This window comes from Martes martes, assembly GCF_963455335.1.
Source record: "Martes martes genome assembly, chromosome: 3".
NCBI classification, from domain to species: domain Eukaryota; kingdom Metazoa; phylum Chordata; class Mammalia; order Carnivora; family Mustelidae; genus Martes; species Martes martes.
Genome location: NC_137890.1, coordinates 106,156,190 through 106,228,278, shown reverse-complemented (window position 1 = coordinate 106,228,278; position 72,089 = coordinate 106,156,190). Strand labels below are relative to the sequence as shown.

The window sequence follows — 72,089 nt, the reverse complement described above, 5'->3', positions numbered from 1 at the left end:
GGTCAGTGTCAGCCTATCAATAACCAATGTTGTACTTAGATCAGTGTTCATAGTCTTATTTTGATTGAAAGATGCCCTTCAGCACTAACCAGCAGGAAACCTTGAAAAAAATAAAAATATATTAGTTACAAAACCTGAAAATTAGGTAGCATACCTGAGGCCACACAGTGAAGTTACTCGGAGAGAGAGAGAGAATGAGAGAGAGAGAGAGAGAGAGAACACAGGCCTGCAGTTATGCTTTTATTGGGGTAGAGAGTGGGGACCTAGAGTTATGAGGGCTCATTCTTCCTTGGTGAATTTTATAAGAGTGGGAATTTAAGCTCCAGAAAAGAGAGGAAAACAACAACAACAAAAGCAAATACAAAACCAGTGGTGCAAATGGTCAGTTATCAAAAATAACCAAGATCTCTAAACCAAAGGATCCTCGGTAGGGACCTGGCTTTCTGCTTAATTATGTGGCTGGCAATGCGTTCATTTGAGATAGCAGTTTTTGAAATGGATGCCTCTTTGAAAAAGATGCCTCAAAAAAGGAAAAGAACTGGCAGGATTAACAGTACACTGACCTCACCTCACCTTCAACAAGTCATTTCTGAAGATTTGGTCCTCACATCTATTGCTGAAAGCTTTCCAATTTCTAGCCACAGAGGGCTTTAATGGCTTTGAAAATCAGAAATAGCCACTACATTATATATAAAGAATGAGACCAGCTTAACTGATAGTTCATTTAGATGTTTATTACATGGTCTGAGTCATTTGGATCCTCTGAGAAAGAGATGCCAGGATGGAATTAGATGTGCAAGATATTTACTGGGGGACATTTCTGTGGAAGAAGCAGGAGTAAACAGGGAGTACCTTTAGACTGAGACAGAACTCGAACTCCTGAGATGGGAGAAAGGGAAGGAAGGGTCACTGCTGTGAACTGAATAATGTCCCCCTAAAAGTTATGTGGAAGCCCTACTCCTCAATGTGACTGTTTTTGAATGTGGGTCCTTCGGGACCTAGGTTTAGAAGAGGTCATGAATGTGTGTCCCCATGATAGGACTAATGTCCTTAGAAGAAGGGGAAGAGACCAGAGCTTCCTCTGTCCATCATATGAGGATACATACAGGAGGCAGCCATCTGTAAGAGGAAGAGGGCCTCAGCTGGGCACCAAACTGGCTGGCACCTTGACCTTCAACTTCTCAGCCCCCAGAAATATAAGAAATACATTCCTGTTATTAAAGCCAACCTGTCTCTGGTATCCTGGTAGAGCAGCATGGTATGACCAGACACGAAGAACTTCAGGCTACAGCAAGTTCTGAGAAAACGTCACTCACTGTGATAGTAAAGCAGCAAGCAAAATTTGTCAGTTAGAACTTTTCATTGGGTGGTAATGGACCCAGCATTGTAACCCTGCTGGGCCCAGTTTGGCTAGGACAAGTCTTGGAGAAAGGTGGTAATTATTTCTATTGTTTAATTGTAATCATCATTTATAATCTCCTGTCACCGCATTTCAAATTTTTAATTATATGTCAGAGACGTGTGTAAGAGAATTAGAGATCCTGCAGTAATATTATTTTCCATGGAAAAGTGATTCCTGGGGTACCTGGGTGGCTCAGTTGGTTAATCGTCTGCCTTAGGCTGAGGTCATGATCTCAGGGTCCTAGGATTGAGCCCCACATCAGGCTCCCTGTCCAATGGGGAGTCTGCTTCTCCCTCTCCCTTGTGCTCCTGTTCTCTCTCATTCATGTTTTCCTTCACAAATAAAACAAATAATTTTTTTAAAGGAAAGTGGTTCCTTTGCCTCTGCGAGGCAAATAAGGTGATATGATGGTAACCTTAGCCAATCAAGAATTGAGCTTAGCTTGGGTTGTTGCAGTTTTAGTAAGATTCTGTCTACTTAGGTGTTTCCCTATTTCTCAGCAATGGCCTTCTAGGTTTTTGATTATTGAGTGCAATGGTTTTTATCTTCTTAGCTGGGAATATTTCCAGATTTGGTTTTGCCTTTTGGGAGTTTACAGTTTAGCTCCTTGGCCTTCACCCACAAGGCTTGTGAATCTAGCACATGTCTTAAGGAGACTTTTGTACTTGATTCAATTCCCCTTGTCTAGTGGGGCTTTGATTCCTAAGTACAAAAGACCCTGGGAGATTTTACTTTGTCCATTTGGATGTCTCAGGCCTAGCCTTCCAGCTGTCTGCTGTACCACAGATCTCAAGAAACCTCTTATGGAGAAAGCCAGGTGTGCATTGGGGGTTAATCTAATAAATATGCTGATACGGCAGCTCTCATAACCACCACAGATCCCATCATTTCTCTGTTCTCTAGCAGACTTTCACTACTTAGGTCATGCCTGATCCTTAGTCCCTGTCCAGAACTGACAAATGCCTCCAGTGAAGAAAGTGGTTGGCTATTCTCATTGACCAAAACAAGTCGACATTTTTTCTAATTTTTGCAGAAAATTTCTAATTGTTGCAGAAAATCATGGTCTCGGTAAATTTTTCAATTTATTATGTTATTCTTTCTGGGTGCTGAGACGTAAATAGAAATACATCTCTCTCTCTCTCTCTCTCTCTCTCTGAGATCATAGAGGAATTTCCCCATGTATTCTGCTCATATTTTAAAAGATTTATTATTTTTGCACTTAGATGTTTAGTCTAATTGGAATTTATCCTTCTGTGCAATGTGAGACATAGACCAAAATTAGTTTTCAAATGGCTATTTCAGTTGTCAACACTATTTATTGGTTAATTATAGCATTTTCCTACCTGAGTTGAGATGCCGATTTTCCATTAGAGTAAATACCTATATATGTTTTGGTCTATATTTGGAATTTCTATACATTTACATTGACTTTCCTGTTTGCTAATAAAAGTGCACACTGTGCCTTGATATGCATCAATATCTGGAAGGTGCGTTCTCTCCCATTTCTCCTCTACTTCAAAATTTCCAAAGTTTTTCTTATTACTCTATGTAAAACAGCATTTTATTGTGGTCTCATTAAATATAAAATAACTTGGAGAAAATTGAAGCCTTTATGATGGTGAATCTTTTCATCTAAAATATTGTATTTATTTCCATTTGTTCTATAATTTTTTCATGTCGTTCAGTAGTTCTTTAAAATATTCCATACGTGTATCTTTCACTTTTCTTATTTACTGTATTTCTAAGTTTGATTTTTGTTACTGCTGTTATGATAACTGGTGACTTTCATTTTTCCTTCTAAATGATATCTAGAAAAGCTATTGATGTTTGTGTTATTTCAATTGTTGAGTAACTAGCTTGTTAAGTTTTTAGGTTCTTCTCTTGGATGTCACACCTATGTAATCATAGAATCCATTAAAATAGTAAACATCTTAATTATTTATGCATCTATTTTTAACTTTTAACTTTATTCTCCTAAGCGCTTTGCATAGCACCATTAGTAACAGTTTATAAAATTATAGTGTTAGGGTTCTACTTTTCTTGTTTTTGACTTGGGAAATGTTTTGCTGTTTTCTCATTAAGTATGCTGGTTTGGCAAGTGAGATAAATATATTTTATAGGTTTGGAAGGATTTATCTATTTCTATTTCTTGAAAATTTTATCTTTTTTATTATTGAGTATTACAAATATATAAGAAGGTACTAAAACATAAATATATGTGCTGGTAAATGAATTGCCACAAAACAAAACCTATATAACTATCAGCAAGGTCACAGGAAAAGTAACTGCCAACTTTTAAAAGCATTGCTTACATAGTCTCTCAATCACTACCCCTCTTTTATTACTGAAGTTGAATACTATTCTCACTTCTCACTGTGTGGTTTAGTATTGCTTGTAAGTAATTTTTAGAGTTTACTTCTTTCCCTTGACGTTAAATTTGTAGGATTCATCCATGTGGTTGAGTTCATTTTTATTGCTCTGTAATATCGACTGTATAAATTTACTAGAGTTCGTATACCTCACTTACTGTTGATGGATATTTGGGATGCTTTCAATTTGGGGATATTATAAAAATGCCACTGTGAATATTCTTATACGCATTGTCTAGGTAGACATTTGCGTGTTGAGTATATGTCTGAGAGCAGAACCACCAGATAGTAGGGAATACATACACTCCGCTGTTAGTTGGTCCATTCACATAGATAGTTTCCCTAGATGGTTATAAAATTTTTACTCCCACCAGCAATTTTTGAGAATTCCAGCTGCTCATGTCCATAGCAAAACTTGCGCTTGTTGAATTAAGGACATTTTAAAGCTAAAAACTGGAGAGGAAAAAAGATCATTCAATAATGATGAAAAGAACAAATGGTCAAGAATACATATTTGTCCTATACACGCAGTAGCCTTCTTAATCACGTGAAATAAACATTTAGTAGAGAATTAGTAGAATTAATATAGTGCCACGATAGGGTGATATTTTAACATACTCCTCATAAACTAAGAAGTTCATAAAGCCAAAAAATGAGTAGGACTAGAGAAAATTTTGATAACATGATTAATGAGGTTGTTTCAATAGACATATAAAACCTCATTACTAAAATATTGGCATGCACATTTTTCTCAAACCCATTTGGAATATGAACAAGTGAATTTGAAGTACCATATATACATACTTCCAATGTAAATACTAATTAATAGTAATAATGAAGAAAGAAAAACAAATTTTAAGTGTAAATATTTCTTATCTGTGAAAATATAAAATGACATACAAAAGAGTGAAATGTCAACAGTAAATATTTCCTGAGTCTCAAATTCTGACCCTTCATTGCCACTCCTTGGTGGTTACTAATATTAGTAGTTCTTACTGTGTTTTTTCAAAAATGCATAATTTTAGATGCTAAGAAATGATATAACACACTGTAAGTTTTTTTTTAATTTATTTACTTTTTTTTCATTTTAGAGAGAGTTTGGTGGGGAGGAACAGAGGGAAAGAATCTCCACTGAGTGTGGAGACCCATGCAGGGCTCAATCTCATAACCCATGAGATTATGACCTGAGACGAAACCAAGAGTCAGATGCTCAACCAACTGAGCCACCCAGGAGCGCCCCAAAACATTGCAAGTTCTTATTGGTTTTCTTTGTTTTTATAAAAATGGGTCATATTATACAAATGATTATTCAGCTTTATATGTTTTACCAAGAGATATCTACTGTAATTATATATGCATGCATTACACGTATACATATATAATTCCTTCATGTACACATGTTGATATTTCAATATATGTTAGATTAAAAAAGATAATTTGCACAATATGTTTGTGTATGTGTGTTTCTGTGAACACACATTATTGTTTTTATAGCTGAGTAGATTTTCATTACATATGATGCCATAATCATCTACTATGCAGGTAAGGGGTGGGAGGATCTAAATTAAGCTATTTAGAAAGCAGTATATCCATTTTGTCACTTGAAATATTTCTCCCAAAAGTCAGGAAATAAATATAGTAAGGCAGAAAATCAGGGGGGATGTGTTTACAAATGACTTCAGCCTAAGCGCTTAGACGAGCTACTTACCTATGAATATATGTGAAGTAGTATTTATGTGACACATGAGACAGGACAAAACCACTATTTGCTTATTAATTCCCTGCTTAAAATTTCCATTGACTTTCTGACAGAACTTGATAAAACACAAACTTAGCATAGGTTTTTCAGAATTGGATCTGACATAGCTTTCCATCTGAGTTTGTGTAATTCCACAACCACAGCCCTCCTACACCAGTGCTATTCCCTGGGGCTTAACATTCTCCTCTGTAGCTCCTAGACTCCACAGGGTTTTTCCCCTCACTGCTTGGAATGCCTGTGGGAAAACTTTCCTCTTGACACATTCCTATAAACCTTTCAAGTGACCCCTGTAATGTCACCTGCATTGACTCTGATGTCTCCTCAAAAGATTTTTATGTTCTTTGATTTGCTCCAATCTGAGACCTCCATTGTTATTTCTCTGTGACTTAGATGGTTATATCTCATTATTATCATTATTATAAAACAATAAATAATAAAAATAAAATAAATAAATATAAAATAAAATAAGATAAAAATAAAAGTAATAATAAGCTTTGTAAATAATTACTTCTCCTTCCACTTGACCCTGAATCCTTACAGCATGGGAATTGCCTCTTGTTAGTCTTTGTATCTGTATTGTCTATCACCGCACCTCACTAAAACATTGACAAGACATGTGGAATAGGAATGAATGATTGAACACATTTATAGTTCTAGAGTAATATTTCATGTTCCCCGATATTCTGCTTTTTCCTTTTCCAGTATTGATTGGGCCATCTTATGATCCAAAAAAAAAAAAAATCCCATTTCTTAAAAATGCTTCTTAAACTTTATACTTCAATCATATTAGAACCCTAAACACTTCTGCAGTATTTTTTATTCTTAAGAACATCTTCAATAATTTCCTTCACTAAAATATGAATTGTTTTTCACATCCTATAAATCAGAGTTGCTTTTCTCACCTTACCATCGAAGTTCCTCACTGTGTCTTCTAGAAGGAATACATTCCCAGCCTAAAAGCATTTGCCGTTCCTGAGTGTGCATACTCTCTGCTCCATTATTCCCTGCTGTGTCTGCAGCACCTGCTAATGGAGGAAGTGCCTTGAATTTCTCCATTCAGTGAGATTTTTCTTCCTCCACAAAACTTTCTTTATAAATCCAAATATTCATTGTGCAACACCAATAAACAAAATGCTATGAACAATGTACATCATTCTGTAGCATAGAAGAATGAAAATATCATTTTGATTATTTTATACAATGCCACTGCCATTTAGCAATACTTAGTAAGAGTCAAAAACAACAATTTAGGGCAAAAATATAGCTCAGGAAACAAATAGGATTTATGGATAAAGACACATATTTAGATGTTTAGTGCAGTGTTTGTTACAATGATGAAGAATTTAGATATAGCTCAAGCATCCAGAATAAGAACTGCTAAATACCTTTGTGGATGTCTATGTGTTTGTGTATATCACAAAGCCACTAAAAAGCATGTTTGGTAACCATGCATCGTATATCAGAGACACACAGTATGATGTGAGTTTTGACATATTGATAAATTCTTTGGAATAAAATCAGAAGTGAACAAATCAAAACATTCATTCTTGAAATATTTATTTGTAGCTTTTATTTTTTCCCCCGGCGTTTCTTTATTTTTCAAATATTCTGTAGTAAACACGTAATTTTTTACAGCCAAAAGAAAATCCAATTGTAATTTAAAAATAATGTGAGAAAGAAAAATAGGTCGTTAGTAAAAACACACAAAAACAATCTCTCGCATAATCTTTTGGGCTTTAACAGATGCACAATGCTTGTTTATTCATATTACATAAAACATATTTTCATAGACACATGCATATCATCTGGGCTGTTTTCTGCAGTTATCCACAAATTGTTTCATCTCTCACTTTCACTGTGACCTCTTTGGGTGTGTAGTGCCAGTGACAAAACATTTTTGTAGTGAATTCACTTTAGGGCAAGTGCTGCGATGAGCACTGGGTATTATATGCAACTAATGAATCACTGAACACTACATCAAAAACTAATGATGTACTATATGTTGGCTAACTGAGCATAATAAAAAAAAAAAAAATTCCAAACAAGTCACTATCACCAAAGAGACTAAACAAGCGTTTCCTGGTTTTCTTTCTTTTCTTTACACTTCAAATATTGTTCAGTTATTTTGTGATGGTCTTTGTCCAATCTTTATTATTTTGGAAATTCCAAATCTTTAGAGACAATCAATTTGTGGGTTGTCTTTATTTGAAAGTTACAAAAACAGCAAAAGAAAGCCCAGTTTGGTGTCTAGACATCATTGTTCAACGTTGAAGCCCCACAGTCTTTGAGATTTCAGAAATCCATTCTTGTGACTTTAAGAAATCTACTTTAAAAAATGTTAAGTGCCTATGCAGAGCTTGCCAGCAAGGTATTTCTCTAGCAACTAAAACTCTTATACTTAGAAATATTACTATTTAGTGATAGCTGAGTGTTAATGGAGGTTAATGAATTATTAAGAGTTATTATTTACTAAAAAAAAGCAAATCCCATGGTGCACAATTAGAAAAGCATTGATACTTTTTTACATACTTATTAGGAAGAAGGATAATATGCTTCTTCTCATTAAACATAAGCTCATTTATATTTGTGTACTCTTCTCATTCTAAAACAGGCTAACTTCTGCTGATATTATGTTTCAGCTATGAATTTCTTTGTTAGGATTTTAGTGTTTGCTATAAAATTTTGTAAGATACAGTATCTCCAGGCTGGGATTTGGCCTCCTTGAAGTGGTAGAATCCAGATGGCATATAGAGGAATTGATACTCAATTATTGAGGAGAAACAGAAATTTGGTAGTCACTGAATGTCCTTACAACTAGAGTGGAGACATGTTATTACTCCTGGCCAACGAACTGTGAGCAGAATTAATGTGTCACTTCTTGGCATGTGTAGTTAAGAATCTCTTACATCTCTCCTTCTTCCCAGCTGCCATAACCTTGGAGGCGGCATACCTCAGATGGAAAAGTTAAAAGGTGGGGAAAGACTGGCTAACTTATATGAGATTTTAACTTATCTTTAACTTATCTTTAACTGGCTAACTTATATGAGATTTTAGAGATTTGTTTGACTCCCTAGTAGACTAAACCTGACCTGATACACCCATGCTTTAGAATTAATATGATCTCACTATTACTAAAGTGGTACCTATTAAGGTAATGACACAATCATTAAATTTAGCCAAGGTATTTGACTAGAAAAGCACAGGGGTAAGATGGAGTCATTTCTCAAAATCTGATGCAAATATACATATTCCACCAAAAATACTCAGCTATTTTTCTTCATTTTCAATACTTAAGTCTGCAAGAGTCTTGAATGAAGGAAATGCAATATAAGACAGCTGCTGTGATGAGCACTGGGTGTTACACATAACTAATGAATCATTGAACACTACATCAAAAACTAATGATGTACTTAAACAGTGGCCAAATGAACATAATAATAATAATAGTAATAATAAAAGGCAAACAAGCAGGCAATCCAGTGCACGGATTTGAGTACCAATGGAAATAGGAGAAAACAATAATCTACCACTCATCTGAAGTATAACCAAAGGAAAATACCAAGAAAGGACACTGTCCAACCCAAAGGGAAGAAAAAGCTTTTGCGTAGTAAAGAAACATACACCCCTGCAACACAGAGATGACTGTTTCCTTTACACAGATGAAGACCTTCAGGATCAGAGGAGTCTAGAAATTGGCAAAGATCATACAACTATAAATATATCCGTTTGTCCTACGTGTTTAAGCTAATTATACTCAGTGCAGATAAGGATCTAGTTGAATCAGAGCAACCAAGCTCCCTCCAAATAGTAGGTAAAACCTCTGGCAAAGCGATGATATAAAACTCAGAGGGAGAACAGATGTGCTGTGGGTGAACATGCTGTTTTTATAGGCACTAAAGTTTTTCTTAAAATAAATACAGTCATTTAAAGTCTTTGAGTCATGGCTGGAGAAGCACCACATGGAGGTGCTAGAACAATTAAGGGTCCTGTGGGAGAAGAAAAGAACCGGGAGAGATTCTCTGTGGAGCAAATCTTGAATACACAAATTAAATTGTCTGTGAATAGTAAATTGAAATTTCTCTGAAACTGGTTCCTTGATAATGCCGAGTTTTCTAATATCCAAAGCCCAGTCTGTAAGCCTGGAATAAGGAAAGGAAGAGTCACATTTTAACTCCCACTCAATACCATAAATCTTTCTCAATTTAGTGTGAGTGGTTGGCTTATGTCTAACTCTGTACGGTTAGTTTCATCATTCTGTAGGCAGCTGAATGGGAAAGGTTTTAGTAGTGTAGTTTCAAAAATTATAATAAAAAATAAATTAAATACATTACAAGGCCCAGCCCTTGAATTTGAATCTTAACTCTGTTATCTGTGTCTCTTTGGGTAAGCTTCTTAATTTGTAAATGTCCCCTTAACTTCCAAACGGAAATAGCAATTTCTTACTCATACAATTCTTATGAAAATCAAAAGCTGTCAGCTTCATAAACTTTCAGCCACAGAGTAGGAGCTCAATGTTAGTTGTCTTTCTTCTCTTATGCAAGAAGGCAGATTGCATGGTCAAGGTAAAAGGTCCCTGGAGTTAAGCCCTGCATTAATTTTACAAATTTAATACTTAAGTCCTATACATTTCTGTACTGGATGGGTTGTAGAGCCCCTAATAAGAGATGCTTTGGAGATTTCAGTCTTCTTAAGATACTTAAGCATTTTATGGAAAATTTAAAACAGTATCTAAAAACAACATTGTTGGCATTACAGTCTCTAATGCCAAGAATGTTGTTTTTAGAGACTACTGCAATATTTACTTCTTAAGTGGACATAAAACCTTTTCAGGACAAAGTCAATGCACAGTTTTTGTATTTTCACTTGGATGTCTAATATCTTATATCTGAAATGTCCCTACTACTCAAATAAAAACATTACAACCCTCAGTCTTCATAAATGTGAACTTCCACCCTCTAGTTACTAAGAGCAAAGTTTACTTTTCTTTTTATCTCATATTCTAAAATCAAACCAAAAGCTTATTCTTTAATAATTGTCTTCAAAATATGTGGAATCTTACTACTTTTCACCAGATCTTTTGCCCCCACTGAAGTACAAGTCATCACTGATGTTTGCAATTTTCTGCTGAGTGGTCTTGCTTGCACTTAGAGTCCCCCTATGGTCTATTCTCAAAAGACAAATCAGGGAGATAATTTAAAACATATCAGATTACATCAGGTCACTGGCACTGCACAAAAGACTTCTTAGCCTCCCACCTTGTTCTGAATAAAAACTGTAGTCATTGCAAAGGCCTGTGGGACCTCGACGGATCTGGCTCATCATTAACTCCAGACCTCATGTACCAAACTCCTTTCCTCACTTAGTCCAGCCATCTGGCCTTCCTGATGAAGCTCAAAAAGAACAATCTCTTCATCCATAAGTTCCAGAATGCACTTTCCCTGGTTTTCCTACAGTCCATCCTCTTACATTTCAACTCAAATATTGTCTCAGTGAAGCCTTCCCATCTACACTTTATAAAAAAGCAGCAAAAACAACCTATCCCTACAGACCCTACTTTATTTTTCTCCATAGCATTTATTACCATTTGTAATTCTAATTGCTCACTTCCTGATTCCCCTATATCACTCCCCATCTATTTTGTGTCTTACTGTATCTTCAGTGTAGAACAGTATTGAGTACATATGTTGTCAAAATTGTTGGTTAAAAAAAGGAAGGAAGGAAGGAAGGGAGGGAAGGAGGGAGGAAAGGAAAAAAAGACTTTGTTGCTTTTCTGAGTCTTTGGACTTCAGAAGAGAAACAAGCTTCGGAGGTCATGATCTCTTTCTAGCATAGTCTTTCTAAGATTTCTCGGGTCTTGTAGAAAGAATACATTCACTGTTCTAATGAAGCCTCGGGACATTTTTCCCCAAAACATTTAGAACAAACTGAGACTTGAAGGAATAATGTAATCTTAACAGTTTGCCAAGTTATTTTCTGATTATACAAAGCACAACCCCTCTCATGGCGGGGACACTGAAGGTTGTAAGTCTGGATTACCTCATTGGGCAATAAATAACATGCTGGGTACACTAGGCATCCCGTGTCTCTAGAAACATGAGGACAAGTAGTTATTTTCTGTCCTGCAGAAATTTTACAGAGTCCTAAGGGACTTATTTATCTTGGCAACAGTAATCAATATTTGTAGCAAATTAGTGGATACCCAAATATAGATGTGATATTCAGCAAAACAATATTGGGAAGAAGGAGCATTGAAAAGTAGCGAGGAAGTATCTGCCTTCCATGGCCTAAGAGGAGAACTAGCATTGTTGAGAGCCTACTGTATTATAGACAATTTGCAAATATTAATTTTACAATGACCCTACCAGGTAAGTACTAGCTGTCCTACTTAACAAGTAAGGAAACAAGCTGGATAAAGCAGAGTGTTTGATCCATGAGTGTACATAAAGTGTACATTAGAGCTGGGAATCAGTCCAGCATCAATCTGAGTTCACAGCCCGTGAATGCTCTTTGAACATGCTCTCTTATTTGGGAAGTCTTGCCTGTAGCATCCCTCTAAACCCAATGAAATAATTGGTCTGACCTTCAGGAGTCACTCTGAAAGTGTATTAGAAAATACATTGTTGTGTTGGTAAAATGAGGGATCGTTACACTGGTATAAAACAAAATAATCCAGGATAAGACTTCCCTATGTGGTATATAAGGTTCAAAAGAATTCAATCTGCTGTCAAAGTGATATTTTAACCATCACTTCCATCACTCCTGAAAAGTAAGTTTATGTAAATAAGCTAGGAATTACCTCTCATCATTTTATAGAATGAGGTTCTGCAGAGTTCACGCTGAATCAGAGAAGGAACTCTACATAGCACTCATTAATTTCAAGGGTGATTGAATCATTAGTTTCTGTCAATTCACAGTTGCTTTAAGTGAGTCTAAGGTATTTGAGTTTTTCAGGTGGTGTTACATTTACATTTGTCTTAAAAATGGAGAGCTTTATCATTCTACCTGGCATTTACTTGGCTTTGCCCACCCATAGCCTTTAACAGTTGCATGGGTTAGTAAGACTTTTCTTTCAAAACAGTAGATTAGCTCCTGATCTTTTCAGTAGGACACTTTTTCCCTGTGGAAACTTAAGAAACCTTTTTTAACCGACATGGTTAAAAATTGTAATAGATAACAGATTGTGATTTGCTCAGAGTCACATTGCGAACTGGCAGAACTCGTCTTCCAGTTCCAAGGCTCTAAACTTGCATTCTCTGTCCTTCACTCTGTTCTTTCTGTGACTCAGTTTTATTTTGTATCCATCAAAAGAAAAATCATGTTTGTTTCCTTTAATACACAAGATGGTAGCCAGGCTCCAGTAAAAGGAAACGGACCTCTAAATGTTTTTGTTTGTTTGTGTTTTACAAATAAAAGATGTTTTCAGTCACAAGGAAACCACCAGCAGATTAAAGGAGGAAGCACCAAACTGATCAGGCGGCTTATAGGACTGTGTGAAATGGAGAGCAAAGTCTATCTGCCGCCCTGCAACACGTTTCATCATCGGGAAAACTGTATGACTGTGCTGACAGTGTCTTCACAGAGCATGCCAGTGGGAGTCCACATTTGGCAAATGAAACTCCAAGTCAAAAGCCTTACTTTTTCAGAGAACAAACTCTCATTACATAATAATGCCCCCAGAGTAGGCCCCTTCCCCAAACTTACTAAATCCTGCCATTTTTCAAATTACCATTTTTATGGCTTTCACATACATAGCAGAAGGAAGGCTTCAGGTGATGGAATTCAGTCTGATCCTTGTGGCTCTGAATGGTAATTGCACGTTGTCAGTGAATATCCATTACTAGCATATTGCTACTTCAACTCCCCGGTGAAGTGGGGAAGCTAAACCCAGGCAGAGCCACATATTGGAAGCTGTGGAAATAAATTTCTTAGCATAGCAGAAGTGTTGAGAGAAAATAACTTGACTAGTGCACATTCAAGCTTCTCACCTGAGCTAGTAATAATTTGAGGCCAAAGATGAGGAAGTTCTGTGGATAATGTATTGTGTCTTTCTAGTGTCGAGACTGGGTAAAGGCATGGAAAGAAGAGTAAAATTACAAGAGATAGAAACCCTCAACAAGGAAGTATCAAGGAAAACAAAATTCTGAGGGAATTTTCTATGCAGTGTACTTCATTCATTTAAAGGGCATAGTTTAGGGCGCCTGGGTGGCTCAGTTGGTTGAGCAACTGCTTTCGGCTCCAGTCATGGGCCTGGAGTCCCAGGATCGAGTCCCACATAGGGCTCCCAGCTCCAAGAGGAGTCTGCTTCTCCTTCTGATCTTCTCCTCTCTCATGCTCTCTCCCACTGTCTCTCTCTCAAATAAATAAATTTTAAAAATCATAAAAAAATAAAGGGCAGAGTTTAATGAGTTCTAAAAGGAATGTTTACTCATGGAACTATCAAGATATATAATAGTTTATATTATCCCAAAAGTTTCCTCACACCCTTTTGCAGTCCATATGTCCTTCTGCTGGCAGACACAGACACACACACACACACACACACACACGCACACACACACAATCTGTCAATCTGCTTCTTGTCACTATAGATTACTTTATAGTTTTTATGATTTTAAATAAGTGGAATAATACAATATTCATTTCCCTGCATCTGGCCTCTTTCCCTCAGCATATACATTTGAGATTTATTCATATTTGTGTGTCAGTTGTTTCTTTTTATTGTTGAGTAGAATTCAATCACGTAGATATTATGTATTTTTCCACTGAACTCTTTAAGATTCAATTTATTTATTTGAGAGAGAGAGAAAGAGAGAGAGAGAGCATGAGCATGCAAGGAGCAGAAGGAGAAGGATGGGCAGACTCCCTGCTGAGCTGGGACCCTGATGCAGGGCTCAATCCCAGGACCTTGAGATCAGGACCTGAGCTGAAGTCAGATGCTTAACCCACTGAGAGACCCAGGTGCCCCTTTCATTGAACTCTTAATAGATATTCACCTTTTGATGAATTAATTCCAGTTTTTAGCTATCTTGCGGGAAGCTTTGAAGCATATGAGTATATGTTTTAATTCATTGGGGACAATGCCTACATATTGACAAGTTTTCAGTTATAAGAGACTGCCAGTTAATTTTCAAATGCTCCTGACAATCTTAAATCTTGAATGAGAATTCCAGTTGTTCTGTATCTATACCACTACTTGTAAACTCAGTGTTTATCATTTTAGTCATTCTAGTAACTTTATGGTGGTGTCTCACTGTGTTTTTATTTTATTTTTAAAACATTTTATTGTTGTGTAACACGCACACAGAAAATGTAAAAATGATAAGTGCACATCTGGATGAATTTTCATAAAGTGAGCACATAGTGTAACTACTGGCCAGGTAAAAAAAAAAATGGAGGGGATAATGTTAAGTCACATATAAGATAATTTGTTGAAGTGACAAGTGATGTAAAATAAAAAAGAGTAAAAATTGGGAGATTATATGGGGTGTTATTTTAATTCAGATAGGAAAAGTCTCCCTAAGGAAATGATGATAGAAAAAAGGATACCTGCATGGAGGAATGGAACTATTCATTCTTAAATCTGGGGAAAGAGGGTAAGAGAGTTCCCAAGCAGGGGGAATAGCAAGTGCAAAGGCCCAGAGGCTGGAGTGCACATGGCATAGTCCATAAACAGCAAAAATAATGATCCTCTGTTTTCATCCAATTTCAGGACAGGAGTAGATCATGTAGTTACTATTTCTTGCACTCGTCCTTCCTTTATGTATGTCCATTGTTCTATGTAGTAATGTTTTTCTTCTGTCTGAAGGACATCCTTTAAAAGTTTTTGTTGTGTGACTCTGGAAAAGAGTGTGGAGGTTCCTCAAAAAGTTGAAAATAGAGCTACTCCATGGCCCAGAAAGTTGCACTACTAGGTATTTACCCCAAAGATGCAAATGTAGAGATCCAAAGGGGCACCTGTACCCCTATGTTAATAGCAGCAATGTCTACAATAACCAAACTATGGAAAGAGCTCAGACGTCCACTGATAGATGAATGGATAAAGAAAATCTGGTATGAATATACAATGAACTATTACTCAGCCATCAAAAAATGAAATGAAATCCTGTCATTTGCATGAGGTGGATGGAACTAGAGGGCATTATGCCAAGTGAAATAAGTCAGTCAGAGAAAGACAATTATATGATTTCCCTTATATGTGGAATGTAAGAAACAAAACAGAGGAGCATGGGGAAAGGGAGGGAAAAGTAAAATAAGATGAAATCAGAGATGTAACCATAAGAGACTCTTAATCATAGGAAACAAACTGAGGGTTGCTGGAGGGGAAGGGAGTAAGGGGATAGGTTAATTGGGTGCCGGCCATTAAAGAGGGCATGTGATATAATGAGCACTGGGTGTTACATAAGACTGATGAATCACTGAACTGTATCTCTAAAACTAATAATATACTATACATTAGTTTAAAAAATAAAAACAAACTAAAAACAAACAAAAAATTAGTTTTTGTTATGTGAGTCTGCTGCTAATGAATGAATTTTTTCAACTTTTATGTCTAGAAAGGTTCTTACTTTTCTTTTTTTAATTTTTTTTAAGATTTTATTTTTTTTTTTTTATTTTGACAGAAAGAGATCACAAGTAGGCAGAGATACAGGCAGAGAGAGAGGAAGAGGAAGCAGGCTCCCTGCTGAGCAGAGAGCCTGACGCGGGGCTCGATCTCAGGACCCTGAGATCATGACCTGAGCCGAAGGCAGAGGCTTTAACCCACTGAGCCACCCAGGCGTCCCTTTTCTTTTATTTTTTAAATATATTTTTGTTGGAAAAAAATAAATATATTTTTGTTGTGTTAGGAATTACAGGTTGATAATTTTCATTTGTTGATGCCTTTAGGATCTTCCTCACTGCTTACTACTTGCATGATTTGCAACAAGAAATCTGATGTCATACTTGATTTTCTGTAACTAATGAGCTTTTTGGCTCATTACTCATCTGGTCATTTAAAAAAGTATTTTAGGGGGCACCTGAGTGACTCAGTGGGTTAAAGCCTCTGCCTTTGGCTCAGGTCATGATCTTAGGGTCCTGGGATCTAGCCCCACATCGGGCTCTCTGCTCTGCAGGGAGCCTGCTTCCCTCTCTCTCTCTCTCTGCCTGTCTCTCTGCCTACTTGTGATCTCTGTCTGTCACATAAATAAATAAAATCTTTTTTAAAAAAAGTATTTTTCTTTATCAATGATTTTGAACAATTTGGTGATGGCATGATTTACTGTCATTTTCTTTGTATTTCTTGTGTTTAGAGTTTGTTGAGGTTATGGAATTTTTTTCAAATTTCTTCAAATAGAAAACTATTTCTTCAAATAATTTTTGTCTCCCTCCATCCTTTGGGGACATTCATTACATGTCTATTACGTCACTTATATCACCATTTACTGAGGCTCTGTTTATTATTATTGTTATTTATTTTATTTTTTACTGTATTTTATTTTAGATTTTAGATTATTTTTAGATTTCTATTGCTGTGTCTTTAAGTTCAAGAATCTTTTCTTCTTTAATATTGAATCTGTTATTAATCCCATCTAATGTATTTGTCATCTCACATTTTTTATTTTTTATTTGTAGAAGTTGGATTTGTTTTTCAATATTTTCTGTTATTTAATTTTACGAGTGTCTGGAATTAATTATAATAACTCTCTTAATGTTCTTGTCTGTTAATTCTACCATTTGTGGCAGTTATAGGTTGGTTTTAATTATTTGATTTTTCTCATTATGAGTTATATTTTCCTCCTTCTATGCATTCTGGTAACCTTTGAATGAATGCTAGATACTGTATATTTCACCTTGTGAGGCACTGGGTATTTGTACATTCCTATAAATACCTTGAGTTTTGTTCTGATATGGAGTTAACGTACGTAGAAACAGTTTAATTCTATTAGATTTTGCTTTTAAGGTTTGTTAGGTAGGACTGGAACATTGCTTCAACTAGAATCAATTATTCTTTACCCCAGATGGAAGTCTCCCCCGTTTCCTTTCCTTAGTGCCCCATAAGTCAGGATTATGTCCAGTCTGGATGGTGGAAACAAGTACTAGTCTCAGCTCCTTTATTGAGCACTGAGCACTGTTACTTCTCTTGATAGTTCTTTCCCCAAACTTGATTAAGTTTCCTCAAACACACATGCTAATCTGTACTCAGCTGAATTCTGGGTTAGCTGAACTCTAACCTAGAATGAGACATTGTGGGAAATGTGTTTGCTTAACCCTCTTTTTTAAATACCCTTCTCAACTCATAACATGTAACACACTGACATCGTATATTATATCAAATAAAATTTAAAAATAGTTAAATGGAGTAAAATTTATTTTCTAATATACTTTAAAATAACTCGTTAAACATTTACTAATCTTTAATATACAAGTTTTCTTTTAGTAATTTGGAGCCCTTTTTTTTCAAATCTAAATAGTTTTAAGCCTTTGGAGGCATTTAGGTGCTACCTATATGATTAGTGGATAAAGTAGACTTCTTGTGTGATATATGAGTTTAAGTCACTATTCTTAAGCAAAAAAACATACCAGTAGAATGCAAGGCATAATATAATACAGTAGCTAAGTAACTGGTAGAGAACATAAATCAGGTATAAGTTGAGTATTTCAAACTAATGGGGTCATTTATACTGAATTGGCTTCAAAAGAAAAGAAAAACATTGAGTGGAGTTTTTGTAGAAAATTTTGAATGGTAAATTAAAAAGATAGCTAGAAGGAGGAGGTTTTTGTATGGGTTGTTGTAAGTACGATTGTGGTTGTGGTGATGGGGTAGATTGGACATAGTAATAGGAAAACACTGGCCTCATCTGAATAAATAAAATGAGTGAATGCTTATCTTATTTTAATATATTACATAACATAAAAATACTGTTATAAATCAATAATGCCCTTGGTAGTGTGGTCTAAATGATTTAACAGCCTAAGAGAACAAATTGGTACAGGATAGCTAGAGATAAAGACGCATAGAAATTTGGATTCTTTGGGAATCATTTGGTTCAACTTCACATTCAGTGCAAAATTCCCCACAACACCACCCCAGGAAATGGGTCAACCTTATTCTTTGTCCAATGGTAGGGAGTTTACTACCTCAGATAGACTGTTCATGTCTCTGCATGTACAATTCCTTACAAAATTCTTTAACATAGAGACCCATCCTTGTAGCCTCTCTCTGTTGGTTCTATATCTGACCACTTACTATGGGATGTTTCTTCTCTCTCATAGTCCCTCTGTTTTTGTTTGTTTGCTTTTTAACAATTATCATAACTCTAAATGTCTTCTACTTGTCAGATAACTAGTCATATAGCTGGTTTCAAACCTTGATGTTAACAGTCTGCATTTTTATGTCTCTCTTAACACGTAACACAGACCTTACACATAACTCTAGGTAGAGCCAGATCACTTGCAGAGCACAGTAGAATAATCGCCTCCATTAATCTAGTCACTAAATGCCTATTAATGTAGCAGAAGCCAGCAATAATTTTTATGATGATCACATTCTGCAGTTGATCTTTATTTTGAGATAGCATAATACAGTGGTAAGGCCATAAACGTTAGAATTATGCAAACCTATTTCATTGTTCTGCTATGCACAAGCTATGGGGCAAGTACTTTAACTGAATTTCATTTCCTTCCCAGCAAAATGGGGATAATACCCCATACCTTATAGAGCTGTTGTAAAAATAAATTTAGATAAGGTATTTGTTATGACAATCCTATGCTGAATAAATTTTAGTGAGTTTCTCTTCTGCATTAATGTGCTACAAACAGCTGCAGTGAGAACTCAAGCAGATATTGATGAATAGGTTGAACAAAACAAGGCCAAGCACAGAGCATTGGAACATGGCACTCGATGGTTTCCACCTGCCTGACACTGATCTATAAATCATCACCCTGGGTATAGACAAAGAAGCAGGCTCACGTCCGTCCAACGCACTATCAGCTGGCCCACATTGTTCTGGCTTGTCCTCAAAGACAGCTGAGAAAGTTGTCAAATGGTTTTCTAAAATCCAGATGCATCATGCCTAGGGCATTTTTCTCATCTAGCAGTCTGGTAGCTGTATCAAAAAAGAAAATAAATTTAGTTTGTCATGTTTCATTTACTGAGATCATGCTGAGCCCAAATGTTAAGTTCTTCCTTTTGCAAGTGTTCACAGACCATCTGTTTTGTAATCTGGACTAGACATTTTGGGGAGTTTACATTAGGTGCCATAATTTTGGCCATCCTTAGTGTTTACCTTTTTAGAAACCAAGGAATCCATCCATCTGTAGTTTCCTGGTTTTCTTCTCTTATTTTCTTTCTAGGGACTTCAGACATTCTTCTTTATATAACTTCTGCAGTTAGTAGGAACTTTCAGATTAAAGGTTATTCTCCTTGCAAAGGAAAATGAGAGCCAAATAGCATCTCAGTCCCTCTGGTTGATATCTGTGGGCTATTAACCTTATACTTCAAGCTCTGGATTTATTCCTTTCTTGTTCATTTTATTCTAAACACAGCCTCCTAAACCTTTCATTGTTCTTAGTGTTTTGTCTTAGTCCACTCTGGGATTTAGAACCCTCTTTGCCTAGTTTTATGGCTCTACAACACGTTTTTGTATTTTTTTCCCTAGCTGTTTGATATCCCTTCCTTTTGAAGTCAAATCTCACTGGAATTCTTTTTTTTTTTTTTTTTTAATTTTGAGACCAAAATGATTCACTGAAGCCCTACCTTTTCATACTGTGATCAGTAGTGATTACAGCACCTGCTTTTTATTTTTTCTCCCCTAGAGTGCAATACATTTCCCCTGAGTCTTAGTCCCTTGCAAAGCCTCTACCCAGAGGATTACGCCTTCCTTTTCTCCAAGAATCTTGACATTTGTTTTTCTAAATTCACAGATACTGCCCTGAATAGGAGTAGTATTCTCTGCCTTGGATGTTAAGAATTCTCAAATAGCACTGTTTTTCTAAAACCAAGGTTACCTTGACTTCAACTCTATCTGTGAGTGCATTTGTTCAAGAGATCCATGTATCCATTTTACACCTGAAAATAATATAACACCGTGTGTTAATTATACTTCAACAGGAAAAATAGTCCAGTATCCATGTATAAATGCATTACTTGAGTAACATACTATAAGGGTAATAATTAATAATAATTACTATTTTTATTATTCATGGAATGTTCCCTTTGTGCCATAGATATTTTAAGCATTTAACATATATTTCTACATACCTCCTCCCAAAATACCACACATCTCTGAAGTGTACTTTAGTTACATTTCAGTCAATTGAGGCTCAGTAAGTTTAAATAATATACCTCAAGTCATAATCAAATAAACGGTGCTGCTAGGACTCAAGGTGACATACCCTGACTTCAGAGTCCACACACTTACATAACTGTTCAAGAGTTGATCATTTTTTTAGACCTCTGACTTTTCATAGAATGAAATTATAGACATTTGGAGCTCTCACGTAACTCCTTATTTTGCCTCTTCTCCAGCTTGTAATTTTGGAAAATTTTGCCCATATTCTTTTCCCACCTTACTCTGTGTGTATGTGTGTGACACCATATTCTAAGTCTTGTCATATACAAAAAATGTACATTAGATTTTCATCCATGTATCACTTTGGTTCTAGTTGTCTGATACAACTTGTCTTATGTAGATAATCATATAACTTGTTTCCAAATTTGGTTCTAGATAGCTCCTGTCTGATATGCATCCCACTGAGTTTTATGATGCTTAATGTAGCAGAAGAAAATATCTTTAACTATTGCTTTAGAAAATTAAAAAAAAATTGTTCTCATATTTTCCCACATCTCCTCCTAGATAGTTATACATGGACGACATCTTTATTAAAATTTTAAATCAGCCTGGTCAATTAAATTTATATTATTATACAGTGACCACATTATCTCTAGTATTGCTTCTGTTTTAATGTCTTTTTTGTCTGATATTAATATATCTAATACAACTTTATTTTGGTACATATTTTCTTATATTCTTGATATTTTATGTATGTTTCTTAAATATAATATACAGAAGAATTTCGCAAAGTTTACCCTCAATTCACCACACTTTTGCAGAATTCTCCTGTATACTGTGTTTAAGAGATATATATAAAAGACTAAAAATATAAATAGGAAAATATGTACCAAAACAAAGCTGGTTTAGTTATACTAGTAACAGACATTAAAACATTTTAAGGAAATTTTAGAGTTATAAAAGAGTTACAAAATATTATAGATATGTCTTATATGCTCTTTAAGAATCCCCTAATGGGGGCGCCCGGGTGGCTCAGTGGGTTAAAGCTTCTGCCTTCAGCTCGGGTCATGGTCTCAGGGTCCTGGGATTGAGCCCCGCATCGGGCTCTCTGCTCAGCAGGGAGCATGCTTCCTCCCTCTCTCTCTGCCTACTTGTGATCTCTCTGTCTGTCAAATAAATAAATAAAATCTTAAAAAAAAAAAAAAAAGAATCCCCTAATGGAAGTCTTCTATAAACATAGTATAATTAGATAATTATCAAAAGTATGACATTAACATTAAAACAATAATAATTAAAATAGTCTGACAACTTCTCAATCTCTCCCTATGTTTCATGACTTTATCCTTTGGAGAGTAGTAGTCAGGCATTTTGTAAAATGTACTTCAATATGGGTTTCTCTCTTTCTGTCTCACGATTAAATTCAAGTTTTTTATTTCTGAGACAAAGAACAGGAAGGTGAAAACCATACTTTCTCAGAGTGTCATGCCTGGAGGTACATGATTTCATTGTATCTTATCACTGATGATGTTCACCTTGATCACTTAGAGTGACATCTGCCTGTTTTTTCCACTGTAAATGTACTTATTTCATGGTTCCATTGCTACTAAAATTCCTTCGTGCTGCCCTATGGGGTCAAATCCTACTCTCACCTCTAGTCAAATTCTTAGCAATCACAGATCTTTTTCTTTCCCTACAGTTATACCTTTTCCAGAATGTCACACATATATAATTCTACAACTTTGTAGTTGTAGAAATCATTGGTCATTCTCTCTCTTTCTCTCTCTCTCCCTCTTGATTTCTTTTCTTTCTTTTTTTTTTTTTAATGATTTTATTTATTTATTTAACAGAGAGCTAGAGAGCACAAGTAGGCAGAGCAGCAGGCAGAGGGAGAGGAAGAAGCAGGCTCTCCAATGAGCAGGGAGCCTGATGTGGGACTCAATTCCAGGACGCTGGGATCATGACCCAAGCCGAAGGCAGCTGCTTAACCAACTGAGCCACCCAGGTGCCTTCTCTCTGTCTTCCTTTCTTTCTTTTTTATTTTTCTCTTTCTTTGCCGTTGTTCACATTTGTTAATGTGTTCATGTTTCTTTAGTTTTTGAGCTTCTGCTTATTTATCTGTCAAAAGATTTTGGACTGATTTTAGGAATAATATTTTGTGTTTGGAAATCTGGCTTTAGCAATGATATGACTCTAAACCATGAATTGCAGAACATTTTGACAATATCGTTATAATAAAAAGTTTGTTCATTTATTCAACTATTTAATGAATGTATAGTGAATATTAAACTTCTCCTTTTTAGCAGATAATATTCTTGGCAAAGAGAATTCAGAAGTGACAAAGACAGGCAAGCCCACTGGACTGATAGAGCTTCCATTTTAATTACACAGAATGATTAAAGGAAAAAGCAAATTGAGGGACACCTGGGTGGCTCAGTCAGTTAAGTGCCTGCCTTCGGCTCGGGTTGTGATCTCGGGGTTGTGGGATTGTGCCCTGCTTCAGGCTTCCTGTTCAGTGAGGAATCTACTTCTCCCTCTCTCTCTCTCCCTCCCCACCCCTCTTGTGCATGCTTTCTCTCTCTTTCTCTCTCAAATAAATAAATAAGATCTTAAAAAAAAAAAGAAAAAAGCAAATAGATACATAAGGCTTTAAAAAAAAGGTTTAGCATAATTAACGAAATAAAATTGTGTAATAATTAATTTTGGGGATTACTGTTTGAAGTAATCACAGCAGGACTCTTGGATACGATAATATTTGGCTATAGATGGATATATGTATAGTAACAAGTTATAGACCCTGACTGATCAGTAAATGGCTTGAAATAAGGGAATGCTTTCTCCATTTCCGCTCTAAGTCATTTAAAACTATTCGAGATAATCATTCATCTTAATTCTGGAACATATTATAAACTAGTGTGATCTATAGGATACTCTTTTATCTTCACATAATTTTAATATGATTTCCATAGAGTAAGGTAAATTAGACTCAACTTTGTGCAGTTAAAAAACACAGAAGATGTTCCAATCAATCAAAGCACTTGATCGCTCGTACTGCAAGAGGAGAAAGAGATGTAACTTCATGGTCCATTGCTAATGGGTTGTTCCACTGTTGTGGTTAATAGCATGAGTTTCTTCTACATCTAATTTAAGGTTTTTGAATTAAATAGATTAAAAGATTAGTGGGAGCTCAATGATGTATTAGTGTGTGTGCAACCAATTATGTCTCCTTTTAACTTCATTTTATCACAATCTGAGTTTGTATTAAAAAAACTTTTTGACTTGGCTTAGGAAGGTCAGTCTTCAATCACATTGCCCACAGCGCAACAAAATTATTTCATGAGATAAGTGTCCTCTGGCACCTTTGATTTTCTGTGTTGGCTGTCAAGGGCAGTAAAGATTACTTAAGACAAATAAAAATACACATGAACAAACATTATTTGTGGGGATTGGAGTTTTAAATTCTAGTCCCATATATATTCCTAATGAAGTAAGTGTCTCTAGTCACATTATTGGATATTTCCTATTTAATTTCAACATTACTTATTAAAACTACCAGGACTCATTACCCCAGGAGTCTACTATAATTTAAAAGATTCTAGGGTTCTAAGGCCTTTTGGTAATCAAACACTGGGGGAATTTGTCTGCCACATGGAAGACCATAGGTCTTGGGTGATAGGTAAGATCCTTGTCCATTCCTGACTTTACACAAATTTTTATAAATTTCCAATTTATATTAAAGTCTTATTTTTTTTCCATCTTACCACAATAATTAGAACAACATAAAGGTGGGTTGGTGGCATAAGATATTAGTAGGCAACTTGCTTCTAGAAATTTTCCTGGGAAATTTGGTATTCCATAGAGGCATGGTCAGATTCCTTGGCACCCTAGCCCATAAACATCCATTTTTAATCTTTCTCAATTCATAGCCAATTAGTTCTAAGTGCAAGTAACATAGAAAGGCCATTATGCAGATCTATCTATTAAGAGTCATCTTTCTTTAAAGGCCAGTGTGCATATGTATTGGGGGGTGGAATGGTTCAAAATGTCTCTTCAAATCGCCTGATCTTACAGTTATGTTTATAATTAATGTCAGAACTCTCATTTTTATTCATATTATAACTTGAGATCTCAGGAGCTGAGATTCTGTGCTAGTTATGGTTCTATCTTTACCATGATCTTTACAGAGCAACTATTATATGCAACCCCCCATGTTTACGGAACTTGTACTTGCAATACTCAAATCACAGACAGTAATGCTGGGGTATAATGTTTATTATCCAAATACTTAGGAAAGATATCCAGAAGTCTAACAGACCTGAGGCAGTTACTTATTTTGCAAATTTCTTTGCGTCTCAGAAGTTTTAGGCAATTTCAGCTGAAATAATTTAGTTTAAAATAATCTCAATACGTCTTTCAACTCAGGAATTTAGGAAATCCCAATAAAAAAGGATTATTTGTGAAGATAAAGCATTTTTAAGAAACATGACATATAAACTTGCTTAACTGATACCTTGTCTCATATTCATATTAATTGATGGCATAAACCTGAAAAACAGGTTTGATTGGTTTAGTTATCAGGTTTGCCTTTCAAAATACTAGCTATTCTTCAGCCATGAGTTCACAGAATTAGGTACTTGGTTAACCTAGATCATGAACTACTATTTTCCTATGACTTTTATTTTTCTCTTTTGAGTTTATTGTTATTCTCTGAGATTCTCAACTTCTTTTGAAAGCTCTCCCTTCTCTACCATTTGCAAAACTAAATGTTTTACCAGTGTTCTTTCCTCTCACTTGGTATTCTTCTTAAGAAAGTCATCCACTCAGGTGTTTTACCTATCATATATGTGTTAATGACAGACCGTATATGTTAATTGCTCTCAAACCTGTATCTCCAAACTAGACCTCTTTTTTGTGATCCAAGTCCTTAGTACTTTCTGCATATCCTTAAAGGAATATCCCACAAACCTCTCAAAAAGGACTATGCACAAAACTATACTCGTCATCTTTCTCAAAACCTTTTCTCCTCTATTTCTTATCTCGGTGAATTCCTTCCAACAGCCATCCTCAACTATTATGCTTCACATCCACTCATTGCCCGAGGCTTAAAAATAGATTTCCTTAGGCACTTCTATCTTTCAACTGTTATTCTGTTTTGAGACCCTCATTTACTCTTATTTGGACCATTGTGATAATCACCTAATTGATCTTTATACTCTTAACTTTATACTCTTAATGGTTCAAGATACCACAATGCTGTTAAGTTGATCTTTACAAAATAAAACCCATCTCATTATTCAACTACTTTAAATCCTTCAGTGGTTTCCCGGTTCCTCTTGGATAAATTCCAAACTGTTCTTACAATACCTTGGCTTATTAAATTATTTTTAATAAAGCAGGCATTTACTATGTTTAGGTGCTGTCCTAGATTCCAGGGACATAGAAGTGAACAAAACATGAATTTGACCTCTATTTACACCTCTGGACTTACACCTGTCCCTGAGGCCTTCACTCCAGACATGCTGAAATCTCTGATATCCCTAGAAAGCAACAGGATCCGCAAAATGGTCTTTTGTCACCTGCTTATTCCTCATGTGATATTTTTCTCATTCACAGATACATCTACCTACTCAAGCTCTAATTATATTCTAAGATTTTTCTTAACTAATGTCTTCTCCAGAACGTCAAAAAGTTGGGGAAAAAATTGGTGGAAGAATCCTGGGTCTCTCAGGTTAGTAGAATAGATAACTCTCTTCTATGCTTCTCTAGTGTTATGTACCTTCTTCTATTGTGGCATCTTGTCTCAGGACAAAACATCATTTTAAGGATATTTAGAGAATTAAGTTTATGATAAGAAATCATGCCGTAATAGTAGGAAAAGACAGAATCATGGCATGTCGTGACTCCTAAGAGAATTTTTCCTTTAGGTGCCAGGAAACTTTGCTTAATGTGTCTCAAAACCAAGTATACAGTGTGCAGAGTGCACTGACAGAACATATCTGTGGCCCTTGCAGATTTTTTCAGCAGCTGAGCAAATTCACATTAACAAAAGTCACGTAATAAAGGCAAATATAAAAATGACTTAGCTTTGAGTATGCATTCTTGATGTTAATTATATATTATTTTTTTAAATTATTGTGCCCTTGCCCGTCTCTACTGTAATATCATTTTGGTCTTCAGATTCCTGATCCTAACTAGGTTTCTGTACTTGTGGTTGACCTTGAGAGGCTTCATTGCTTCATCTCTACTCCATACACCTGCAATACTTCCTTGATCTTACTTATTCACATACGAACCTCTCTTCAATATTTTTTTGAAGGATTTTTAAATTTATTTTAGAGAGAAAGAGCATAAGAGGCAGAGAGAGAGGGAAAGAGAATCTGAAGCAGACTTCCTGTTGAGTACAGAGGGCAATAGGGGGCTCGATCCCACAACCCTGAGATCACGACCCAAGCCGAAACCAAGAGTTAACCAACTGTGCGACCCAGGTGCCCCTATCTTCTACTCTTAAACTGTTCACTCTTTTTAGACAGAGACAATATCTTGTTTGTTTATGTGATTATGACACTTAGCAAAAGGCTAAAAAAATACATGAAGCTTGATGTTATTATATGGTATTAGTATATGTTGAATAAATGACTGAAATCATTTGTGAATATTTATTGAGCACTTATTATATGCCAGTCTCTGTATTAGGTGCTAGGGATAGAACAGGAGAGAAGAACAAAGTTTTTGCCCTCTTGGGTCTTAAAACTTTAGTGTTTAAAGAATATAAAGGCAAGGTTGCAGGTTTGCACAACAGAAGCTTTGCTACTGTTACCATTTCAGTATCTTATGGCCTGCCTTATGACCATCCTTTGAAAAATTTATATTTTTATTACTTTAGTTTGGGATTGTTTTTGCTTATTTACATTCTACTCCATTTGTGATCTTCCTAAGATCACATTTTCTCATTAAGAATCCAGGTGCCTGGGTGTCTCAGTCGGTTAAGGATCTGCCTTTAGCTTAGGTCATGATCCCAGGGTCCTGGGATGGAGTCCCAGGTTGGGGAAAATCCCTGCTCAGCGGGAAGTCTGCTTCTCTCTCTGCCCCTCCCCCAACCCACTTGTGTGCTCTCAAATAAATAAATAAAGCCTTTAAAAAAAAGAAGAAGATTCTTGGTTCTTCATAAATAGGGCCACTGCTTAGAGCTGTGTTCATTGTGCACTTTGCATTCACAAAAACTGTGTTGTGATTGGTACTCCTGCGGTTGTTCAGATCAACAATCAAGCCCACTAACTTGGCAGATTATCAGAATCACTGGGTGAACTTCAAATTACAGATCTCCCGACCCTGTCTCTCAAGAATCTGATTTGGGATTGTCTGGAATATAACCTGATATGTGATGTATTTTAAAGCCATACCTCCTCCCCTCTATCCCTTCAATCCCTCCATCCCTCAACTCATGATTTGGATGATCCATTATGTCTGGAAACCACTACTTTGAGCAGCTGATGGTCGGCTTTATGGGGACTCCCTCGAAGACCACTGTAACAATTCTGGCTATATTGTGTAAGGCTCACTCTATTTCAAGCCTAAAATGCCTTTAGTATGAATTTAAATTAGCTTTACTCTCCATACATCTACCCAAGACAGACTACTCAAAATCAACTTTAACACATTTTTATGGCCCAGTCTCTATATTTAGTCATGAAGCCATTGATTTGGCCACCATCATGTATTTCAAATTTCTCCTTTTATCTCATTTCTCATAGCCCCTGCCCTGGTTAATTCTGAATTGTGTCTTTCCAGAACGCTTCCAATTATCTCTTAACAGTTCCCCCTGCTCTACTCCCAAGGCCTCTCTAATCTAGTTCCAATATTTCCTCATGAGTGACTTGTCTAAAAAGCAAACCTCACTGCTACTCCCATGCCTAAAAATATTAATTGGCTCCCCATTGTCCATAACATTAAGTCTTAACTCTCTGACATGAGTTTAAGGTCAGTCTCAATTGAGTTGAATCTATTTTTCTATTATGTCACTAAATATCATATTTACCCTGTATTTTGTCTACTGCAAGCTACTAGCTTATCCCTAAACACATTATGCATTCTCCTCATTCTTTGTTTGTATTATTTCCTCTGCCTGAATGCCACCTTCTGTTTTATAATTTTCCCCCATCCATCAAGGGACAATTAAAATGTTACTTTCACTTCTCAGCTACAATGTGCCTTTTTTTAGATTTTTTTTTTTTTTTTGGTAGATTTGTGTTGAACTTGATAGTATGGGCAAATGCTCATAATTTAAGTGTTAAAATAAAGACATATATAAAGCTATAATTACCATGCTAATCTAATTTTATAATAATTTTACACAAATATAGATACCCAGTATGGTGGACTGAGCTGTGACAATCTGATTAATCTGGGAATATGTAGTTCTAGTTTAGTATCTGACAAAAGATGATCTTAAGCAAATTTGGAAAGCAGAAATGAAGTAGCAGTCACTCTACTCTGAAATTCTTTTTGAGGTCACGTGCAGTGATGGGCAGGCACAGATTGCTTGGCAGTTTCCAGTTTGGCCTCATTCTTCTCTGCTTTTCATCTGGCTCTTCTGACAGCAGACATTTGTTTGTGAACCTACTACCAATAGGTAATGAATGTATTACCTTCTATTCTAGACCTTTAATCCCATAACTTCCTCCCTGCCCTATTCCACTCATATTGACTCTGTTCCAAAACTGATCCTAACACATAGGAGGAGAGAGAGAGAGAAGGAGTGAGGGAGAGGGTAGGAGATGTGGGAACAGTGATTAAGAATGGATATACAAAAATACTAAATGTATATCTCTCAGAGAAAGGCAACAGAGGCATTAGTTCAAAAGTGATTGTGTGACCCAGGTTGATCTAATCTTGTAATTCACAGGGCTTCTGTTTCCCATTAGGCAGTCTATATGTGACTCTTTGCTTTTTATTACCTAAAGGAGAACACTTTCACCAGAGGACCACGATGACTCCACTTAATTGGAAGTTCAGTTGGCTTTTGGCCAGTTTGGGATCTTCCAGAGACAGCATAAATAGGCACAAAGGATATTATTGAGGTGACCGACTATGATCATTGAAAAACTGTACAGTGAGAGCAGAGAGGAGAAGGGAGATGTGATCCGAGAAGACCTTCGGTGTGCTTTCTTGTGCCACGCTCACCTTACACAGTCAAGATTGTTCAGTGCCTGCAACCCTCAACAATTAAAGTCTGAGCCACTCACCAAGAAGAGATCCCAACCTACTGAGATGCTGAAGAAAAGGGACAGATAATGGAAAAGGATGTTGTGGAGTCAAGATATAAACAGATCCTCAAGACCAGTTGTGGAAGTAACAACTTTAGTTACTACTCATTTTCATTTTATTTTCAATGCATTCCCCACCCCCCACCCCCGCTTTTTTCCCAGTCTTATATCAGGGATGTTGATTGATGACTTCAATGCAGCCAGCTGGTAAGTTGCAAAATTTGAGATAGTATCACAAGTTCAAAAGAGAAATGGATATCTGTTCAGAGCTTCTGAGCACTGAGTAGTACAGATGATCTGATTAGATTTCAGGTTTTGTCTCCTGGAGATATGAAATATTAAACATTTAGAGGCTCCCATCAAAGTAAGACTATTTCCCCAAATTAACTGTTCATAATTATAATGGGAAAAAAGGCATTTCATGGAATAAAAAAGAAACGCTTCAACTTTAAAAAAAAATAACATCTCATTATGAAATTACAGTTCCATTTAGGTTTCTTTTAATACAATCTTTGAAGAATACTTTTCTATCCTTCTAGGATTTGTGACTGTTAACAAAACTGTCATTCTCAACTCTCTCCCTTACCACATAAGTATTGTCCTGGGATGTTAAATTATTTTTCTAGTCTACTGATATTTAAAATTCGCTTCCCTCGTTGGCAGCAGATCCTAGATTTAAATTCTTCAGGTTGCAAAACTACTTTTATTTGTCTCACTCCCCACTGTGCAGAAGACTCTAAGAGTCTTGTTGCAGAAATGGTCAGGGATGTTTTCGTGGCTTCCTTCCTGGGGTAGATGACACATCTTTAAGCCAAGAGGCCAAGACCTGGGGCCTTGCAGATGTATAAACCGGGATGAAATCTTTTGAAGACTGCTTTGCTCAGCAAAGAATTGTTTTGAAGGAGCTAGCAGTTGAACACCCTTGAGATAGATTAGGTTCCTATCTAATGTAGAGAGGAAGAAGGTGTGGCCCACCAAGAAAAGGAAGACCACAAACTCAAAAATAAATCTGACAATGTCTTTTGCTTCTTAGAATGTAAACATCATTAATATGTAATCAATCATAAGAATGTGTGTGCTGCAAGGTGATGAGATCCTCCCTATGCTTTTGTAACACCTGCATTTCACAGTCCCAACAGAAAGCACTGCTCTGACTTTGAAGTCTGGGGCTTGGAAAATATGCAGTCATTTGATACCACCAGCTTTTCTGAATCTGCCAAGCCATTTTCTTCCTAAAGGTAAGTGCATCATATACATGGAAACAGAGTTTTGTTCGTTTGTTTGTTTTGTTTTTTAAGTGAATTAGGATGAGTCAATTAGAGGTTTCTGCTTTTGATTTTCATTTCAAATGCTTATTCCTATTTCTGACCCTGTTCTTTACTTTTTCCTCCAGCCTTAGGGAAAACAAGCTTGCGATCTAATATTGAAATTGCACTAGTAAAGTCACTGGGATCCTCGAGCTTCACAGGGATATTGGCGTTTAGTGACATTGGCTTTGGACTTACCTGTGTTCCTTTTTGTGCATTTTTGGAAGAGCTCAATCTTTTTTGAGGCTTTGCCTTGAAGAATTCTTTCCTGCTTCTCCTATTCTCTTATCCCATCCTCAAGTATAATCACACAACTCCACCATATTAGACCTATCACGGGCCATGAAAATTACTTTTGGGACATTTTGCCAATCCTAAGTATTAACCGAGGTGTACTTGAACCCTGGGAAACGGCATTGGCTGTGGCTGCTCTCAGGCAAAGTTCTGATTATTTTCAGTCATTTTAAAAAAATTCCACTAGACAAGGGCAGATTCTCTTTCAAATCCTACCTGCTGTGCAAGCATGACAAAAGATTGAACGGATGGGAATGCACTGAAGCAGCCCAAATTCATCCTTTGACCTCTGAGCTCAACTGGCTGTCATGCACAAATTTGATTTTTGCTAGAAAGATCCATTTTTCTATCCCTCAAAGGAGAAAACTAATGAGACTGAATGAATTGAAGAATTATTTCTTGAACGACTTTCCACAAGTGATGTATAGCAAATCTACAAGTTTTCTTTTCAATATATATTTTTGTTGGGCAATTTGGGAATCGAGGACAAATCAGAGAACTTTCCTGCTTTAAACAATAAAATACATGTTATAGAATCCAACCATCTGGGCACCATGGTATAGTGGAAAGCATCTTGAACTCTTGAGTTAGAAGATGTAGGCTAAAATCCTAGAGTGCCACCTGTTCCATTTCATTCATCTTTTTCTCTGTTTCCTCTTTTTACCCTAAGTGGGTGTAAGCATCTATCTATCCTGTCCAATCTCTCTCCACATAGAAATGTTCCTGAAAATGGAAGTGATTTATTCAGCCACGAAGGATTAAGCACAAACAAGGCTCTTGCTTTATTCTAATGAACTTTAAATTGAGTTAAACATTGACAACATGCACATATGAAATTTGTTGAAGTTGTTGCACAATATTTGCCTAAATTCCAGAATGAGCACATTTATTTGCAAGGTAGAACTGTAAAGAAGGGACAAGTTTGGGCTCAATAAATGGGGGAAGACCTGGAAGTCCTAAAGGAACAAGACTTGGTCTGTGCTTTGAGTTCTTGGTAGAATTTCCTGAAGTGAGAGAAGAGGTCATTGTGATACATTGAAAATTACACTGATATTGAGGCAAAAACTGGTTTGAAACCAGTCCCACCATTTGTTAGCTATGTAAAAAAAAAAAAAAAAAATCATTTAGAACTTTCTGATAGTCATTTTCCTCATTTATGAAGAGAGGTAAGGACAACTACCTCACAAAATAATTGAAAGTATTCAACAAGACGATGCATATGGAAGAGACTAGTGCTGTGCCTGGCACATATCAGGTACTCACTTGATGCTTGTTTCAGCTCAAATGGAGACAACATAGAAGCAAAAACATGACAGTCATAACAAGCATATCATGCTCAGAGAATAGTAGAGAAACCAGACTGGCAAAGAAGAATAATCATCATTTTAGACAGTGAGCTGTAGTGAGGAGAAGCCATTTTCCCTTGTGTCTTAGAAATCTAATACGACCTGCCTAAGCTGATGCTCACATCCTAGTAGAGTTGCTAATGGAATCTGGGTTTCTAGATTTTCCACTTAATTTTGATTCCTTAGTTTCTTATCTGTCAAATTCACTTTAGCTGGTTGTGGTGATGCTGGCACAATGCCAGACCAACAGATCAGTCCAGCCAAAAAGCCAAAAAATTAGTAAAAAGACAGAAACAAAATACAAATGGCAATTGATGGGGCACCTGGGTGGCTCAGTCAGTTAACTTCGGCGCAGGTCATGATCCCAGGGTTCTTGGATTAAGTCCTGAGTTGGGCTCCCCACTCTCAGGGGAGCCTGCTTCACCATCTCCTCCGCTCTCTTACCCACTCCCACTCTCTCTCTCTATCTCTGTCTCTCTCTCTCTCAAGTCAATAAAATATTTAAAAAGCAAAAATGAAACAAAACAAAACAAAAAAGAACAAACAAATGACAACTAATTATGGGTTGTTGAATGAGTAGATGGGTGAGTTCAGTAAGAACACTTGAAATATTAAATGCATATGTTGGTTCAGTATACATTTATTTTTATTCTGAGATTACATATTAGTTAGCTTTTGCTAAACCATGCTATGTGATGAATGGCCCCCAAATCTCTGGATTTAGAACAGTATTTATTTCCCACTCACATCTACCCACTGCAGCTTGATTCTAGTTTACTTTACTTGTGTTCTAATTCTAGGACCCAAGTTGAAAAATCAGTGTCTGGTGGCAGAGGGCAAAGAGGTAAGGCCATTCAATACAACTGCTCTTAATGTTCTGCTAGCAGGGGTGGGTTTTGGCACTTCTGCTTACATTGCACAGGCCAAAGAATGTCATACAGAGCAGGGACCTATACTCCTGCCACAAGGAGACACTTCAAGTCAATGGAGCATGAAGAATCATCCTCCTTCAAAGGAAGAAATGAACAATCAGGAGAAAAAATACAATCTGGACAGATCACAAATTTCTGAATTAAAGTTCTCTAAGAATTAATATACGATTATTTTGCCCCCATTGTCTAATGGAAAACATAGCCAAAGGTTAACAGGTTATTTTCACTTTGCTCAGGCCACCTTTCTTTCACAGATGTACAAAATTGCAATTACCTTTCTTACCTGCTTGCTCCTCTATGAGGGCACTTCAGAGGTTAATATCCATCCCTAGCCCATCTCTCAATCAGACAAGGGGGCAGGTATGTGCTCATTCCTTGAGATCAGGCTCATGGATATGCATATTACTATTCAGAAAGTTGAGAATCCAGATTTATTAGTTAAATTCTAGATGCTTCATCTAATATTTGTTAAAAGACATAGTGGCATGCATTGTAGTAGCCTTGCATTTAAAGAATTGACTCACATAAGATGCAAAGTGTGTAATGGATAAGTGTCCAGGGTCTTTGGAAAGTGTGACTCTCATTGCTGCCTGAGCAATGAGTGAGCTGGGTTTGCTTTTATTTTCACGTATCCTTTCAAGCGGTCTCCATCTGTAGCTAATGTTATAAAGCTGGTGTCTGAGACATCTTTGTTTTTATTGTGGCAATATATCTAAGCCCTCTCTTTATCTTAAGTAATCCAGTACCCCTGAAAGATGATGCTGGGACTCAGAAAGAAAAAAAAATCTGATAAGATAACAGCTTACAGTGACATTTATATAATTGCCCCAGTCAGAACTCATTTCCAGCTGCCTATGTGGAAGCTTACTTCAGCATTGTAGCTAGGAAGCAGGAAAAGCAAATACTGCTTCCCTTTGGCTCCCACCTTCTGAACTATCCATGCTTAAAGGGAAGATTTTTATCCAGGAATACTGTGCTTTAAGCCATACATAGATTTGCTTCCTAAGATCCCAATTTTCTTTGAAACATAATTAGAGGGACTTGTCATTAGAGACTAAATTGTCTCTATTTAGACCAACAAGAAAACTTCTTTGAAACCAACAAAATCTCCCATAAGTTTTCCCCTCCAATTTGTGTATCATAGAGGTCCTTGAACACTATTTTGACTTCATTTTTTCTTTCAAGTCAGTTGGGTTCACTCTAGAATGGTAGCTGGCATGTCCTTCACTAGAGCTGGCAGGAATTTTCTATTGTTAGTAGAACTTGTCTTGAAGAGGTCGCCAGGAATCCCCAACTGCAGATTTAAGGCAGCCTTTCCTTTTCCCATTCTCGAACCCATGCTCTCTTTGTTCATAGCCCGAGGACTTTAGACGCTATAGAAAATTGAGTCTGTCTCAGTGCTGTACCTTTGAGATAGAAAGATCCATCTATGCATTATATGAGAGATGACCAGTAAAGAGGAAAAGGATCTGCCTAAAACGGTTTCTGATATTTTACCTAGTTCATTCTGATTTCATACAACATAAAGCTTAACTTTATCCCAAAGTTGTGTTTATCTTCTTATACCCTCAATATTGTTTGTTTCCATGGCTCTTGCTAGAATCGAGGTCTACTTACCTCCTGCTTCTTGTTCCTAGAAGCCTTGGGGATGAGTGTCATATTTATTCTAGACTATGAGATATAAATTCTATCACCAGTCCACATGGCATTTGACCAGTAGCCTAGTTAGGTCAACTGAGGGCAAGGCTGGACAACGTCTCCCTTTAAAAACTTGGAGTCTTGGGAGAAAAAAAAATGTGGAGTCTTGAAAAAAAACTTCACTTGCTTTCATTCATTTAATCTTCACCCTGTCACATTAAGGTCAGCCAAGTGGTAAATTACTCAGGACAATCTTGCAACCTCTCTGAGTGACTTAGACTAACTTAGCTTTAAGAACTTTTCACTGCACTTTGGAAAAATACAGTATTTAGGGGACCATCTAACATGGACAGACAACGAATGCAAATTGGTGACTTAATACCCCCATGAAACATTCTTTACTGTGATGAGATCCCAGAAAACAAAGACTCTGTCTTATGCAATTTTATATTCAAAATCTATACAACACATTTGAGACCAGGCAAGTACTCAATAAATACCTGTGATATTAATAATGGATAAATGAATAAAGGCAAAAGAATATACTATTATACATTGCTATAATACTCTGAATATTTATCATTTATTATTTAGTAAGTTAACAAACTGTGAAAATGGTGCAAGAAGACTAAAATCCATTATTCCTCCTTGTATTGAAAAATTTCAACCACTTTACAAGATGAGAACTATTTTAACTTCATTTTATCATTGATAAAAATTGAAGCTATGAGAGTTTTGGTTTGCTTGAGTAAAACTTAATACAGGGTCTCTCATACTGTTGGTATTCTGTGTAGCGAATACTTCTAGATGGAAAAAAAAAAAAGAAGCAAGGAAACGGGAAAAATGAAGGAAGGAAGTAGTAAATAGCAGGACCAGTGTACAAACCAGATTTGTATATTTCCAAAGCCTTTTCTCTCTTTTTTTTTTTCCTAAAGATGCACATTGACCCAATAAAGAACTTTATATGTATATTATTTGCAAAGAATCTAAGAACTGGGATTTTAATGGTATAGAAAACAGAGCATCTACCCTCAAGGAACTGTCAATCTGCTAGGAAAGACCGTCTATGACAAGAAAAATAGAATAAATTCAAAATATATTCTTGTATTTTGAAATAAAAGAAAAAGCAGACAGATTAAGATCATACAACATGGCCTTTTGTATGAATAAGTGTACATTAAACCTCAGGAAAGCTCTAAAATCAGAAGTCTGGGATAACTATCTTAGTGTCCATCAACTTGTCTTCCTGTCTTTTTTCCCCCTTCAAGGCAGGTATATCTTCAACCACTTCTCTCTGCCTTCTTCAAAATCCCCTCTTAAAGAGGGATATATTATTAGTATTAAACATAGTGTGAATTTAAGTCATTGTTCTACTTCTTCATGGTGTGCAGGTATTTAAGCCCAATCTCCATCTGTGGACTTCAAAGCATCTGCAAGAAGGTGGATTGGATTTCTATGCGGTGACCACCTTTCTGTTTTTGAAGATGTCATAAAACACAGAGTCATATTCTCTGCTAACATGTAAACCTAAACTTAGCTGAGACAAAGCTATCAAAAACAGAGGATCATGGGCCAAAAGTTGATTTATTTAGTTGATATTTATTCCTCAAATCCTGCTTTTAGTCTGACAAAACTCAACCACCTCAACATATGCTAGATAGAAAACACCTCAGTCATCCTCTGGAAGTAACTACTATTTAGGTATAAACTTCCTTCAAATTTGTATATGTCCATAAAAGTGTGCAATAACATTATGGTTATGACAAAGACAAAAATATTTAATTTTAACACCATTTTTTATGGATATAAATATTTGATAACATGAGTGTATGTTAATTTATTTAACTGGTCCTCAATTGATATTCTCTTGAATCATTCACACAATTTTGCTCATAAATAACACTAAAATGAACATCCTTATTTATAAATCCATGCACATGTGCCTAATCATTTCTTTGACATAAATACCTAGAAGCAATTCTCTATACTCTTTATGCAACACTTAGGTTAAAACTAAAATTATTTCAAAATAAAAAGTCTAAAAAAGTTATGTCAAATTAAATGTATGTGCACATGTATGTATTTATGCACACACATATAATTAGGTGTTTTCTTACACTTTTCTGATTCTTTCTTTCAATAAATGTCCTTAAAAAAATAAATGTACCTAATGTCTTGCAAGAATACTCCTAAAATAAATAAATGAATAATGTTGCATTTGGCATATAGGACATATTCAGAAATATTTGAAGAATAATGAGTGAATTGATACACAAATGAAAGACTTGTTCACAATAACGTGGTCAGAAATTCATAACATCTTGTATTTCTTCTTTTTATCTCCTTCTACATCCACCTGTATTGATGCAAACCTCTTTTTTTCCCCCACCTGAATAGCATATAAGGTCAGTAACCTGAGATATGTTTTCTTTCTCCTTGCAACCCAGCTCCCTGCATGGTCCCACTAATGGAAAATTAGTGGCACAAAATTCCTTCTTCTGAAGCAATACATTGAAGCTATTTGACTCCTCTGTTGTGACAAAATCCTGTGTCATGGGTTAGATTTGCTCTGTTCTGCCTTGAGTTCTTATCTGAGAATTTCTTATGTTCATTTTATATTAAAGAAGACTTAAAGTAGAACCTCTGGCCTATTCCACAAGAAAAAAATAATGTATTATCACAACCTCTATGATACTTCCCAAACTTCTTTGGGACTCCAACATGTGAGTAGCCTGCAAAACACTTAGAAATCTTTCTGACAGTGTCAGGTGAAAAAAATAAAAAACAAAAACCCAAGTAGTGGCTCTAGAAGTCAAAGGACAAGCCCCATGATCTCAAAATCTGTCTCACTGGCTCTTGAATGGAAACCCTCAAACTCTGAGAAGTATTTCGTTTTTCCTCCTTGTTCCTCTCTGAATCTAAGCTGTTGAACCTGCAGTCACTGTCTAACTATCTTTCCTTCTTTCTTTTTCCCTTTTGTTGTTAAAGGCCCAGTTACTTTTCATGGGAAGGAGGTTCAAAGAAATGTGACTCCTTCCATGGAAAAGAATAGGCCACATATACATTCCTCTTCCTCCTCTTGCCTTTCTTGATGTGAGTCAGAATTTCAAATGCTCTGCAAGTCAGATAGAAGCCATTGACTTATTTAATTCCTCCTGTGAAGAAACTGTTCTTGAAGGATCAAAGCAACTTCCTGCATTTCTGATGACTATCAGGCAGCAGCACAAATCCAAACAATAGGGGCACCTGGGTGGCATAGTTGGTTAAGCCTCTGACTCTTGATGTCTGTTCAGGTCTTGATCTCAGGGTCCTGGGATCGAGCCCTGTGTCGGCTCAGCGTGGAGTCTGCTTGTCCCTCCCCCTCTGTTCCTCCCTCCCAGTGATATGCTGTGATATATTTGAAGAGATTTTCTCCCCAGATCCCATTTTTTTTTTTTTGGTTAAATATAAGCAGTTTTTTTTTTTTTTCCCCTCCTTCTCCAAGAATCCAAAGAGCAAAAAGCTACCCTCTTCTTAGTGAGATTAATAGTCCCAGAGTGGATACCGTGTAAGAAACCTGGCTGAAATAATTAACTATTTTTCCTTTCTGACATATCATTGCCTTCTCATGTTTAAGGGCAGATTGCTTGACTAAGCAGGTGTCCTGAGTTCTAGTCCAAGTTGATATGTAATTCAGTTAATATTACCTAGGAAGAAACACTTAATTGTCTCAACCTTGATTTCCATTATCAAACTTTAAGTTTTATTTCTATTTTGTTGTAGTTTAATTTGATGTAATAGTACCTTTAATAGATTTTTTTTCTGCCCAGAAGTCTTCCACTCTTCTGATCACCATATTCAATTTTCCTCTGGAGAACAACTCTTTTCCCTTAGTTTACACTTTCCTTACCTAGTTTACACTTACAGAACTTATATTCTGCTAGGGGAGTTCACTCTACCCTTTGCTTCAGAGGCAGCCATTTGACTATCTGAGTAGCATATTTTCCTATTTGCACTGATTGTACAGTGATTGTATAGTGATAAGCACAAGATGCAATCAGAGTAAATGAGACACAATGAGGTATTGCCTAGGAATTCTGGACAATGTCCCATGATATTGTCTTTTCCATGAGACTTGAGACTAGGAACTTATAAAATCAATAGCAATCTACTGAGTTTTCAGGGTCTACCACTCATGAAACCAGAAAATGAACCCAACTGAGTAAAAGATTCAGCAGAGACAAGATAAATCCTAATGTAATCATGTGAGTTCCTGTACCCAGTCATGCCTGAAGACAGAATACTTTGGAAAATCTCTGTTGTGTAAGCCAACAATTTCTTTTTTATGCTGAAGCCAAGTTATCAGTTGGGATGTTTTGGATGGGAATAAAAAAATGTCACTAAAAATGGCTTAAATAACACATTCAACCTATTGACTTATGTACCTTAAAAATATGAAGGTAGGAACAGCTTTTGGTTTATTTCACTTTGGTGGTCAATGGTGTCACTAAGACACACTTGTTTTTTATTTCTTTTATCTACTTTCTACAATAACAGCTTCATATAAAGACTGTCTTTTTTATAGTAATAAGATAGCCAGTGAGATATGATTTATAGGTTTCTTTGTCCAAGGCAAAAGTACCTGCCTTTCTAGTAAATCTGTCAGAGAAACTTTTTTTTTTTTTTAAATAAAAATCCACCTTTATGTCCTTTTGACCAAGTACTCATTCTCACATAACCCCTATGGCCAGAGGAATACCAAAGCTGGTATGCTTAGAAATAGATTTCCTAAAGTGTTAACTGGTTTTGTGGCTTAAAAAAATCTAAACTCACCATCCCCGATGCTGGAGTGGATCAATGTACCATCATTACCTGGGTATACATAATAAGGTGGGAGAGAGGTAAAAGTCTTAGAAAGACAACCACAGTGCTCACCATAGCCAGGGGAGTGTGAGTTTTCTGTCAGTTTCCAGAACAGCTTTTTAAAAGCTGTAGATCAAATCTAAGGGTCAAAATGGACACTTGCTCTATATTCTTATTCTCCTTCCTTTGACAAAAAGCTTTCGGGAACTCAGATAATTTAGAAGAAACAAAGAGGGTTGACTGTGTGCAGAAGGAAGGTTTCTGGATAGTGGACCGGAAGCCAAGCAGGACAGGAAAAGTTCCTGGAATCCAAAAGCTGAGGTTAACGCTGGAATCTACTCTTTACCCTGTCCCTTGATCAGGCTAACCTGATAGATGTTGAAGCTTCCTGAAGGTTTCAGGAAGTTTCAGTCCCGGTAAGATTTGAAAGTGAGCTCTTTAATAGAGATAGTAACTTTGGCCTTCAGACAAAAAAGACCATAAATCATTTCCTATAGCACTGCTGTTCAGATGTGGATGCCCATCAGGAGCCAGATTGTACAAATTGACTTTAACTTTCCTGAACAGAGTAGGCCAGCACACGAATACTTTCTCCAGCTAACAAGAATTGGAACTAAGAGAAAAAAGTGCTCTTATTCGATGCTGTTAGAAACCAGATTTGTAAGTTAGACCAAGTAGAGAAACAATGAAGAAGAGACACATAGAAAAGTAAGGAGAAGGGATCTTGTTATTTCAGAAGGAAAAGGTAGAGAAGGGCCAGAAATATAGTTGTACTAAGGTCTCTAAATTCTGAAAATACCTCCACCCTCACTCTATACATGTTTGCTGAAGCTCTTAAGCTAAATTGGATGATATTTTCTTTTAATAATGAATAATCTGAATCTAGACAAACCTCCTGATGACAAATTCCAAAAGCAAATATACAGGAGATTGATGTCTCCTTGTGACAGTTCTTGGACAATCCTAAAGAAAAAAAATAACACTGATAGAATCATAAAAGCCTTAGCTGGGGAGAAAGTCACAAAGCTATATAATTGATGGTCTGAAATGAACGCAAAAACTAGTATTTTCTTTGCTTATAACATCTCATATGACCTTATCTTATCCTTGTAACAACCATATGACATATATATCATTATCTTTCTTTTTACAGATGAAAAACTAGATTCAAGAGGCCTAATAACATGCACAGTGGAAAGTGGTGAAAAAATTTCTCTATAGGAGGGGCCTGACTCTGTGCCATTTCTCTTTCTCTTTCTGCCTTTCAGAATAAAGAGTAGGCATCTTCTTAATTCTTAATTCTTCTTAATTCTTAGTTCTAAGTCTGTCAAACCAGATATGTTTTATGATTTTATTATTCATACAAAAAGGATGAAGCATTCCAGGCAGAGGGAATAACAATGGAAAGTCATATTGGTGTGTGATGATCAAACATCTGAGACAACTATATAAAATTCAATTTCTAGAATACACAATTCAAAGAATGAGTGGTTGCGGATGAAGCTGAAGAGGTGGGGAGGAGGTTCAGTTCATGGGTCCCTTTTATGGGATTCTGATGTTCTTAAATCTGTCTGTAGATGAGATAAACCCACTCAAAGGTTTAAGAAAGGAGTTGTTCTGGAAATCACCATTAAAATCACATGTGTTGTTTTTGAGCTAAAATCTCACACACAAAAAAACATACATATGTATGGAGAGATAGACAAGCTAACCCGTGCCATGGAATTTTGAAGTAAGACAAAAGACAGTGAAAATGATACAGCACTATTTCTATGTACTGAACTTTATTTCAATCACAGATTTTAAGGTATAGGCCCATGCACGTGGGACAACACTGTGATCTTCACAAGTGAATCCAAGCCTAATTTTTTTTTTTTTTGGATAAATTCTTCGTATCATTCCAAAAAATTTCCCAGTAATTTTACAAAATGAAATTGCTTACAGAACAAGCATTCGCTTGATGAACACATGTGAAAATATCTTGTTCCCCAGACCCAAGTAACCTGGGCATTCAATTCCCATTTAGTCTGCAAGCTGGCTCCTTGGACTGTGTCTCTCTAGACACTTGCCAGTATGTAGATGGATGGTATTAATTTCAGATGGGGAAATCCAGTAATGTTGTTCTGAACCCTGCAAACAAGGTCAGACATCTGTAAGAGTTGTAGCCCTCCAGGAAAACATGTGCCTCTTTCTTCTGTCTGGGGTGTTCTCCTTTTGTATTCTGCCCAGAGATTTCTTGAAATAAATTTTGTTGTCTCAGAAAATATGGTAAATATTCCCATGTCTAAATTTTCTATGATTCTCACCAACTGGAAAAGCAGAAAGCTTTCTTGGTTTGATTAGAGAGCAGATTTCATCAGGCTAGAAACTGTCAGCTGTCTGCGGTAGAACTGAAAATCCGTGTGCTTTCAGGACAATTGGTCAGAGTGGCCTGTGGGATCTTTAAGACGATCTCATTCTAATAAAAAATTGCGAAATGGATGACACATCTTTGAACACCTCCTAATTTCTTTTTGCTCCTCCGTACCCTTGTGATGCTTCTCTCAGTCCTGTTTTTATTCTCTTACAGAGCCGAAGGGTGTCTGTTCTCACACTATCATCATCTAATCAAAATCAACCAGTATTTCTTAAGCAGCAGTTATGCGCAAAACTGTTCTGGAAAAAAGCATTGCTTTCCCTTAGAGAACTGTCCTTTTAGATGAGGAGACAAGATATATACAAAAAAAAAGTGTAGAACAACAGAAGATATAACATGACTATGATGTAGTGGTGTGACAGCTTGGTTCTTGCCCAGAATGGAGATGAAGTCCAGTGAGAAATGACAATGTAAAACAATCAAAATTTAGAGGTGGCATTATATCCCCTAATCCCACTCTCACCAACATGGAAACAGAGACAAGATTTGGAAATGACCCCAGGGTATTGGGCTCAGATGAGAGTCAATTATTGCATTCTTCACAAAGATAGGAAGCAAATAAGGGAAAATGAATTTCTTAAAAACAAAACAAAACAAAACCTTGTTAGTACCATGTTTCTCACTCATCTATTCAAAATATGCCTGTGACTTCTGCTGCCTGCTTATTAAAGTTAGTAGGGTAGAACTATTACCTGTGTCAGCCATCATGCTCAGGAATGGAGACATAAGATTTAATAAATCATTTTCAGGCCTTGAACTCAGTGTCAGTAAAGGAAAGTCAGGAGAGCAGATGAGTTCCTTGAGGAAAAAAAAAAGGAAAAAAAAAAGTTATGGATCAGGCAAACATGAATCATCAGGAAGCAAGCACAGAAAAATTCTGGAACAGCATCAATGGAGAAAACTCATTGAAATGAGAGTAGAAGCAGGTGTGCAGACCTCTGTGGCTTTTTGCATCCTGCAACGGCATGCAGAAGTCTGACCAGGCTGGGCGTTAGACTCCTGGAGTGGGACCTGGCTGTTGGTCTAGAGAGTTTCTAAACTCCTGGACTGGGAGGTGCCAGCATTTCTGGGGCATGATCAGGAACTGAAGTTCAACCACTGTGTGATATGGTGGAACCTTAGCACCTAGCCTGATCTAGTATCTGAGTACTCATGCTGAAAAAATACCTGAGCTCCCTTCCTCCGGGGTAATCAGGAAGAGAGGTCTGAGCTTTGGCGATAGAGTTGTAAGGACAATAGAATTCTGTTCTATCATTCCAGTATTCATGTTTATGGGGACTTTAGCCCTATCCACTGGTATGAACCGAAGTTCAAGCCAGTGAGCATGTATGCGGTCATAGCTCTTCACCTCGGCAGAACCAGTGCCCTGAACTTACCTTGCTGCCCTCTTCCAGGATTGGTTGCCTGTAAGCCTTCAGTGTAGCCAGTTTCTGTGAAGCTCCCAACAGCCAGTCTAGAGAGAATCCATCTGTTAAAGGTTAACCTTAACTTTCAAATTTTAAGAGGACAGAAATCTGGTTCAGGAAATATTAAGTTTAGGGGTCAGGAGAAGACAAAACCACCCAAAGAGACAGAAAGATGATCCAGAAAAGTAGGAGAATGGCAGTGTTGAGAGCCACAAAGGCAAAAAGAGAGATTAATCTCAAGTAAAGAGGGATATTGAAAATGCTAAGTGCTACAGAGCCAGAAGGAAGAATGAAATATAAATAGAGGATGGGGGATATTAGTGACCATATTTCAATAGAGTTGTACAATCAGAAACCAGACTAAAAGTTTAAGAAATGAAGACATAATTAGAAGAGCAGAAAAAAGCAGAGGAATGAGGGGCACCTGGATGGTTCAGTTCGTTAAACGCCTTTGGCTCAGGTCCTGACCCCAGGGTCCTGGAATCAAGCCCCAAGTGGAGCTCCCTGTTCAGTCAGGAGCCTGCTTCTCCCTCAACAACCCCCTCCCTGCTTGTGCTCTTGCACGCTCTCTCAAATAAATAAAATATTTTTTGGAAAAAAAAAAAAAGCAGAGGAATGAGAGGATAATAGCTTGAGTTATGAAGAGATTGCAGCAAAGACTTTTCCTAACACAGGGATATCCTGAGTCTATGAAGGGAACTTCTGAGGATGGAGAAAGTTAAGATGGTTAGAAAGAGTTTGCATTCTCTGCCAAATGATTTCTAGTTCTTATGAGTTACTATATATTGACGTTCAAGGATATCAGTAGGGATTTGTATCAGGTGGTTGTTTTTATTTGATGAAGGCTAATTTTACGATTCTGTCCTCTAACTTGTGGGGATATCTCTAGTGGTGGCTTTTTGGTCAGCAAGCCAAGCTATGAGAGATGCACTCTGGCAAAGGCACTTCTCCATTCCCCCTTCACATTCTCGCTTCCTCTCCTTACATATTAGACAGTCCTGTCTTTCCAAAACAGTACTTGAATGCATCTTTCCTTCTCCTCAAAGCCCCAGTCAGAATATTTGTGGCCAAAATTAGTGCTGAATAAACCAGGTGGGGATTTCCCTCTCTTCCCAGAAAATTATAGATCTAACTTCTATTGGTTATAAAGGGAAGAACTAGGAAAACAAATAAATTGATTTTTTTTTTCCTTGCTAAAGGATCAGCACAATACAAATGTATTTTGCCTTAATGATACTTTTGGAAGTGTGACAGTCAGGTAGCAAATGAGGAAGCCGAAGTACAGAAAACATAAGAATATTTTAAAGCTCATGAGAAAGGTGAGTGACTATACCAGCATGAAAGAGCCAGATGTGGCTGATTTTTTTTTTCTTTTTTAGAATTTTAAACCTCTCTGTTGATATCATGCAGCTGAAAATGGCTCATTTTCAGGATGTAAAACCATCTTATCCCAATGTTCGGACATGCTATCTTGGGTGGATTTTTTTTTCTATTCTGTATATTTCTAATTTGAGACTTGATGGCCATCTTTTAGATATGTCTAGGCAATGCCCTAAATGACTAGTCAGGCCAGATAACTGTGTGCCAGTGTCACTCCAGATAATAACCTTGTATTATGCAGAGACATTAACCAGTTGAATGACTGTCTTTTCCTTCCTTTACTTTTCAACTCATCCAGAAGCACACATGCACCCTCACAGATCATTTCACATGTAAGATATTTATTTAACTGCATCATATTGACCAGAGAGAGAGTTAAGCCTGTTTCCTGCTTCCCAATTCAGATCCTTGGTTACACTGTTGGGAAGATTCTCAGCGCGTGTTGAGGCTGTAGATCTTCATTAGTTTGTATCTAGGACTAGGCGAAATTAGCTAGAGCCAGTAATAACTGCATTCAGAGAACAGGCATATGGTCTAATTCACACCATCACTTTTTTTCCTCAAGATTGAAAAATGCCGGGTTTTTAAAATACATGACCATTCATCCTATAGTGGTCTGCCTTGCCAGTTTGAAGGTGACAGGCTCCTAGCATGCTAAAGTGGGAACTCATGAATACATTGAGGGACATTCTTTCGGTGGTAGAGATGAGGGTGCTGGGGCCAGATGAGCCTTCACTTATCATGAAACACAGGACTAGGAAAACCATCCACTCCCTCTTTCCCATCCTATTATTCTAAGAAGCTCTTCCTTGTTAACGTTAAAGTTAGTGCTAAAAATAAAGAAGAACTGTCCTGAAGAGCCCATTTGAAGAGTTTTTTTTATTTTTAAGAAAAATGTTTATATTGCAAGGAAAATTATGATTTGAAAAATTCAAACATCTGTCCTCTTCAAATGCTTACTGTATCCTTCTGATTCGACCTCAAAAATATCTTTCCAGTTGGACTGCTTGTATAGACCATCAACATTTCCTGCATGGATTTTTGTGATGGTGAGCTCCCTGTTTCTTCCCTGTCTTGCCTCTGCACATGTATCACAAAGTGGACACCATGCTTGGGGCAGGCAAACCTCTTTCTTGGGCTCAGATTTTGCATAGATTAACCTGTTCATTATCCCTTTGCGTTTCTTTTCTTTTTTTTTTTTTATTTCTTTTAAGATTTTTTTTTTTTATTTATTTGACTCAGAGAGAGAGAGAAAGGTCACAAATAGGCAGAGAAAGAGGGGGAAGCAGGCTCCCTGTCAAGCAGGGAGCAAGATGTGGGGCTCGATCCCAGGACCCTGGGATCATGACCTGAGCTGAAGGCAGAGGATTAACCCACTGAGCCACCCGGATGTCCTTCATTTTCCCTTTTCGACTGAGAATTTTTCTACCAATTCTTAGGAATCAGCTCAAATACTGGGAAGAGAGTTTGTAAGATTTTATCTATAGGGGCAGATTTATTACCAACTCCATTTTAGTGTTTGGTCCCAGAGAATGATTTTTTCTTATTTTATTTTGTGAATATGGTCACAATTCAAATAATGTTATACAAACTAATTCCTGGATCTAGAGAAAATAGCTCTAATACCTATGTTCTTATCAAATGATTGCACACATTCATCTCTGCTTTAGGCACATAGAAAACCACATTCTCTGATGGTACCATGTTGGGTAATGCCATTCCCTCCTCTTGTGCACCCAGTAAAACTACTCCTGGATCTATTGTCTGAGAGCCTGAGCAGTCACATAGGGTATTTTTTTTTAACTCCATAATTATAAAAAAAAAAAAAAAAATTATCCTTTGAATTTTTATTCATAAGCAGGGAGACAGAGCTGCATAATGGTTAAAAGTATGAACTTTGGAGTCACACTGCCGATGTTCAAATTTGGTATATTAATTTCTCTGCATCCGTTTCCTTATGTGTAAAATGGAATAGCAATAACAATTATAGCAGACCATGTTGTTAGGACTAAATTAAATAAATAAATAAATAATAAATAAAACTATATAAAACTAGCCATTCTTGAAAATGAAAAATAGGAGGAGACTACCTGATTCCAAAACTTATGATAAAGCTACATTATGATATTCACATAATGATAGACATCAAAACCAATGGAGCAAAATGGAATGGGCAGAAATAGACTCACACTTCTCACACTTAACACAATCGAACATGTTTTGAAAAAAGGTGACAAGCAATACAATGGGGAATGTATATTTATTTCAATAAATGGTACTGAAATAGCCAAGTATATATAAGGAGAAAAAAAGGAGAAAAAAAAAATTTGACCCATACCTCAAACCATACATGAAAATTACCTGAAATTGATCATAGACCTAAAGAAAAGAGCTAAAACCATTATACACTAGAAGAAAGCATATAAGAAAATCCTTGTGGTGTTAAATAGGGAAAAAATATTAAATAGGACACACACAGTACAAAACATAAAGGAAAAATGATAAAATGGTATTAATGGTATCTATCCAGATTAAAAACCATGAAAGACCTAGTTTAAAAAAAATGAAAAAGCAAGGCACAGACTTGGAGACAATGTGTACACAACATAAAAGTAAATAATGGGCCTGTATCCAAATACATAAAGAATATTTACAATGAAATGTTAAAAAAAGTAACTGAGTAAAATAAAACAAAAGGCAAAAGATGAACAGGTACTTCACAAAGAAGATACATGAATAACAGATGGTATTCAAAAAACTACTTAAACATCACTTTTTACTAGAGAAATGTAAATTAAACCACAGTAAAAAGGATCACACATCCATTATAATGGGTTAAATTGAATAATACCAAGTATCCTTAAAGCTGTGTGGGAACTGATATTCTTGGTACTGCTAGAAGGAAAGCAAAGTGGTACAGTCTCTTTAGAAACCAGGAATGTCAGTATCTTATATAGTTAAACATATACCCATTATAGGAGTTCACAACTACTTAGGTATTTTCCCAACAAAATTGACAATGTGTATTCACCCAAAGATTTGTTTCCTGAAGGAACCACAGGCAAATGCTGATATATCATTATGCTTAATAGTCCGAAACTGTAAACTCTCCAGATGTCCACAGGCTAGCAAATATATAAACAAATTGTTTTATATCCATACTATGTAATGCTACTCAACTATAAGAACAAAATATTAATACACACAATCTGGATAAATTTTAAACTCATTATGTTAAGTGGATAAAGTCAAACACACTACACAATATACCATATGATTAAGTTTGTATGACGTTCTAGAAAAGCCAAAGTTACAGTGGCAGAAAGAATAGTGGTCATCTAGTACTTGCGTTGGGAGAGAGGAATGAAAGTAAATATGCCCAAGGGAATTTTTTCATAGTGATGGAATTATTCCATATCTTGATTTTGGCAGTAAAGACAACCAAATTGTATGCTTAAATTTTAAATTGTACACTGGAACTTTACTTAATATAAATTAAACCTCAATAATGCTTGGGGGGAAAAGGAAGTGTACATAACCATGCCTGGTACCTAATAGTCATTCAAAATGAGTTCTAATTACTAGGGCGGTATGCTAGTTCAGAAGCAAAGTCACAATTTCTTGTATATCTCTAGTGCCAATAAATTCGGTGATGTATCAACAGTTTTGGAAAGAGAGTTGAGCAGTTTATTATGGTCACACAACCACAAACACACACAGTAAGAAACATAAATACATTTACTTTTAAAACTGAAGTTCAAATGTTGGTAGAATGGCTCCTTCCTTAAATAGTAATTTAAAAGTATTAAGTATTAGTGTTTTTTTTTAATCAAGTCAACAAATTGATCGTGTTTTTTTGCAGTTGAAAAATTTTGAGATTAAAAAAAAATTAAATCTTAGCTTATACCTTGTGTAGGGAGCACACATGTAGAAGAACAGCCATTCTTAATTAAGGAACTATCATGTCACAACCAGAGCTGAGCCCTTTGAAATATTCTTTTACATGTCAGCATAATGTAAAACCATCACTAAATTTTCTGCATTCTGCATAATGTGCTGATGATTAACCTTATAAACTTATTTTCTGAGTAACTCTCATAGTTGATAAATGCAGTTAAGGGCAAAATCCAGCAAGGTTATTGAATAACAATCAGTGCATCCAGAATGAAAAATAACCCACCTTCTTCTGAAATAAGATATGAATAGACTTTACTCTTATAATTAATGTTGCTGCATTTTGCATGAAGATGGGGTATTTTTCATTTAAAGCCCATGTGTTAATTTTCCTTCACAGATAAGCCAAAAACCTTGACTCTGTCATCAGACCTTTGGCATCTCCTTCTGTTTCAGTTTTGGGCCTTTGCCAATGCACAGTTATTCTGTAACTGGACTTCCCGTGCTGGGGTTGAGGGGTAGATATTCAGACACATTCATTTTGTTTTCAATCAGATCCAGATTGCGGAAAGCCATATAAAAAACAAATGCTACTCCTATTAACAAAACATATGCCAAATATTCATCTGAAAGACAAGAACCCTAAAAGCCTGCATTAATGAAACCTAAACATAAGAGCTGTTATAGGATAACGATGTTTGGGATCCAGTCAGTACCAAGTGTTGGTGTTTTGCAAAAATTTTTCTAAATCATAGTGGTTTTGAATCTCCAAATAACTCTATAGACAATTAATTGGGGAACCTGTGTTTTAGTCCAGATCTGTATCTGGTCAGTGGTTAAGACCTTAAAAACTTCATTAAGCTTTGAAGAATTAATTTCTTCATCTGCACAAAGTGGACATTGGCTTGGAAAATCCCTAAGGATTTCCAAAACTAAAACTTATATGTCTTTGGGAAGATTCAGTTGTTTTCTTTTTCTCTTTTGGAAATATAAATTAAATAACATGTTTTTTAAGTGTGGATGAGGGGGCGCCTGGGTGGCTCAGTGGGTTAAGCCTCTGCCTTCGGCTCAGGTCATGATCCCGGGGTCCTGGGATCGAGCCCCACATCGGGCTCTCTGCTCGGCAGGGAGGCTGCTTCCCCCTCTCTCTCTTTGCCTTCTTGTGATCTCTCTCTCTCTCTCTCTGTCAAATTAAAAAAAAAAAAAAAAGTCTTTAAGTGTGGATGAGGTGCTTGTGTGACTGGTTTTACCTCAGTTTACATTGCAGGTTATTGTACAACATAGGGTTTCCTGAATGGCTATTCTATTTTTCTCTTTTGTCAACACCTGTTTTTCACCACTCCCATTTACCTGAATATTTTCTACTTAATAATCAAAAGTCCACTTTAAGCAAGATTTCTTCTGCAAAGACTGTCTGCTCTCAAGAACAGTTAATCACTCCATCTGTACTATCTCTTTGTCTCATACCTCTTTTTTCTCATTTGTATTTATCATAGTTATCATATTTAATTTTCCATGAAACAAGGCTTATGATATGTTCTTTTTTTTGAATGTTTGAAATTATGATATGTTCTTATTTATATCACCTAATATCATGCCCTATACATAGAAAATATTCAGTAAGAAAATATTCAGTAAGTGAATTGAATGAAATTTAAATCCTTGGGCTTTGTGATTTTTTTAATGGCCACACTTTAAACGTATGAATTTTTGTTCTATTTAACTTAATAAACTAGTTTAAGAATATGCATAGGATTTGGCTTGTGTCAGTGTAGTAAAAAAATTTTATTAAACAATCAATTACTGTTTGACTGTTAAGTACCAGCCATTAGAGTCACAATTGCAGCACTGGTAAGTACGTTTCTGTACTGTAATCAGATGATACAATATATTTTCTCAGTAATCTTAAAGTAAATAAACATCCAAAATTCTCAATGCATGGCCAAAAATTTACAAATTTTGTAATGGGACAATTAAAACAAATTTTGTAAGCTACTCATAAGTATCAAGTCAGTAGTTTTAGATCCCATAATTTGTGGAAATCCAAAGTGTTGGCCTATGACCAATATGCCCAGTTAAATTGCTGGGTTCCTTTTGTTTTATCCCATAATCACTGAGCACAAATTTCATATTTCAAGAAAACAAATATAGTTCCTTCATGTTTTGAGATGGAGAGGAGAAGTGAGTTGGGGGAAATCAGAGGGAGAGACAAACCATGAGAGACTGTGGACTCTGAGAAACAAGCTGAGGGTTTTGGAGGGGAGGGGAGTGGGGGCTTGGGTGAGCCTGGTGGTGGGTATTTTAGAGGGCACGTATTGCATGGAGCATTGGGTGTGGTGCATAAAAGATGAATTCTGGAACACTGAAAAGCAATAAAATAGAATAAAATGAAAAAAATAAGCTTTCTTGATGGATGGAGAGTTTATAAATGGGTAGATAAGTAGGTAGACACAGAAATAAATAGATTTATGTGATGTATTTATACACATATGTATGTTTTAAAGATTAATAATCAATTGTTAAACATAGATGCACCTTTTTTGGTGAAAGTACTATGAAACAGTTTAAGAGCTTTTCTCGATTTACATGATAAACTACAGTTGTTTCTATATTGACATCAAAGAGTATAAGCCAATAAAATTTTACACTTATAATGATTGTGTCTTCCAATAATTTAAAATGTAACATGAGAAATTCAAAGTCTTATAAATAATGACCTGCAACATATTCTTAAAAAAGTGTCAAGTTCACACCTATCAATGCATTATTTTTAGTCACAAAATTCAGTGACTGAAAGTGTGCCTTGTACACCATTGGTGTTCAACATATACTTCTCAAATGAAGAACTGCCTTGGTATACTGTGCAACTTTTGGAATTTTTGTTATTTTTTTCATTAATTTTTTTTCTTTTTTTTATTAAATTTTTACTTGTGTACATATTTTCCTATTTTAAAAATACGTCCAGGGTCAATTCATAACCTCTCATAACCACAGGCATAATTTCAGAGAGAGTGAAAGGAAGTAATTATTTTGAAAGATTTACAAATATTTGTTTCCCTTTTTTTTGTACTACAAGGTAAACTAAGTGGAATTGATCATCCTCCCTTGGTGATTCTACTAAATACCACATTTTTCTATATTTGTTCTTATAACACATGATTATGTTTACATGTTTTAAGACTCTGCCTTCCCCATAAAGAAGGCTAGTAGGAGATAATTATTTGTCTCTTATTACTACTAACAAACACAGAGGTAGATGTAGGGAAGATAAGTGCTGGTTTTCAGTGAATAGATAAATGGGTGAATGGATGGATGGATAGATGTATTATTAAATTTATAATGGGAGAAATAAATGACTGCTTAGATCATTAAAGCAAAGGAGTCAATTAGGGGTGGCTGACTAGGAAGTAATATGTATATCATCTCAAAGTCTATGTGTTCATAGTATTTCAAGTTTCAATTCTAAGTTTTTCAACAATCTTTCCCAGATGGTCTCATATCAGTCAAGCTCACAAATACTGAGGCAAAACTGAATGTTAACTTAATAACTCACAAAAAGAAATATAACTGCTAAGCAGAGAAGATTTATGGTTTCCTTGACCAACTTTCTTTCTTTGCACGAAATCACATAGGAAGCCAAAATATAAAGACAATCTCACTTATTAAATATAAAGAATTAGTACAAAGAGTATAAGGTGAATGATTATAATGTCAAATCATATCATGTTCAGAGTTGGCACTGCCAGATTTGCTTTCTGTTAACAACTCATTTCTAGGCTAACTAATATTATTCTGATCAACTTACTTCCCATGTTCTCAGTATCAAATGTCACTTAAACACTCATATGCTTTCATATGTTGCTCAGACATTTATTATTTGTTATTTTTTTGTCAAAAATATTGCATGACATAACAAGAAACATTTTAAAAATGTGATAGTTTATTTGAATGTTAGAAAACAACAAAATAGGGGCGCCTGGGTGGCTCAGTGGGTTAAAGCCTCTGTCTTTGGCTCAGGTCATGATTTCAGGGTCCTGGGATCGAGCCCTGCATCGGGCTTTCTGCTCGGCGGGGAGTCTGCTTCCTCCTCCTCTCTCTCTCTCTGCCTGCCTCTCTGCCTATTTGTGATCTCTACCTGTCAAATAAATAAATAAATAAAATCTTTAAAAAAAAAAAAAAGAAAACAACAAAATATATGCATACCCAAGGTAGGATCTATATTCAAAACTTCAGAATAAATACCCAGATTAATCAGTGGAAAAGAAGATTAATAAAATTAATTATCTGATAGCACCAAAATTGAGATACATTGATTTCATCAGTGCTTTGGGGAGGAGAGTCTATAATAATAAGGATGATAAGTTCTTGCTAATTTTTATTTTCTAGACTCATGAAAGAAAATCATGAAAATTACATTTGAAGGAATAATTGAAAATTTATCTTTGAAACTGTTATTTAGAATTTTTCTGGCAATATGACATCTTCAATGTTATTAAAATATGCACTATTAAGCATCTAAAATGCAGAATAAATTTTGACAAACATATCTTTAAGTGTGTAAGAGCTCTCAATAGTTTTAACAGTTAGGGAATTTTGGTGAAGAAGAAGTGGAATTCTCTTTTCCATTTGTATAAGTAAGCCCAAGGTCTGAAATTATTAACAACAACAACAACAACAACAACAAAAGTCAGATTTTAGAGAACCTAGTAGAAGAAAAAAGAAAACCACCAAGAACATTGGCTTTAAAGGAATATGCCTGTAGCCCAGACTTCTCAGAATAATGTTGCCTTAATACAATGAAAGCATGAACTAAAATATTTTAGAAGTCCAAAATAGATTGGGTCTCTAAGTCAGACCCTCTCAAAGATATAAAATATATGAATTATCAGATATACCACAAAGTAGACTCTTAAATATTTTAAATTCAAGAATGGAAACTTCCACTGCTGCCTAATGTAGAATAAAAAGGACTGGATTTACCCTCCCATTTAAAACAACTGGAAAAGCAAGATAAATCTATGAAACGATTCTCTTAGCATCAGATATCAGGAATGAAGAACAGTGATCCCTAACTGACAAGAAACAAACCAAGTGATCTCATGATTGCCCCAGTTTACTGCCCAGAAAGAATGTTTAGTTCACCATGTAGGGAGAAAAAATAGTGAAGTTCAGCAATCTCCCTGAGTGAGTTGAGAGTCAGAGAAGTTAAAATGTAGAGTTCAAAGGGAAAAAATATTGGAGACATAAGAGTTTTTGAATTAGAGAACTCCAGAAATACACAGATTCTTCCACTCAGGTCTCCCAACAACCACTGATCAGTGCATGAGTCAACATAGAAGAATTAGGGAGGAACAATTGTTGGAATTCAGATGTGGTCAGAGAAGTTCCTTTTTTCAACAGATAGAGTGGAAAGCTTAACAATTTATTGGGCATTAGACAGAGTACCCAAAAAGATATTGACTCTGTAGTAAGAAAAAAGTAAGTCCTAAAGCATCATCTTAGTCTCACCTAACAAAGCTTAGAGCAAAACTTGAAGGAAAAAAATAAATAAATAAACACCTACTTCCAAGGAACGTATTTGTAATAATAGAAAAAATGTGCAGCACCCAATGAGGTGAAATTCACAATCATGGGAACCCAATAAAAATATCAAGGAGGGCATTTATTGTATGGAGCACTGGGTGTGGTGCATAAACAATGAATCTTGGAAGACTGAAAAAAACAAAACAAAATTAAGATGTTAAAAAAGAAATACAGGCATGTAAGACAGCAAGAAAATAAGACCTATAATGAGAAAACAACACAGATGGTAAAATTAGTACATCAGAACATTAAAACAGCTATAATAAAGGTATTCCATATATTCCCAAATCAGAGGGAAAATTGAACATTGTAAGTAGAGATACAGAAGAGATAGCAAGCAAGAAGGAAGGAACGATGGAAGGAACGAGGGTCAGAGTTGCTATGAACTGTGGAATAAGTTCAAGCAGCCAAATATATGTGTAATTAGAGTGCACAAGTGGAGGAGCTGTTGAAGTACAAAATATATTTCTAAAAATGACAGAAAATTTTCCAAATCCGATAAAAATTAGGAACTTTCATATCCAAGGAGCTCAACAACCTCCCTCCCAAAACAAGGAATGATGTAAAGTTACAACATAATTGAATTGTTTGAAAATGGTGATATAAAGAAAGTCTTAAAAACAGCTGGAGTAAAAGACCCATTATATAGAGAAGACAAAGATAAGAATGGAAACTTTGGGAGAAAACACAAGCCGGGGGGGGCACCTGGGTGGCTCAGTGGGTTAAGGCCTCTGCCTTCGGCTCAGTCATGATCCCAGGGTCCTGGGATCTAGCCCCACATCGGGCTCTCTGCTAGGCGGGGAGCCTGCTTCCTCCTCTCTCTCTGCCTGCCTCTCTGCCTACTTGTGATCTCTGTCTGTCAAATAAATAAATAAAATCTTAAAAAAAAAAAAAAACACACAAGCCAGGAAATGGTGGAACAATATTTTTAAAATTCAAGGGAGGTTGTGTGTTGGAGAAATCCCTATTAACCTAAAATTCTATACCCAATGAAAATATCTTTCAAAAAACCAAGATGAAGTAAACCTTTAACAGAAATATGAAACATTTTATTTTATTTTATTTTATTTATTAGTGAATTAAATAATTCACTACTAGTCGACTTTCACAAAAAGATAATATTAAAGAAAATAATTCAGAGAGAAGGAAAATGGCATTGGAAATCTGGATCTATAAAAAGAACTTAAGTGAACTGTCACTGGTAGTTATGTCAATAAATATAAAAGAATTTCTTTTTCTTTTTAGTTACATAAATGCCTTTAAAAGAACTGGCAATTTATTTACTTATTTTTTAAAGATTTATTATTTATTTATTTGAGAGAGAGAGAGTGTACCCACAAGTAGGGATAGGGGCAGAGAGAGAGAGAATCTTTAAGCAGACTTCCCACTGAGCATGGAGCCCAGTGTTGGGCTGGATCTCATCACCTGAGCTGAAACCAAAAGTCAGATACTTAACCAACTGAGCTATCCAGGTGCCCCAAAATTGGCAATTTAAATAAAATTTATATCAATATAAATCAGGGCTTATAACATAGCAGAAATAAATTATGCAAAACAATATATCCACCTACAATAATCAAAAATGAAATTAGTTCCATAACTTGAACCACATAAAAAAACAACTTGAAGTGGATTATATAACTAAATTTTATTTTTAATTTTATTTATTTATTTGACAGAGAGAGACACAGAGAAGGAACATAAGCAGGGGGAGTGGGAGAGGGAGGAGCAGGCTTCCCGCCCAGCAGGGAACCTGATGTGGATGGAACTCGATCCCAGGACCCCAGGATTATGACCTGAGCTGAAGGCAGATGCTTAATGACTGAGCCACCAGGCACCCCTAGGACTAAATTTTAAACCTAAAATAATAAAAATCCTGGATGGAAATACCTAAGAAAATTTTTAACCTTGGGTTAGGCAAATATTTTTTTAGTTATGACACCAAAACCATGACCCTCAAAAGCAAAAAATGATAAATTAGACTTCATTAAAATTAAGAATTCATGATCATCAAAAGTTACTTTTATGATAATGAAAATACAACCACTGACTGAAAAAACGGCAACAACAAGAACAACAACAGCAGCAAGGATTTGCAAACAACATTTTGAAAAAGTATTTGTATCAAACATACATTAAAAAGTCCCCCAAAATCTCTGTACTAGCCAAAAACTTGAAACGACTTCTTGAAGTTAATCAAGAGGTGAATGGATAAATACATTGTGGCATATTCATATAGTAATAAAAAGAAATAAAAAGGAACAAGCAAATGGCATGCATAACAAATTGGATGGATCCAGTATCATTATACTAGGTGAAATATTTTAGACAAAAAATGAGTACATATTGTCTGATTTTATTTCTATAAAATTTGATAAAATGCAAAATAATCTATAGTGGGGGCGCCTGGGTGGCTCAGAGGGTTAAGCCTCTGCCTTCGCCTCAGGTCATGATCTCAGGGTCCTGGGAGGCCCACATTGGGCTCTCTGCTCAGCAGGGAGCCTGCTTCCCCCGCCCCCGCTTTCTGCCTGCCTCTCTGCCTACTTGTGATCTCTCTCTCTGTGTCAAATAAATAAATAAAATCTTTAAAAAATAATAATAATAATCTATAGTGATAAAAAGTAAATCACTGGTTGCCTGAGGACAGGAAAAAGGAGACAGGGATGGGCAGGAAGAAGGCACTGCAAGAATATGTAAGGAAACTTTTGAGAGTGATGGATATACTTATTATTTTAGTTGTCATAATAGTTTCGGGAATGTATCTGTATGCCAAAAATTATCGAATTGTGCATTTAAAATATATGCAGCTTGTTATATTTCCCATATAACTCAATAAATGTGTTAAAAATGGAATATAAAACATGAGACAGAAAGAGGATCCTATTTCTATATAATTTTAAGATATATTCTAGTAGTGTTCTTATAAATAAAAGTAAATATATCAAAATTAAAAATTTATAAGAGTCCAGGTGGCTCTGTGACTTGATTTAGTCAATAGAATATAACTGAAACAATGCTGTGCTAGTGTCAAATCTAGGTTTCAAAAAGTGTTACAGCTCTTCACCTCATACTCTTGGAATTCTGCCTCCAAAACATATATAAACCCAGGCTAAGATGCTGGACAATGAAAGAGAATAAATGAGGAGAAGCCCCAGTTATGCTAGCTGTTCTAGCTATAGCTATCATGAAATGGCTGGTGCTGATTGACCCTTCAATTGATTGCAGACACATGAACAAGCATATCCATGATCAGCTGAGCCCACCCCATATGAGAAACATCAACCAGCTGAGCCCAGACCAAATTGCTAAGGTACATAAACTTAAGCTGAATACATTATGATTCCAAGATCAGGCTATTTTGATCAATAGTAAAAAAAAATAATAATAATAATAACTAATACATATATGAACAAATTACAGAGGATAGCACAGAAAGATATGAAAACATAAGGAGAATATGAGTTCAATTTTGAGACTTCAGAGACAGTGTATAATGATCTTGCACTCATTTAATTGAAATTCCAGAGAAAAAGGATAGAATAATAAAGAGATAATATTTGAAGAGATCATACTCATACTGAATTGAATGTGCCCCATCCCCAAAGATAAGTACACTTAGAATCTCAATGTGTGACTTTCTTTGGACTAGGATCTTTGCAGGTGTCATGAAGATAAGGATCTTGAGAGAAGATCATTTTAGATTAGGAAAAGTGCAATGATGGCTGTCATTATAAGAGACAGAAAACAAGAAGCCACAGAAGGGAAGGACATGTGAAGAGAGAAACAGAAACCAGGGTGATGTGTGTCCAACACACAGAACATCAAAAATTCCTGGGTTCTACCAGAAACTAGGAGAGACATTCAGCAGATTTTCCCTCAGAGACTCCAAAAGAAACCAATCTGTTGATATGTTGATTTTAGACTTCCAGCTTTCAGAACTGTGAGAGAATATATTTCTGTCATTTTAAACCACCTGGTTTATGGTAATTTGTTATGGCAGCCCTAAGAAACTAGTACAACAGTTAAGTTTTCAAAATCAATGCAAGCTATGAATTCTCAGATTTCAAAAGCATAACAAATACTGAACAGTGAAAGGAAAAAGAAAACTATATGTAGACAATCTAGACAAAGTAGACTGTTTGTCTGGATCTAGACAAACAGAATGGTTAAACTCATTACCCAAAATAAAAGTACACAACAAAGAATGGGTCTCCTAGCCACCCACCTCTCCTCCTGGAGACAACTACTTTTATTAGGCTGTGTACTTGAGTGCATCCTCTCAGAGATTTTGTACTTTGTATTATTATTTTTTTAAAAGTTGCATTTTGGCACTAATTATTCAACTTTGAAAAATGTTAATTTCCAATAGGCTAAAAACAATTTTTGTTCTTAGGAAATACTCATCTCTTTTTGCCTCTTATGTAGTGTAAAAAAGGGATATCTAGGCATTCTGTACCTGGTTAATTTGGTTCAACCGTCTTTAATCAATCTAAATTTCCATAATTAGTTCATTAGTCACCGTAAGGGATAACAAAGTAACAATCCTCAGGCAACATTCAACTAGAGATGAGCTTGGTTTGGCCGGCATTGTGGTTTTTGTTTCTGTTTTAATTTTAAATTAAAGTTAAAATCCATCAGACTAGGCTTGTGTTCACTGTTTCACAGGTCCCTACTGACATTCTAAGATTTAAGTTACCTGATTGGCCCCTCCTGGGCATTTAAATTTCTCTCTCATATTGTAATAATTAAGACTTATTATTAATTCACAAACAGATTAACAAAACACTGTTACAAGTGATAGTAAAGTGTACTTTTGTGATATGAAAACATGTTCTTGACATATGGTTTAGTGTGGAAACAAATAGTCTTTCCTGATCTTATAAAAAATATGTATTTAATTAATAGTATGCAATTTAAAAATCTGGGAGAAACTTTACTGAATGATAATATTAGTTATCTGTAGGAAAGGAATATTAATATCTTAATTCTTTTTTAACTTATGTAAATTTTCTAATTTTTATATAATTAAAGTGTATTACTAGTATAATTAACTACTGGAAGAGTTACAGGAAAACAGAGATAGCCATCTTTTTTTCTCCAATGAACTCTGAAATGTATTTGTTTTTATTTAATTACTTTCCATTTGCTGTTAGGGATGACACATTGATAATTAAAATAACCAATTTAAAAAGAACTGCAAACTGAAATATGATACTACTTGGGTTTTATTTTTTTTTTTTAAAGATTTATTTATTTATTTGACAGACAGAGAGATCACAAGTAGGCAGAGAGGCAGGCAGAGAGAGAGGAGGAAGCAGGCTCCCCGCCGAGCAGAGAGCCCGACGCGGGGCTGGATCCCAGGACCCTGAGATCATGACCTGAGCCGAAGGCAGAGGCTTTAACCCACTGAGCCACCCAGGCGCCCCAACTACTTGGGTTTTAAAAGACATATACATTGACTAGTTCAAGTTTTCATGTCTGATTTATACCAAATGAAAATCTGAGTCTTACAAGATCCTTTATTTCCCTGAATTTTTAAAAATAAATTATAATTCTGTGTGATAGATGAAGTCAGTTCATAAATGATCCCAATAACATAAGTATATATTGCATTGTTCATTTATTTATATATTTTCATATTCCCAAAGGATGGAGACCATGTTTCTCTTTTTTCTGCTCTCCCACACACTTTATACATATTAGCATACGGGTAATTTTTATCATACAATAAACATTCTACTAATATGGCATGTAGGTATCTCTGCAGGGTAAGACCTGGAGAATTTCCTTCTCCTTTTAGTCTTTGTATATATAAGATTTATATTTCCAATAAAGCAAACACTTTTAACTATGCAAACATTTATTCATCTTTTTCCTAGCTTTATCTGCCTGGGCGTTTCTTCTCTTCTTCAGTTTAAAAATCTCACTTCTTGGGCAGTGGGTGGCTCTGTCGATTAAGCCTCTGGCTCTTGGATTCAGCACAGGTCATAATCTCATGGGTTGTGAGACTGAGCCCCACATCAGACTCCATGCTTACTGGAGAGTCTGCTCCAGATTCTCTCTCCCTTTCTCTCTCTCACTCCAATAAATAAATAAAATCTTAAAATAAAATAAAAACCTCATATTCTTGCAAGGCATCAATATTTTGAGTCATACTCAAAGAAAAATCAAGAAGTTCATATTCATTTAATATGTATAATCTGATGATTGGAATTCATAAATATCCATTCATTAGTGATTAAATTGAATTATCTCTGTGACACAAATAAGTGTTTAGTCTCTGTTCCTGGTTCCTGGCACAGAACTCCTAAAATCCTTAGAATTTCCTGAGTGATAGGGGTAAGAAGAATATTTTTTCTTGTTCAAATGAGCCCCTTTCAACCACACCTGGGTTTATGTGAGTGAGGTGACTATTGGAGAATGAAGACCCATTTCCCAAGGAACCAACCATGTGATATGAGGGTTGGAACTTTCAGCCACACTCCCTGACCTCTGAGGGTTGAGGAGGAAGAAGGGTTGAGATTGAGTTAATCACCGATGGCCAAAGATTTACTCAAGTATGCTTCTATAGTGAAACCTCCATAAAACCCCTGAACAAGGGAGGTTGGAGAACTTCAGGGTCAGTGCTGGGAGGACAGCTGCCTGGAGAAGGCAGAAAAGGGCCACATTGCTTCCCCCACACCTTGCCCTATGCATCTGCTCCATTCAGCTCTTTCTGAGTTTTGTTTTTTTTTTTTTAAATAAATCAGTCATATTAAGCACTTTCCTGAGTTCTGTGAGACATTCCAGCAAACTGTTGAATCTTTACTAAGATTTACTAAGATTTACTAATTTACTAAGTGGGGACCCCTTATTTGTAACCAATCAATCAGAAGTGTAGGATGCCCTGACTTGAGATTAGCATCTGAAATACGGGCAGTCCTGTGGGATTAAAGCCTTTAATCTGTGGGGTCTGTGCTAACTCTGGTAGTTAGTATCAGACATGTGAACACAGGAAAACATTTTCCTTTTAGCCCCTCACAGCTGGAAACAAAGAACTGTGCTAATATATATATAGTTCTTAAATGTTCACCTACTCTTCTATACTAATTTGATTCATGCTGTGCTTGACCTTCTATGATTTGTTCATAGCTTGGGCATTTTATTGTACAAAGGGCTAAGCTATAAGTTTCTATTATATGCTTGACAAATTCATCATTTGACGAAGGCAAAGATGTCTTAAACAAAACCCTTGAAATAACTGATATCCTACGAAGTTTTCTATTTGATATCTACCCTACTAGGTAAAGTACCAGAACCGAGAGAAGAACCATCAATGTGTTTTCTCAAATAAATGAAACTACATAATAGTTTTAATGGTACCGCAAAGAGTAATTGAGATTTAGTAGCACATTATGGTTTGAACTTTTATTGACTTTCCCCCAACATAAACTGGCAGAGATATTTCTTCATAATGTTCATATGTGCTGCTTTTTTTTTTTTTTTTTCAGTTTTACTCCAGGTACTGATTTTGGTATACAGACAGCAAGTTGGTATTACTCAAACTATTTTAGCTTTAATAAATAAATCTGTAATCTGTCACTCTTTCTACATAAACCCTGAAAGACTCTCATTCCTTTGATTTGAAAATCTTATCAGCCTTATGTCTTATTTATACAGTATTGACAGAGGTCATTCCCTTCCTGGAACCATGGACATCTATAAATTATAGTAAGCACAGGGCATGCAATGAGTTATGTGGAGAATGGGACGTTTAATAGGAAACTGAGAAGAGTTTGCTGAGAAAAATAAGGTCAAACATTTATATTAAAAGAAACAATAAATGATTTCTTAAAACTATAAATGTATTTATATTTTCTCTTGAATTCTCACTTTCACTGCTTTGTTTTATTCCACTGTGTATGTAATTGAATGTTGAATTGCAAGATCCTAATGAGAACAATATTTCAGCATCTTCTTTTTCCTTTTGGTTCAAAAGGTTTATTATAAATGCAAACATTCAAGACCAGAACTTTGCAATCTCCTTTTGAATCCTTCCTAAAGCATATACTTGTAGTGTGATTTTGCCAAAATTCCCTAAATAACTTAACTTAGCTTCCTCATCTGCAAAATAAAGTGTATAGTCACTTCCAGATGGGTTAAAAAGATAGTGTTGAGAAAATGTCAGGCATATTGTAGATACTCACTATGACTCAAATGTTCAACTGACTTTCCTTTGGGCTGATTTATTTCAGGTCAATTAGGTTTTGTTGAGGACATGGAAAAGATTGATTTCCAATTATATCAATCAATAGTCCATTCATTTGAACATCTGACTCCTATCCATCCTTCCTTGCCTGACTTAGCTGAGCCAATCTTTTAGCTCAACCAGAGTGTAAGGTTTGCCCTTTAAATAATGGTGTCTGTGAGGCTAGCAACTGTGCCTTTATTTATTCACTGTTGCTACTCTGAGATCTATCAGTAGTGCCTAACACACAGCTGGAATTCTTTATTCAATTCTTTATTCTTTCTCTAGTTCTCTTTGCTCTCTCTGTCTCTCTCATGTACTCTCCACCCCCTTCTCTTCCCAAATTAGGGATTTGGACAAAGGATAGATACTTTGATAGCACTAAGACTTCAATGGAACAATGTCATGTCTCTATCAGATTATAATCTTAGAGCAGCAATTGAACTTTTGTGGTATTGCTGTGTTGAGCGCACTTGCACTCTTGAGCACATGGTAGACATCCAAAACATAGCTACTGAGTTAATAAAGAAGTAATTTAAAGAACGATCTATTCATTCATTCATTTCAGTAGGAAATCAGAATTCAAGGAAGCTCAGGCACTAAAGAAAACATGTAACCAGTTTGGCAATAAACTAGAGAGGAAATGATTGTTCTTACCATCCATACATCCATCCATACATTTATCCTTCCAACCATCAACCAGTTAGCAGTTATTGAGAATCTGTTCATGACATTAGCACTGGCTCTGGAAGATACAAATGAAGACTATGAAATACATGAGAAGTAGTTCCTTACAGCAAATTGTTCATAATATGAACAGATATACATAACATTGCATCACTTATCTGAACTTTTGAGGATTGCAGACCATTTTCTTTTTATTCTTAAATATTCTTAAATATTAAGAAGTCACATCAGATTTGTGCTTCAGCCCTTGGGTTTCACTCCTGATGCTCCTGATTATACATATTTGAAGTGATAACAGAACTGTCCATAAACCAAGATGAGTTTTAACATCAATGAGCATTCCAGTACTCATTGCTTATAAAAATATAACATATTTAGGAATAAATAATATAACTAAGTCTATATGATCTGAGATAAATAAATTACTAAATTTACTATTTAATAAATAATTGCTACCCATTTGCTTCAGAGATACCATCCCTCAGAAATATGCCAGGTCAGTTCTGACTCCAATTCCAAATGTCACTCTGCTGTCAGAATATGACAGTCACCAGTGTTAGATGTTCCTTCCAAGAACAAATTATTTCCGGCAATAAAAGCCCATCTGTTTATCTAATTTGTGGATGTGCTCTGCCTACATTATCATTTGCCCAACTAGCCTTGAAATGATCCCTCTCATATGACAAAGCATTACAGGTACTGCATGACACAATTTCTCTACATAGCCATTGGATGACACCAATATCTTCAGCTTAGAGAATGAATGAGTTTTTGAGACTAACAATTTACTCTACAAATATTAGGTGTTGACTTTGTGTGAAATAGTATGCTTAGTAACCTGGGGGATTTCAAAGGTGAAAGATACACTCTGAGCTCTTACAAAGAAGACAGTTTTCTGAATTGTAAGAACAATAATAATAAGTAAAGCTTTCCAGAAAATCAATTCTAAAGAAATGGTCCTATGGGGATTAAGAAAATGCTAAATATAGCAAAGATTTATGTACATCATACATAATTATAAAAAACTGGAAATATACTACTAAATGGCAATAGTGATAAGTCCACAAAATGGAACCTTTTGAACTCATGTCTATGAAGGCTAAAGTAAGACAGATAAATGTTTCCTTTGTTTATAATACAAACTAATATATACACACTAATCTATTATCTATCTTCTATCTACCTATATATCTATCTCTGAAAAATTCAGAATATAGCAAATGGGAAGGGAGATTTAAAAAATAATTGCCTTTAAGTAGTAAGTCTACAGATCAATGAATTATTTTTTAACTTTTTCTGTCTTCTCCAAAAAGGTGTCCAATATAATAAAAAATCAGAATATTATGCCTCACATGACTTTAGATTTGACCAGTCTTCATTGACTTTTCCATAATCTGGCACCAAATGTCTCCACACTAGTGGAAATGTATGAAAACAAAATGATTTATATAATTATAGTGGAAATTTTCTTGCAGGAATCCTCAAATAAAAAAACAGTATCCTAGAATGCTTCATGTTGTACCACACAATTTCAAAAATATTACATCTTTTTTTTTTTTTTTTTTTACACAACCTTCCTGGACAATGGGACTTATCCTTGTTTTACAATAAGGAAATTCTGACTCAGAGAGTTTAAACCACTTGCCCCAAACCCAAACTTTAGTAAATGTCAGATTTGAGCTTCAAATCTCCACTTTATAACTCAGGGTCCAAGATGTTTTTTCTGCACATATTGTCTTGCACTACAAGAATAGCCTCTGACTTGACTTGAATGTTGAGACAAGTTTTGTGGGGAAAAGAATTAATATTAGTTAGCAAGCATGTTTTTCAGAACCAGTTGTATGCAAAAAATTTACTTTCCTTTAAAGAAATAAATTTTGCTTCATTTAAAATGATGCATCACAAAATATAATATGAATATTATAGAGAGGCTGAAAGACAAAAAGTAAAGGTGAGTAAATGTTTTCATAACAGACAAAGTCCCGTTTTACATAAGGCATATATAATAACTATACCCACTCACCTCCAAGCTAGAACAGAAATCACCTTCCAACGATTTCATAGAAAGCATGTATTTTAGGTCCTGCTAATTAATTGCTTCTGTATCTACAACACCTTATGCTTATTACCACAGAGGATAAAAATAACCAATTAATTGCACATGATCTAAATGGTACAGCTTTAAATAAAAGAAGTTGCTCAGTGACCAATATGAAGCTAATTTTCTGACTTTGATTTTCCAGAGCTCTCTCTGGGCCAATGATTAGCAAACTTTTCCAGACAAAAGACCTGAGTGTCACATATAGCTATAGAAATAAGAAATTAAAAGCATTAATAGGATCACTTTTTCAAGTGATAATAAAATATTAATGATGCTGAGTAGCAACAGTAGTAATTGTACAAAAGCTGACTGGCACCACTGAATGTTTCTGATCGCCACCCAGTGTGTGTCTTCTAGGCCATAGTCCAGCCTTTTGTCTTTGGCCAGTTTTCTCTAGTATCTCTTCATCACTGTTCCTAACTTCTTTCTCCCTGTGTATCTCATCCTTCTACACAGCAGAGAGAAAACTGAGTCAAAGATACCATGTTTCTCAAATACGAAGCCTCTCACAGATAGTTGTCTATATTTTTTTCTTTTTGTAACAATTTTCTCCATTCCCAGATGTTGTTCCCCTCCCATTCAAAGGCCGTTTACCCTTCTCTAGGGTAGAGCATCTGACTCCAATTCCTAGTTCTTGCTTTAGATCATTCTCTCTCATTCCGATTTGTAAACATCCTATAAAATTGTCCTTTCCGGAATGCCTGGGTGGCTCAATTGGTTAAGCATCTGACTCTTGGTTGTGGCTACGGTCATGATCTCAGGGTCATGGGATTGAACCTGGCAGTGCGTTCCAAGATTTGCATGGAGTCTGCTTGAGACTGTCTGCTTCTCCCTCTGCCCTTTCCTTCCATCCCCTTCTCTCTCAAATAAGTGAATAAAACTTTAAGGAAAAATTCATCCTTCCCTGAGCCAAAGTCTTCGACCAATAACTTAGTCCCTATAACCTCGGTTTTAATTTCAATATTGCCGCTAGCCCTGTGGTAAATATTTAAACTTTTTGTACTATTTTCTAGATTTATAAGTAAAATGAATGCTATTCATGATAATGTAGATAATTGATAATAAAATGAAATGTCAAGGAGGAGGCACTAGACTTGGTAGAGACTGGAAATTGGGCTAATTTCTAATTTTAATCATTTTAAAGGACAAAAGCATGTTCTGCCTCTCCCTAGAAGCTACTTTCTTCTATTTATTTCCAGATAGCTTACTGACTATGCAACCCATTTATTAAATATTAACTTAGTGTATTAATAGTCTTCAAATCTGTGTAGGTCTTATTTTTTAAAACTAGATTTTAACTTCCTTGGGAATAGAGCAATATTTTATTCTTATTAGTATTTCTCAGGTTGCTTTTTAAAAAGATTAGATGTTCAAGATTATTTTCTTAGTGCTTTATTATATAATTGATTTACTAAAATATAGTATTTTAGATTTCCACTCCAGTATTGCATTTTTTTTTGGCCTGAAGAAAATTGCTGCCTAATTATTCTTTCTAGGATGTGGACGTAGAGGAAATAACTGTATTTAAAGAAAGAAGAAGACTTCTTACAGAAAGCAGTGTAAATAAGAAGACATGTCTTAAACCATAGAAACTAATGTATTTTTAAATACCCTGGAGAAGGATCATTCAAATAGAACTGTTTGGGAAAGAAAAGTGTGGTGTGGATAAGTTTGCATTAGTTTTCTATTGCTATATAACAAATTACTCCAGACTTATTGGTTTACCTAAAAACTTAATAACATTTATTATCTCACGGTTTCTTTTCATCAGGAATCTGGTTCAGGATCTCTGGCTTTGTGTCTCTTACCAATTAAGCAAGGCATCAGCAGAGGCTGCAGTCATCTTAAGGCTCACCTGGGGCTGAGTTCGCTTCCAAGCTAGTCAAGTGACTATTGGCTGGATTTAAATCTTCACAGTTTATTCGGCTGAAGGCTCTGTTTCTCATGAGACATTAGTCCAAAGAGTCCCTCAGCTCCTTATTCTTTAGGATATTCCATATAGAAACTCTAAAAATGACGGCTGATTTCATCAGAATGAGCAAAGTAGAAGAAAGAGGAGAGTAGGACAAAATGAACAAATTGTATTGAATTGTACCCTCATCTAGCACAGAGACTACTATTATACTACATGTTAACTAACTGGAATTTAAATAAAAACTTTTTAAAATGTGACATCTCATAATTTTGTCATATTCAATGCATTGGACCCAGTCACTACTTCCCACCTACATTAAAGAGAAGGAAAGGGTTACACTGGGGAGTGAATACCATAAGGTGGGAATCATTAAAATCCATCTTAGAAGTGTGCCCACCACAGAGTTATTTCTTTATTTCCTTCTAATACATGGTATGAGAGAGATATCATTTGGGATGATGGAGCAGAGAAGAGATAAATTGGAAGAGACTGTTTGCTTATATGGAAAATTGAAATGAGGAGATAAAGAAAAAGAAAAAATACCCAAAATAAAGAATAATAGGAATAATAACCACCACTTAATAAGTAATGATTATATTCAGGCTTTGTGCTAGAATTTATATATGTTGCTTTTAACCCTCTAAAATTCTTTGAAAGTTAGCATAATTCATATTTTCTAGATGAAGAAATAGTAGGAAAGAAAGTGACTTCTTAAAGCTTCATATCTATTAAGTGGCAGTGGCAAAATATTAGAATAATACCGAAACATTTTTCTGGCCTTCAAAACTCACAAATTCGAAACCAATAGGATGTTTAAGAAAACAATTTAGACTTAAAGTGTTCCACTTTTTATGAAATGTGAAAAGTCCCATTCTCCAAAGATGAGTTGCATCTTCTTTGTTCTTTTTTTTTAAATTATAATTCAGATTCTTTAAAAAAATGAGATTCTTCTGGAAAACTCATTAATCTGCTATTCAGTTCTCATTACTCTACTTTGAATTTTAAATCCTATCTTAAAAGCCAAGTTTGTTTTGCAGAGACTACTGAGATGCTGCCTAGGATGTATCTGCCTGCTGGTGGTGTGTGTGAGTTTGTGTGTGTATGTGTCCACAATGGGAATAGACAGTAGAAAAATGGAATTCATAGTCCAAAGTCACCCACTTCACTGTAATTCTGGCACTTTGATGTCTTTGGGCAAGGAAAATATACATCCATGTATCTATATCTATCTATCTACCTATCTCTACATCATCTATCTGTCTGTATATCAAGCCACACCTCACATTCAAATGTTGCCTAAATACCTGTTGCTTTATTAATCTCAACTGTAATAGAATATTGACCCTAAGCTCAGTAAAATATATTCTTTTTAGGTTCACTTTTATTTCCAGGAAGGGAGTAAATTTGCATAGCATACTATTACTTGTGAACATAATTAGATGTCTAAAAATGTCTATTGTGCAAGCTATTGCATTCATAATTGCCTAATTGTGCTTACATGTATCCAATTATCAGCATGATTGGCCACTTACCCTAGCAACAGCAAAAGTGGCTAGCTGAATGTACGATTACCTATATGCTTAATTCAGAATGCTCAGTTGCCCCTTCATTTAGGTTTCTTGAAGCTGTAACTTAAAATGAAGAGACAGAGTACACTGCTAGAAAGAGGTTAATAGCAAGAATATAAAAATAAGTCTGGAATTTAGTCATTTTATTGGTTTTGGACATAGTATAATTAACTTAGCTTACTCTTAAAATTTGTATTATATTAACAATATCCATTGTATAACAGATTCTTAAATCAGTCTTCCTCATATCATCTCATGAAAAATTAATGAGGGAAGTTTACGAATGCAAAAATATATTTTTATTGGTAACCAATGATAAGTAATTAAGTTATCTGTGTATCTAGCATGTGATATGTGGTTTATGGTATGATTTCAGAAATCCTAATGAAGCAGAGTAGAAAAAGCCTAAGAAATACAATAGACTAAAGAAAATTGAAGATGCAAATAAGTAAATCTACACTTAACACTTCAACTGCGATAGACACAGGTAGGACAGTTATAATTATGGGAAGAATTTTATATCTGTAGTATATTCAAGCACTGGACTAATGAAAATAGTTGGAGTGTTTGGTAGGTAATTAGAACTTGACAAGAACCCCAAGAACAATGATTTTTATCTACATAGGGAGGTAATCAGAAAGGCTGAGAGGTCAATAATAGAAGCGTATTGGATTCTAAAGTGGAGGTTGGTTAAGTAAAGTGGACTGTTTCTTAGAATGAAAACATCAATTACCACTTTTTTAAAAGAACTGAGTGCCAGACAGCAGGTACCAACAGAAAATTCATGTTATAATAATAATAATTATTATTATTATACATTTTGATTGTTGCCTCACTTTTTATTTTGTACAGGTTTTAAAATGTAAATGCAGAAAAATAATTATAAGTTTATCTTAATGATTACATAATTTATAAAACATAATTTGTGACATAGTTATATAAAGTAGGCATATTTGTGTTGTAAACGAGTACAGTTCTCTACACATTTGAAGTTAACTTTATATCAATTTATGAGAGATTGCCATAATTTTGGATGTGATAAGTAATCACTATGGTAATCACAAAGAAAATATCTATAGAATATACACAAAAGAAATGAGAAGTTAATCAAAGCATCTCACTACAAAAAAATCACCTAAACACACAAAAAAGCAGTAATGGAAGAAATAAGAAAAAAAAGTACTAACACACTAAAAAAAAAAAAAAAAAGTTAACAAAGTAAATGCTTCCCTGTCAGAAATTTCTCTACACATAAATGGATTAAACTCCCAGTCAAAATGCGTAGACTGGCAAAATAAATATAAAAATAAAGGAGTTAATAGTATAATGTTTATAAGAGACTCACCTGAGATCAAAGGACACACATAGATTGAAAGGATAGAACAATGTATTCCATGAGAAACTAACCAAAAAAGAACTGAAGTGGATATCCTAGTTTCTGACATAATATACTATTAGTCAAAAATTAAGAGACATTAGGTGCCTGGGTGGCTCAGTGGGTTAAAGCCTCTGCCTTCAGCTCAGGTCATGAGCCCAGGGTCCTGGGATCGAGCCCTGCATCGGGCTCCCCGCTCAGTGGGAAGCTTGCTTCCTCCTCTCTCTCTGCATGCTTCTCTGACTACTTGTGATCTCTATCTGTCAAATAAATAAATAAAGTCTTTAAAAAAAATTAAGAGACATGCAATGGAATATTATCCCACCTTAGAAAGAAACATCTGACACATACTACAACAAGGATAAATCTTGAAGACATTGTATTAAATGAAATGTCAGCCACAAAAGAACAGATACTGTTGATTCCACTTAAGTAAGTACCTAGAGCAGTAAAGTTCATAGAGTCAGAAAGTAAACGAGTGGTTTCCCAGAGTTGGAGAAGGGATTGCAAAATTAATATTTAATTGGTACAGTATCAATTCAGGAAAGTGAAAAAGTTCTGGAGATGATGTTCATGATGGTTGTACAACAATGTGAATGTACCTCAGGTGCTACAGAACTATATAGTTAAAAATGGTTAAAACGGGAAATTTTATGTTATGTATAATTAACTTCAAATAAAAAATATTAATAAAAAAACTATGTCTGCCCAAAAAAGGGCAAAATTATTTAAAAAAAGAAAAGAGCTGTTAAGAAAGAGGATAATGATATGGTGGAAAACCTTGGGATGTAGATTAAGAAGTTTAGAGGGTAAATAAGGAATCACTGTATCCAGGTCTTTGGATTACAGTGGAGACTTAGTAGCAGGTCAATTTTCCCATCAGGAACAGTTGGAAAAAACACAGAATTTTTAAAAATAAATATGTAAATAAAGTTTGAAGGCTTAAGTGAGTTGACAAAGCCACCAGAGCTAGAAAAATCAGATCCCAGAAAGAGAAGAAGCACAGAGAAATGAATCAATATTTTGCCAGTCACTTTTTCTTCAGGGGCATTTGATGTTTCTTGGAGATGATGTTAAAAATAAGAGCCCAGGTAGAAGCAAGGGAAACAGCACTTTTGC

At 35.6% G+C, this 72,089-nt stretch overlaps 1 long non-coding RNA gene across 2 annotated transcripts; it reads right to left on the bottom strand.

Moving 5' to 3' along the window:
- Positions 1 to 30,261: 30,261 nt before the first annotated feature.
- On the bottom strand, positions 30,262 to 43,831 carry LOC308340461. Of its 2 annotated transcripts, none has more exons than XR_013966600.1 (3): positions 43,771 to 43,831; positions 43,527 to 43,632; positions 30,262 to 30,381 (listed from the first exon to the last, which is right to left on the bottom strand). It is a non-coding gene; the product is annotated as an uncharacterized lncRNA (long non-coding RNA). The 2 variants fall into 2 exon arrangements; XR_013966601.1 differs by lacking the exon at positions 30,262 to 30,381 and adding an exon at positions 42,189 to 42,548.
- Positions 43,832 to 72,089: the final 28,258 nt, after the last annotated feature.